This window comes from Amblyomma maculatum, chromosome 1 (assembly GCF_055883805.1).
Source record: "Amblyomma maculatum isolate TAMU_Amacu chromosome 1, ASM5588380v1, whole genome shotgun sequence".
NCBI classification, from domain to species: Eukaryota; Metazoa; Arthropoda; class Arachnida; order Ixodida; family Ixodidae; genus Amblyomma; species Amblyomma maculatum.
This window is the reverse complement of record NC_139344.1, coordinates 213,100,540-213,170,917: the sequence shown is the minus strand read 5'-3', so window position 1 is coordinate 213,170,917 and position 70,378 is coordinate 213,100,540. Positions and strand designations below refer to the sequence as shown.

Genomic DNA, 70,378 nt, shown 5'->3' with positions numbered 1-70,378 from the left:
AGCAATGAGAGCTGATTTTTATTTGTGGAAGTCAGTAAAAGTTTACTCAATCATCTTGCTTCTTTTACCTGTTACATCTACTGGTGCGTGCACTTCTCCCACGTGCCCTCGTGGCCTAACGGATAGATTCTACTTCCGGCCGCCGAGGCGAACGGACGTGCCATCATGTGCTCCGACGGAGCGGTAACAGCGGCCCAGCTGGGTCGCGGAAACAGGATTGCGGACTTACCGGACCAGGATTATCAAGTCATTTTGCCTCAACTGCCATCAGGTCGGAATGTTTTAAATACTGTTTTTCTGCATGCCGATGTGAGATGTCGGCCGTATCGCGTGGAAGACTTCCGCGATGCGTTGGATAGTCTGGATATGCTCCCCGAGGTGATTGCCTTGGGGGCGTACCAGATGAATCACGTCTGGGCGCTTACATTCAAGAGCGGAGACGGGATGAAGAAAATGTTGGCCCTGCGTGATTTCAAGGTGAAGGAACGACGATGCGTAATCATCGACCCAATGAACCAGGACGTGAGGCTGAAGTTGCACTGGCTTGTCTACGGTGTCCATGACGACGACGTGCGATCTGCCCTGGCACCTTTTGGGAAGGTAACGGACATTTCGAAAGAAAAGTGGCGTGTCAGTGGCGTTGCGGACAAAGCATCAACGACAAGAGTAATTGGGCTCAAGCTGAAATCCGGTGTTTCGGTGGATGACCTCCCGCACCAGCTCCGCGTAGCAGGCGAGTTGGCTCGGGTTGTAGTGCCGGGCAGAGCTCCGCTTTGTCTCCGGTGCCGGACTGCGGGGCACATTAGACGCGAGTGTCGTGTTCCTCGTTGCACCCGATGCAGGCGCTTTGGTCATCGGGAGGACATGTGCGTTAAAACTTACGCGAGTGTTACTGGACCACTGCAACAAGAGGACGCTTCAGACCTCATTATGGATGAAGCCGACGCCGAGGAAGCAGCGAAAGGGCGGCTAGAAGTGTCCACGCGATGCCCTAACGCGTCTTCCGAAAATTCTGAAGGCTCCACGCAGGCCGCAAGCCGCGACACGAAAAGCCAGTCACTTGCTACACAAGTAAAGACGCCTTCGGAGGCTGCTGAGAAGTCCTCCGAGAGCACCTTGTCGGAGGGCCAGCCAGACGAACACACCCAGGACGGCATGCAGTCACCTGAAGTTACGAAGGCTGCGTCTAGTAGTGACCGAAGAGCAGCGTCAGCCGCAGGCAATGGAAGTCAGCGGGAGCCGATGGAATTAACTGTGAACTCAAAAAGAACGCACGGGGACAGCGTGGGAGCAGGAGACGGCCTTGACTACACTAACAACGAGGGACCGCCCCCCAAAGCCGTCATGCCACGGCGACCTAGCTTCAGACCGAAGCCAAACATCTCCCTCGACCGGAATACGGTCGGGACACCGCCCTCGTAGCAAAGAGCGATTGTGAAGTTTGTGCACAAGGAACTGGACAAACCCTTCAAGGTGCTTCGACCGAGAAGCAAGGCCTCTTCGCAGTGGCTACGGGCTCAACCAAAAAAGCAAGTGCACATGCTCAACTGCTTCCCAGACTGCCGTGGTAAGCGCTGTGCGGTCCTTTTGTTTTGCAATTAAATGGCAGTAAACCTCCAGTCTGCGTTACGTATAGCCACCTTAAACGTTCGCGGAATGACAGCGAGGCGGCGGCAATATCAAGTTAGTCGGCTATTTCTTGAAAACGAATTGGACTTGGTCGCTATACAAGAAACGAAGGTAGAAAGTGAAGAACAAACGGACCGCATGGTGCAACCATTCAGAGATAGGTACAATGTATGTGTGTGTCATGCTGTTGGCAATTCGGCAGGATGTGTTATTTTTATTCGCAACAGTCTGGGCATTGTCGAGGAGGCAGTCACAGTGTGCCCTTCTGGACGCCTGATTGTTGTTGACTTTTCCTTCTCTAATTTGAAATGGCGTATGATATGCGTCTATGCACCTAATAAGGAAGGGGAGCGTAGGTTGTTCTTCGAGCAGCTCGAACAGCATTTGAAGGGTGAAAGATATGTTGTTATGGTGGGTGACTTCAATTGTGTATGTATGCCTGAAGATCGCGTAAAACTTCAGCCTGTGAAGGACCCCAGCGCACACTTATTAAGGACGTTAACCACAGAGTATCACCTAGAAGATGTTGGTTGGCTTCTGTCACCTAATGGACAATGCCAGTACACCCATTTCCAAAGAGAAAGCCATGCGAGGCTAGATCGTGCATACATTTCCCTAGAACTCGCGCCTCTGTGCCGAAGTTATGAAGTTAAGCACGTGTCTTTTACAGATCACAGCCTAGTAGTTTTTTGCATAGGAGCAAAGGAAAATAAATCTAAATTTAACTGGGAGCTTTGGAAATTTAATTCTAAACTTTTGGATGATGAGAGCTATGTGAACGAAGTAAAGGAAATGTTCAACGCACTGTTTGCGACGAAATCAGGGGACTGGATAAGTGAGTGGGAAAGTTTTAAGAACAATATAAAAATGAAAGCAATAGAAAGAGCAACCATTTTACGACATGTCAGTAAAGAGAACGAGCAAGATCTGCACCGTCAACTCAACTTGTTGCTGAACCTAGATAGCGGGACGCCTGGATTGTAGTCGAAGCAGATTAAAGAAGTTAAGAATAAACTTGAGCTTATCGATGAAGAAAGATATAGGGGAGCTATTGTGCGAGCACGAGCAGAGCGATTATGGTTTGGCGAGACACCGAACAAGCGCTCACTCGGTGACGAGAAAAGATACGTGGAAAAAAACAAAATTAAAAAGATACTTCACCATAACGAAGTTGCAACAGAATGCGAGGTTATCAAAGAAGCGTTTGCAGAGTACTATAGTGAGCTACTTGGGCGGGCTAAGCAAAGGAAAGAACAATTCGAAAGTCAGTTTTTGCAGACCATGCCCAGGCTTGAGGATGAAGTTAAAGCCAGGCTTGAGCAACCAATCAGTGTACTTGAAATTGAGCAGGCTATAGAAGAAATAAGCGCTGGAAAATCACCCGGTCCTGACGGATTAGGGGCTGCTTTTTACAAGAAATTCAAATCAGAAGCCAGCAGGGCATTGTACTGCGTAATAAAGGAAGCATACCATGTTAAACAAATGCCGCCATCTTTCAAAGCTTCACATATTGTCTTAATTCCTAAATCAGATGACGCAGTCAAACTTCTATCGGTGGAGTCCTATCGGCCTATAAGCCTCACAAATGTGGATTATAAATTGTTTATGAAAGTGTTGGCAAGGAGGGTGCAAGGTGTCATTAAACAGTTGGTAGGTCCACACCAAACGTGCGGCATTAAGGGCCGCACTATCTGTACGAATGTACACACAGCAAGATGCGTTTTAGAGTGTTGTGATGCAGACGGAAGACATGTAGCAATGATGCAGCTTGACTTGTCAAAAGCATTTGACAACGTTTCACATGACGTCCTTTTCACCATTTTAGAGCATGTAAATATCGGAAGTGTTATCGTAGATGGAGTCAAAATGGCATACGCTGGGTGCTCTACCCGTATTATTGTAAATAAAAGTCTTACTGACGCAATAGCCGTGCGATCGTCAGTGAGGCAAGGATGTCCATTGTCCCCTCTTCTATTTGCCTTGTATCTAGAGCCCTTTTGTTTAAGCCTGATTAATAATGAAAGAATCCGTGGATTCAAGCTACAAGCATCTGAAGTGAAAGTACTTGCGTACGCGGATGATATAGCCATTTTCTGTGTGAACCGACAAAGCGTAAGTGAGGCAGTCGAGGTTGCTGGCGGTTTTTGCACCGCAACTGGCTGTGAGATTAACTGGGAAAAATCGGCTGGCTTTTGGCATGGTAACTGGTACGAAAGACCGGAAACGTTTGCAAACATGCGATGGACATCGTTGCCTACGAAGTATCTGGGTATGCCACTTGATAGCTATCAAGATAGCGAACAGTACTGGCGTCAAGAGACAGAAAGGGTCAGGGAAAAGGCGCAAGGCTGGCAAGGCCGTAATTTGTCCATGTTTGCCCGCGCGACTGTCTGCAATCTTTTTTTGATATCCAAGGTGTGGTTCGTACTCCAATTTTTGTTCATGAAACGCACAAATCTGCAAAAAATTCACAGAGTGTTCGCGGTTTTCATTTGGGGGGCAAGTTGGGAACGTACTAGTAAGACGAATTTGTTTCATTCTGTTTGTAATGGTGGATTAGGCCTGTCTCACCTGTTTTTAAGACAAATTGTGTCGCGATTTATTTTTCTGCGGGACCAGAAAGACTACTTTTTGCGCACAGTAATGCAAGTGCACTTAAGCAATGCCTTACCTGGATTTATTGTTTCATCATGCAATGACGGCGGACGCGCAGTAACTGGGTTTTGGCGAGAAGTTGTACTTGCAGTACAAATCTTAAAGGCTCGATTTTCCCTTGAGTACTTAAGTTCAGTGCAAAGGAAAAAACTGTACAGAGACCTAATGGATACAATGTTGCCAACACCCAGGTACCGAACAATATACTGTGGAGGCCCAGGAAATGATGTTTTAAAGAGAGTTAAAAAGATGAATATTAAGCCCAGCATTAAAACCTTCTTCTTTAAACTTCATACAGGCACGCTCCCAGTTAAGACTTGGTTAGAGGAAAAGGGAATATTCGTTCCATGGACAACTAACTGTATATTATGCAAGAAACCAGAAACAATAGATCATGTATTTATTGATTGCTGGGATCCAGTCTTCTACTGGGACATCTTGCAAAGGACTCTAAAGAAAGACCTACCAATAACACCGTACGGAATCCGTTTTCTACCAATTGAAAACGATGGAGACATTCCTTATGATCTAATCATGGTTCTGGGGCTCCACAGCATATGGCGAACAAGGATGGCTGTTAGGCACGCCGATGTAAACGTCCGTCCAGTCAGGGAGAATTTCATTGAAAGCATTTTGTACTTACGAGATGTTTACCGTACATTTCCAGAACCTCCAGACTGGATTGGCGTCCTAGATGAACTTATTCATTTTAAGAAGTTTTAAGCATTCACGCTGACCACGGCATGGTCACCGTGTTTTATCTGTATATATTTGCAGTGTATTTGTCAAAGCAGGCAATAAAAAAAAAAAAAAATCGTGGCCTAACGGATAAGGCATCGGTCTCCTAAACCGGGGATTGCGGGTTCGAGTCCCGCCGAGGGTAGGTTGCAGATGCTGCTGCTGCATTTTTGTTTTTATTGCCGGGTCAATCAACTGCGCCACACTGCTGGTGAAGTGCATGTCAAACACAGGTGATAGCTGCATGCTCGTGACGGGGCGTTGCTGGAATATATATGAGGCCGCAAGTTTGTCGCAACAGCAATGAGAGCTGATTTTTATTTGTGGAAGTCAGTAAAAGTTTACTCAATCATCTTGCTTCTTTTACCTGTTACATCTACTGGTGCGTGCACTTCTCCCACGTGCCCTCGTGGCCTAACGGATAAGGCATCGGTCTCCTAAACCGGGGATTGCGGGTTCGAGTCCCGCCGAGGGTAGGTTGCAGATGCTGCTGCTGCATTTTTGTTTTTATTGCCGGGTCATCCAACTGCGCCACACTGCTTGTGAAGTGCATGTCAAACACAGGTGATAGCTGCATGCTCGTGACGGGGCGTTGCTGGAATATATGAGGCCGCAATTTTGTCGCAACAGCAATGAGAGCTGATTTTTATTTGTGGAAGTCAGTAAAAGTTTACTCAATCATCTTGCTTCTTTTACCTGTTACATCTACTGGTGCGTGCACTTCTCCCACGTGCCCTCGTGGCCTAACGGATAAGGCATCGGTCTCCTAAACCGGGGATTGCGGGTTCGAGTCCCGCCGAGGGTAGGTTGCAGATGCTGCTGCTGCATTTTTGTTTTTATTGCCGGGTCATCCAACTGCGCCACACTGCTGGTGAAGTGCATGTCAAACACAGGTGATAGCTGCATGCTCGTGACGGGGCGTTGCTGGAATATATATGAGGCCGCAATTTTGTCGCAACAGCAATGAGAGCTGATTTTTATTTGTGGAAGTCAGTAAAAGTTTACTCAATCATCTTGCTTCTTTTACCTGTTACATCTACTGGTGCGTGCACTTCTCCCACGTGCCCTCGTGGCCTAGGATTCTGCTTCCGGCCACGCCAGTGAACGGACGCAGGATGCAGGGCTCCTCAGGAGCGGCTTCAGCGGCCATGTCAGGCCGCGGTAACAGGACTGCTGATCAGGATAGTACTTATCAAGTTGTTTTGCCTGCACTGCCAACAGGTCGGTTTGTTTTGAATACGGTTTTTTTGCATGCCGATATCAGGGCCCGCCCGTACCGGGTGGAAGATTTCCGCGACGCTTTGGCACAGCATTCGCTGATCCCCGATGTTGTTGCGATGGGGGCGTATCGGATGAGCCATGTCTGGGCTGTCACTCTCAAGGATTCTGAAGCGGTGACCAAGCTTGTTAGTGTAGGCGAGTTGTGTGTGAAAAACGGTCGCTGCTTGGTAATTGACCCGGCGAACCAGGATGTGCGGCTGAAACTTCACTGGCTGCTACACAACGTGCCAGACGAGGATGTCCGTGCTGCCTTTGCGCCGTACGGAAAGGTATCCGATGTTACAAGGGAGCGCTGGCGAGTTAAAGATATGTTAGAAAAGGGCTCAACTACTAGACACGTCACGCTGAAGCTGAAAGCTGGCATGAAGCTCGACGACCTGCCGCATCAGCTGACTGTTAGCGGTGAGCTGGCGCTCGTTATTGTGCCAGGCAGACCCCCGCTGTGCCTACGCTGCCGGAGTACGGGTCACATCCGCAAAGAGTGCCGGGTTCCTCGCTGCGGAACCTGTCGACGGTTCGGGCATGAAGAGAGCCAGTGTGCTCGTACCTACGCTAGCATTGCCGGACCTGGGACCAGCGAAGACTCGTCGGAGTTAATAATGGACGAGGTGGATGCGGAGGAGGCTGCTGACATTAGAGGTCAGTCAACAAAACAGGACGCGCCTTCCATGACTGTTTTAACAAAGCATAAGGTGACGGTGCCCAGTCAAGAGAGTGAAACTCGGCAAGCCTTGCAAGATCCGTCACAGGACCATGAAGGCGAGTCAAAGGAAGCATCAGAAGATGTAATCAATTTTTCTGACGCTGAGGAGCATCTCAGCACTGAGCCTTCCTTTACTGATGCCATGGAGGTTGGGCCGGAGACAGCAGCCTTTATTGCCGCGAAACGTCCACACGAGGAAAGCGTCGAGGGGACTCAGCTGCCAGGTGGTGTTTGTGGTGAGCCGCCGCCGAAAACTTCGGGCATCCGAAGAGCAACGTTAAGACCGAAGCCGAACTTCTCGGCCGACACGCGGCAGGCGGGGAAACCGCCTCCGTAGGTTTTGTGGTGTCCTGAACGATTTGTGGGTCGGCTGCCTACCGACCAGCGTCAGGAACATTCTGCAACCAAGCGGGGCGTGTGTGAGCAAAAATGACAGACGGTGCTTGGACTTCGTTTGTATGCAGCCCGACGTTCCGCTGGGAGGACAATACATGCACACATATGCCACTGTTCTTCAGAAGCGGAGGCCACGCAATCATGAAGGTAGGCACCGTGCGGGTACGGGCGTCTCTCGCTAATACATGACTCTCAAGCTTAATTCGCCGTTACACGTAGCTACTTTGAATGTCAGAGGGCTGGGAGCGAGAAGGCGACAATGCCAGCTCAATCGCCTCTTTTTAGATAATGATATAGATGTAGCAGCTGTGCAAGAGTCAAAGATTGAGAGCCAAGAAAGCACTGACCGTATGGAGGCTTCTTTTCAAACAAACTTTTATGTGTGTGTATGCCATTCTGTTGGTGTATCGGGTGGATGCCTTTTATTTATACGTAACACGCTGGGAGTAAGCGTAGAGTCCGTTTTTGCCTGTCCAAGTGGTCGGCTTTTGGTTACTGATTTTACCTACTGTAATTTATGCTGGCGTGTGTTGTGTTTGTATGCTCCCAATTCAGAACGCGAACGTGAAGTGTTTTTTGAGTCTATTGAATCGTGGTTGAAGGTCGACAAAATCTTGCTTGTACTTGGTGACTACAACTGTGTGTGTTCAGCTGTGGACCGAGCGGCGAAGTGTAAACCTCGAAGAGACAGAAGCTCCGAGCAGTTGAATGCACTTGTGCATGAATACGGCCTTGAGGATGTTGGTAGTGTGTTCTCCACTGGAAACCAACCAGAGTTCACGCACTTTCAGCGAGATAGCCATGCTCGATTGGACAGGGTGTATGCCTCGGTTGATCTTGTTTCTCTATGTACTGCATATGAGGTCAAACCTGTGTCTTTCAGCGATCATTGTCTCGTGAGTGCAGTGTTCGGTAGGGCAGGAAAGAAATCGCGCTTTAACTGGCACCTATGGAAACTGAATGCCAAACTTCTCGCCGATGAAGAGTTCCTTACGGAAGTTAAGACCAAGTTTGAAAGTCGTCTGACTATGCGACCAGTAAGTTTTGCAGCGGAATGGGACAGCTTCAAAGAGTGGGTCAAATTGAAATCCATAGAAAAGAGCAGTAAGGTGCGGCATAAAGAGAAAGAAAAAGAAAAAGAACTGAATGAACAACTCCAGATTCTTTTGAGCATGGAAAGTTCAGTGCCAGGGCATTTCGCCAGTAAAATACGAGAGATAAAAAGTGAGTTGGAAACAATCGACAGTGAAAGATACACAGCGGCTGTTATACGTGCAAGGGCTGAAAAACTTTGGGCGGGAGAAGTACCGACAAAACGAGCGCTAGCAGACGAGAAAAGATACGCCTGCCAGAAAGAAATAAGGAGTATAAGATATGCCGGCCATATCACTGAAGATGTTAAAGATATTCAGCGTGCGGTAACAGAGCACTTCGAAGAACTGCTTAGCGCTAAGCTTGAGACTGTAGGCGGCTTTCGAACAGATTTTCTAAGACTGATGCCTGCACTGGATGACGAAAGTAAAGCGCGCCTAGAAACACCGGTAACGTTGCAGGAGATACTATCTGCAATAGATGACCTGACACCTGGGAAGGCCCCTGGGCCGGATGGTCTAAGCGCTGCCTTCTTTAAAACTTTTCAGCAGTATGCGGCTCAGTTTATGCTCGATGTAATCACTGAAGCTTATGAACGTAATACTGTTCCATTGTCTTTCGCTACATCGCACATTGTGCTAATACCCAAGACAGATGATCCGGAGAAACGACTGTTGGTGGGGTCATATCGACCGATTAGCCTCACCAATGTTGACCACAAGGTGTATATGAAGGTTTTAGCAAAAAGACTGCAAAGCGTAATAAAAAAACTGGTTGGGTCTCATCAAACGTGCGGCATCAAGGGTCGATCCATTGCCACGAATATACATGTCGCAAGAACCGTACTAGAATGTGTTGATGCACTCGGTGGTCAGATAGCCATGATGCAGTTAGATTTGGCGAAAGCCTTTGACCGTGTTTCTCACGAAATTTTTTTTTCCATTTTGGAGCATTCTAACCTTGGAAAAGTCATAGTGGAGGGTGTTAAAATGGCTTACGCGAACTGCACGACCCGTATTATAGTGAATGGTGAACTGACTGACAGCATCGCAGTACGTTCATCGGTAAGGCAGGGCTGCCCGCTCTCACCCCTGCTTTTTGCACTGTATTTAGAGCCACTTTGCTTGGCTATCATTGATAGCGATCGCATTTTAGGGTTCAAGCTGCAATTAGCACACGTGAAAATGCTGGCATATGCTGATGACATAGCAGTGTTTTGTGCAACTAGAAAGAGCATCTGTGAAGTTACGGGTGTCGTCCAAACATTTTGTGATCAAACCGGATGTAAGATCAATTGGGAGAAAAGCTCTGGGTTTTGGCACGGTGATTGGGACGTGACACCTGATTTCTTCAGTAAGCTGCGATGGTCTGCTCTCCCAACGCGATATCTAGGCGTGCCTTTAGATTGTTATCGAGATGCCAACATGCACTGGATGGAAGAAACATCCAGAGCGAAAGAAAAAGTGGATGCGTGGCAAGGAAGGCAACTCTCAATGTTTTCGCGCGCTTCCATTTGCAATGTTTTTCTTATTTCAAGGCTGTGGTACCTCATGAATGTGTTGTGTGTCTCACGAACCTCAATTCAGAAAATGCACCGCGTTTTTGCTGATTTTATTTGGGCATCCACATGGGAAAAAACCGCCCGGACGAATTTGTTTATTTCTGTTAAAAGGGGCGGGCTTGGCCTTGCCCATTTGTTCTTGCGACAAGTGGTTTCGCGATTTATATTCCTGCGTGATCAAAAAGATACCTTTCTAAGAACTGTGATGCAAGTGCGATTGCAGAGGCTGCTCCCTGAATGGATTGTGTCATGTGAAAGCATGCCTGGTACTGTGACTGGCTACCTGCGCGAAGTTGTTTTTTCGTGCAAGTTGCTGGAAGAGCGGTTTTCTTTTGATTACCTTTTCAATGTTCCCAGAAAAAAACTGTATAAAGATCTCATTGACGTGATGCTGCCGGTGCCTTTTTACAGGGCATTACACTGTGGAGGCCCAGGGCAGGATGTTTTGAAAAGAGTCAAGAAGATGCCCGTGAGGCCATCTGCTAAAACGTTCCTTTTCAAACTTCACTCTAATACGCTCCCTGTTAAAACCTGGCTGAATGAAAAAGGTATCTTCGTCGCATGGACAACAAATTGCCTGTTGTGCAAAAAACCGGAGACAATTGAACACGTCTTCTTACAGTGTTGGGATGCTGTTTTTCTGTGGGACGTCCTCCAAAGGACAATTAAAAAGGAACTTCCCCTAACTCCGTACGGAAACAGATTCCTACCAGTGCAGAACGATGATGCACCTTATGATTTAATTATGCTCCTTGGTCTCCATAGTTTGTGGAAAACACGAATGCAGGTGCGTCACGCAGATATAAATACACGATCTGCGCGTGAAAACTTCATTGACAGTGCGGTGTATATACGCGAAACTTTCAGGATGCAGCAGGATCCGCCACAATGGCATTCTCTGTTTGATGAGTTGGTGAACATGAAAAGATTTTAGCCGCGTACGCGTTAGCTCAAGTGTAGTTGACGTGTTTTATCATGTGTATTTTTGTTTTCTGTTTCACGGCAATAATAATAAAAAAAAAAAAGCCCTCGTGGCCTAACGGATAAGGCATCGGTCTCCTAAACCGGGGATTGCGGGTTCGAGTCCCGCCGAGGGTAGGTTGCAGATGCTGCTGCTGCATTTTTGTTTTTATTGCCGGGTCATCCAACTGCGCCACACTGCTGGTGAAGTGCATGTCAAACACAGGTGATAGCTGCATGCTCGTGACGGGGCGTTGCTGGAATATATATATGAGGCCGCAATTTTGTCGCAACAGCAATGAGAGCTGATTTTTATTTGTGGAAGTCAGTAAAAGTTTACTCAATCATCTTGCTTCTTTTACCTGTTACATATACTGGTGCGTGCACTTCTCCCACGTGCCCTCGTGGCCTAACGGATAAGGCATCGGTCTCCTAAACCGGGGATTGCGGGTTCGAGTCCCGCCGAGGGTAGGTTGCAGATGCTGCTGCTGCATTTTTGTTTTTATTGCCGGGTCAACCAACTGCGCCACACTGCTGGTGAAGTGCATGTCAAACACAGGTGATAGCTGCATGCTCGTGACGGGGCGTTGCTGGAATATATATGAGGCCGCAATTTTGTCGCAACAGCAATGAGAGTTGATTTTTATTTGTGGAAGTCAGTAAAAGTTTACTCAATCATCTTGCTTCTTTTACCTGTTACAATTACTGGTGCGCGCACTTCTCCCACGTGCCCTCGTGGTCTAACGGATAAGGCATCGGTCTCCTAAACCGGGGATTGCGGGTTCGAGTCCCACCGAGGGTAGGTTGCAGATGCTGCTGCTGCATTTTTGTTTTTATTGCCGGGTCATCCAACTGCGCCACACTGCTGGTGAAGTGCATGTCAAACAAAGGTGATAGCTGCATGCTCGTGACGGGGCGTTGCTGGAATATATATGAGGCCGCAATTTTGTCGCAACAGCAATGAGAGCTGATTTTTATTTGTGGAAGTCAGTAAAAGTTTACTCAATCATCTTGCTTCTTTTACCTGTTACATCTACTGGTGCGTGCACTTCTCCCACGTGCCCTCGTGGCCTAACGGATAAGGCATCGGTCTCCTAAACCGGGGATTGCGGGTTCGAGTCCCGCCGAGGGTAGGTTGCAGATGCTGCTGCTGCATTTTTGTTTTTATTGCCGGGTCAACCAACTACGCCACACTGCTGGTGAAGTGCATGCCAAACACAGGTGATAGCTGCATCCTCGTGACGGGGCGTTGCTGGAATATATGGGGCCGCAATTTTGTCGCAACAGCAATGAGAGCTGGTTTTTATTTGTGAAAGTCGGCAAAAGTTTACTAAGTCGTCGTGCTTTTTCTCCTTGTTACCACTACCGGTGCGCGCAACCAGAAGACAGATGACAAAAGTTCTTATTCAGACATTATTTCCTTTACCGATGTATTGGCAGCCTTACCTCCCCTTTCTAGACAATAGTGTATTAAAGCGGGTTCAACGAATGCATATGCAATCAGCCCCAAAGCCTTTCTTTTTTAAACTTCCCACATCAACCTTACCTTTCAAGACGTGGCTTCGTGCAAAAGGGACTTTTGTGCCATGGTCAGTAGACTGTCGCCTGTGTCGGCAGCCAGAAACTATAGATCATTGCTTTGTGTATTGCCGTGATGCAGTGTTTTTTGGGGACATTTTTTAACGGACTCTCTTAAAGGACATTGGTATTAGGCTCTATACTATAAGCTTTTTGACTACAATGGAGTCTTCTGAGGTGCCATGTGACCTTTTTGTGCTCGTGGGACTTTTTAGCCTGTGGTAGAGCCGCATGATATATCGCCACGCACAGCCACCACGTTCATTGAAGTCTCTGTTCAGAGAACAATGTGCTATGGTGCTGGGGGTATATGCTGCGCAGGATCGGCCTTCTACCTGGTTACCTTTACTAGATGCATGTATATGTCTCCCGGAATTTTGATGTGTGGCCAAAGTGAGAGCTCGATGCTGGTGTAGCTGTTTATTGACAGGTTTCGGGATGCGACCTGGTTAAATTGCTCGAAGTACTTCCATACAATAAAGAAAAAAAAAACTTCTCGTGGACTGATTCTGCTCCGCGGCCACGCTACTGAACGGACGCAGGATGCAGGGCTCCTCAGGAGTGGCTTCGGCGGCCCAGCAGGGCCGCGGTAACAGGCACATTGCCTCGGACAACGAGTACCAAGTTGTTTTGCCTAGTTTGCCAACAGGGCGTTTAGTTTTGAATACCGTTTTTCTACATTGTGATGTTAGGGCCTGCCCATACAGAGCGGAATAATTCCGCGACGCGCTCACCGAGTTATCGCTCCTGTCGGATGTGATTGTCCTCGGAGCCTACCGCATGAGCCATGTGTGGGCGGTAGCTTTCAATGACGAAGATGCGGTGAAAACGATAGTCGACAAGGGTGAGCTCCTAGTGAAAACGTGCCGACGTATCGTGACTGATCCTGGCAACCGGGACGTTCACATGAAAGTGCAGACGTACGGCTTGCCTTCGCTCCATTCGGGAAGGTCACAGACGTCGTCCGAGAGCATTGGCGTGTACATGGCCTGGCTGATAAGGGCTCAACTACCAGTCTGGTCAACTTGAAGTTGAAGCCAGACGTAAAGCTCGACGACCTGCCACACCAGGTGAGCGTCGCCGGCGAGTTGACCCTCGTGGTCGTGCCAGGCAGGGCTCCACTCTGCCTTCGGTGCCGTGGCACGGGCCACATTCGTCGTGACTGTCGCATTTCTAAGTGCAGTGCGTGCCGACGATTTGGTCATGAGAGCAGCCAGTGCGAGCGGACGTATGCTAACTGAACAGGACCGACAACCAGCGAAGACGCCTCAAACCTGCTCACGGACGAGGCGGACATGGAGGAGGCAGCATCGGCGGCAAGTGTAACAGCGGAGGTCGCCGGTAAGGCGGCGGTACCACTGCCGCAGCAGGAGCCGCCCGCAGCTGAAGCGGTGACTAGAACACCAACGGTACCTTCACAGGACTCTTTGACCGTTCCAAGTGTCGAGTTAAAATCCTCAGATGATTTTGAGCCGCCTCCCGGCACTTCAGAACCTGAAGATATGGAAACCGTTACCAGTTAAGCATACCCGCCAGCGGGGAAACGACCACATGACAAGACCCTCAGCGTGAAGACGCAGAAGGACGGTGGGGGCGGAGACGAGCCACCAATCAAAGCCACAGGTATGCGGAGACATACCTTGAGGCCACAAATGAACATACCGGTCGATGCTCGACGGGCGGGCAAGGCGCCTCCGTAAACGTGTTCTGTATAGCTTAGGTGGTTGGGGGTTTCAGTAAACGCCATGGCTGTCACCCTGAGCGGTTCGTTGTTTGTATTTGGACTAGGAAAGAGGCGCCAAAGTTACTTTGACGTTTTTGTATGGTCGGGTTTTATTTATTTTTTTTTTGCTGCCGTTGACGTGCTTATCACCATCGTATGATGAGCACGCACCTTCGGGCTGTTGTAACGGGGACCATTCTATCGTGTAGCCATGGCGGTTAGTATCGAAAGAGCGCTACGGGTAGCGACGTTAAACATACGGGGCTTCGGAGCATGAAGACGACAATGTCAGCTGAGTCGCCTTCTGTTAGATAATGACTTGCATATAGTGGGAGTTCAAGAGACAAAAATTAAGAGCCAGGAGCTCACAGACCGAATGGTGTCCAATTTTCAAGCTTATTTTGTCGTGTGTATTTCTCATGCTCCAAGATTACCTCGGAAGGAGACTGCAGCCATGAAATTAGGAGACGCCTGCTTCTGGGAAAGAGAGCAATGGTTAGCCTTGACCGCCTAGTAAAGAGCAGAGACATTAGTCTGCCAACCAAGATCCGTATAACTCGTGCTATGGTCTTTCCAGTTGTGATGTTTGGATGCGAGAGTTGGACTGTGAAAAAGGCTGACCGCCGAAGAATTGACGCGTTTGAATTGTGGTGCTGGCGAAGACTCTTGAGAGTTCCTTGAACTGCCAGAAGATCGAATCAGTCGATATTGTCGACCATAAACCCTGACTGCTCATTGGAGGGTCAAATTCTAAAGTTAAAGCTCAGCTACTTTGGTCATCTGATGAGAAGAGAGGAGTCGCTGGAGAAAGATTTGATGTTGGGAAAGGTTGAGGGTCGCCGGAGAAGGGGTAGGCAGCGAACGCGATGGTTAGATGGCATCCTCGAGGCACTGCAGATGAAGTTATGTGATGTTAGGAAGATAGTGAGAGACCGGAAACCGTGGCGTGAAATGGTCCATAGGGTCACGAAGAGTCGGACACGACTGAACGACTGAACTGAACTGATTTCTCATGCAATAGGTGGAGCAGGCGGTTGCGCCATATTCATACGAAAAAACTTTGGCATCTTGGTGCAGTCAGTGTTTTCATGTGATAGTGGGCGATTCTTAGTGACTGATGTAGTCTTTGGCGAATTCGAGTGCCGCGTTATCTGTGTACTTACATGCGCCGAATATTGACATAGAGCGGCGATCCCTCTTTGAAGGCTTTGAGGCGTATATAAACTGTCAGAAAGTGGTTATACTTCTGGACGATTCTAACTGTGTGTGCAATGTTGACGACCGCGCAAAATGTTCGCGTGTTCGTGACAAGAGTGCAGAATTTTTGAACACAGTGGTGCACGAATATGACCTTGAAGATACTGGTAGCGTTTTCGCCAGCGGTACTCGTCCGCAGTTTACCCTCTTCCAGCGAGACAGCCACGCAAGGTTAGATAGATTGTATGTCTCTGCTGAATTGGTGCCCTGGTGTAGTGAGTACGAAGTGAAACCCGTCGCATAGAGCGATAACTATTTGGTAACTATACATTTTTGGAAAGACGCAGAATAAACGAACCTTTATCTGGAAAATGGAAAATGAATACGTAGCTGTTGGATGATGTTTTTGTCGACACAGTAACGAAAGAACTGAAACATGTGGCTACAGGCGAGACAGTAAGCTACGCCATTCGTTGGGAAAAGTTTAAGCAGAAAGTAAAAATGAGGGCTACTGAAAAAAAGTAGTGTCATTCGACGCGAGCAGAAAGAAGCAGAAACAACGCTTCGCCATCAACTGCAGTTTTTTGTTACCATGGAGAATGGCGAACCTGGTCTGTATGTTAACGAAATAAAGGAAGTGAAAACTGAGCTTGAAAGGATAGATACGGAGAAATACAAGGCGGCAATAGTGAGATAAAGGTCAGTGAAGCTTTGGGCGAATGAAATGCCAATCAAGCGCGCTCTTTCAGACGAAAAGAGATACGCATGTCAAAAAGAAATCCGCGAGCTAGCCGTAGCTGAAAACATTATGTCGGGCAGAAATGAAATTAAGCAAGGGATCGCCAAGCACTTTAAAGAAGTTCTAAGTCATCCACGGTACCTAAAGATGGGTTCCAAAAAGAATTCCTTCCACTGATGTCAAAGCTTGACGAAGAAGTGAAGACACAACTAGAACAATAAATTACACCAAGTGAGATGGAATGGGCAATACATGACCTAGCTGCCGGGAAAGCAGCTGGGTCTGATGGCTTAGGGGCCATTTTTTATTTTAAAAAATCAGCTCTGAGCTAGACCAATTTCTTTACCATGCCATTAACGAAGCGTATGACCGGAAAAGACTGCCTTTGTCCTTCACAACGTCACATATTGTGCTAATCCCAAAGAGCGATTATGCTCAGATACGTTTGTTGTCAGGGTCATATCGCCCAATAACTCTTGCTAATGTCGATTATAAAATATTCGCCAAAATTCTTTTAAGGCGACTGCAAGGCGTTATTAAAAAGTTGGTTGGGCCATATCAGGCTTGTGGCATTAAAGGCCGCAGTATCACAACAAATGTTCACGTGGCTCGAATCATGCTCGAGTGTTGTGACGCGCTTGGCGGTCACGTCGCGAGGATGCAGTTTGACCTCGCAAAAGCCTTCGATCGTGTCTCGCACAAGGCATTGCTCTGCATACATGAAGACACGAACGTCGGCAGTGTCATTACGGAAGGTGTCAAGATGGCTTACAAAAAAAAAAAAAAAAAAATTCGCAACGCGAATTATTGTTAACGGCGAGCTCACTGATAGCTTGTGCGTGCTGTCGTCGGTGAGACAGGGATGCCTGCTATCACCACTGCTGTTTGCCGCTTATCTTGAACCACTCTGTCTGGCCATTGACCATATAATGAGTGCATAACAGGATATAAGCTGCAATAAGCAAAAGTTAAAATTTTGGCGTATGTGGATGACATCGCGGTGTTTTGCGCAGAGAAAGCGAGTATTACAGAGACAACTGTGATGCGACTGGAGCCCAGATAAACAGGGATAAGAGTCACGGCTTCTGGTACGATGATTGTGTAGACACATGAGAAATATTTTGCCGGCTGACCTGGTAAACCTTACCAACACAGTACCTAGGGGTGCCTTTCGGAAATTGCCACGAGCCTGAACCATACTGGGCAGATCAGGCATTGAGAGCAAAGGAACAGGCTGACGAGTGGCAAGGCAAGCAACTTTCCATGTTTTCTAGAGCCACTGTCTAAAACCTTTTTTTTTTATCAAAAATTTGGTACGTCATGAATGTGTTGTGTGCTCCAAGGATGAGGATTCAAAAGATACACCGAGTTTTTGATATTTTTATCTGGGCCTCGACTTGGGGGGAGCGGTCCAGTCGAACTAATTTGTTTTTGCCTGTCAAGAAGGGTGGCCTTGGGCTAGCTCACTTGTTTTTGCGACAAATCGTGTCACGCTTTGTTTTTTTTACGCGATCAAAATGATACCTTTCTCCGCACAAGTAAGGCTGGGTAGATTTCTAACTGGATACGTCGTTTCGACTGTTCAGAATATGTGCGGAGGTGTGACTGGGTACCTGCGTGAAGTAGTCTTGTCGTACAGGCTTTTGAATGTACGTTTTTCAGCAGTACCTGTCAACTGTAACAAGGAAAAAACTCTATAGGGACCTCGTAGACATTATGGTCCTGTGCCTTTGTACCGTTCCACACATCGCTGAGGCCACAGAAAGGACACCCTAAAACGAGTGAAGAAGATGCCTATACTACCATCAGCCAAATCGTTCTTTTTCAAGCTCCATACTAACACCCTCCCAGTTAAGAAATGGCTTCACGATAAAGGATTCTTCATTCCCTGGAACATCGACTGCTTTTTATGCAAGAAACTGGATACAAAAGAACACGTATTCCTAGACTGCTGGGACCCGATCTTTTTTTTGGATGTCCTTTAAAGAACATTAAAAAAACAGTTACCCCCGGACCCATACGGCATCCGTTTCTTGCCTGTGAATAACTCGGACGAAATACTGTATGACCTGATTATGCTCCTGGGCCTCCATGCTGTGTAGAAAACTCGAATGCAGTTTGAACACGCGGACTCGGTTGTTCGCCCGGTTCGCGAACATTTCCTTGAGGGCGTTGTGCGCTTGATAAATGTGTACAAAGCACTGCCTGATCCACCGCAATGGTTATCTGTACCTGTTGAATTGATATCACTAAAAAAATTTTAGTCATGTTGGCCAAAGCGTGGCCGGCATGTTTTATTTCTTGTAACCTCTTGATTTGAACGTCAAAATCGGCATTAAAGAAAAAAAAAAAAAAAACTTCTCGTGGACTTACGGATAAGGCATCGGTCTCATCGGTCTCCTAAACCGGCGATTGCGGGTTCGAGACCCACCGAGGGTAGGTTGCAGATACTGCTACTGGATTTTTTTTTTCGCCAGGTTAATCAAATCGGCCACACAGTTGGTAATGTGCATGCCAAACACCAGTGATAGCTGCATGCTCGTGACAAGGCGTTATTGGAATATATTAGGCCTCAAATTTTTCACAGCAGCACTGAGAGCTCATTTTTATTTCTGGAAGTAAATAAATGTTTACTCAATCGTCGTTCTTCTTTTCCTTGTTACAACTACTGGTGCATGCACTTCCCGCACGTGCCCGCGTGGCCAGCATTATCAAGCGTGAGAAAATGCGGGGCTTCAAGCTGCATCAAGCAGAAGTGACGCTTTTGGCTTATGCCGATGATGTCGCGGTGTTTTGTGTAGATTACGACAGCACCGTAGAAGTTGTAAAAACTAAAAGATTTTTGCTCTGTAAGCGGCAGTGGTGGAAACTGGGGTAAGTGTCTGGGCTTCTGCCACAGTGACTGGCCAGCAACCCCAGGCATTTTCGCTAACATGCAATTCGTTACTATAGGCACCATGCGGGTGCGGGCGTCTCTTTTTAATACATGACTCTCAAGCCTAACTCGCCGTTACATGTAGCTGTAGTGTAGTAGACAATGCCAGCTCAGTCGACTACTTTTGGATAATAATATAGATATAGGAGCTGTGCAAGAGTCAAAGATTAAGAGCCAAGAAAGCACTGACTGTATGGTGGCTTCTTTTCAAACAACCTTTGATGTGTTTGTATGCCATTCTGTTGGTGTATCGGGTGGATGCCTTTTATTTATACGTAACACGCTGGAAGTAAGCGTAGAGTCCGTTTTTGCCTAATTAAGTGGGCTGCTTTTGGTTACTGATTTTACCTACTCTAATTTATGCTGGCGTGTTGTGTGTGTATGCTCCCAATTCAGAATGCGAGCGTGAATTGTTTTTTTGAGTTTCTTTAGTTGCGACTGAAGGTCGACAAAATCTTGCTTGTACTCGGTGAATACAACTGTGTGTGCGGAGCTGTGGACCGAGCGGCGAAGCCTCGCTAGATTGGACAGGGTGTATGCCTCGGTTGATCTTGTTTCCCTATGTACTGCATATGAGGTCAAACCTGTATCTTTCAATGATCATTGTCTCGTGAGTGCAGTGTTCGGTAGGGCAGGAAAGAAATCGCGCTTTAACTGGCACCTATGGAAACTGAATGCCAAACTTCTCGCCGATGAAGAGTTCCTTACGGAAGTTAAGACCGAGTTTGAAAGTCGTCTGACTATGCGACCAGTAAGTTTTGCAGCGGAATGTGACAGATTCAAAGAGTGGGTCAAATTGAAGCCATAGAAAGGAGTAGTAAGGTGCGGTATAAAGAGAAAGAAAAAGAACTGAATGGACAACTTGAGTTTTTTTTTTTTTTCTTTTTTCTTTTTTTTTTTTTTTGAGCATGGAAAGTACTATGCCAGAGAATTTCGCCAGTAAAATACGAGAGCTTAAAAATGAGCTGGAAACAATTGACCGCGAAAGATACACAGCGGCCGTCATACGTGCAAGGGCTGAAAAACTTGGGTTGGAGAAGTGCCGACAAAACGAGCGTTAGCAGTCGAGAAAAGATACGCCTGCCAGAAGGAAATTAGGAGTATAAGGTATGCCGGCCGCATCACTGAAGATGCTAAAGATATTCAGCGCGCTGTAGCAGACCACTTCGAAGAACTGCTTAGCGCTAAGCTTGAGACTGTAGGCGGCTTTCAAACAGATTTTCTAAGACTGATGCCTGCACTGGATGACAAAAGTAAAGCGCGCCTATAGAAACACCGATAACGTTTCAGGAGATAGAATCTGCAATAGATGACCTGTCACCTGGGGAAGCCCCTGGGTCGGATAGTCTAAGCGCTGTCTTCTTTAAAACTTTTCAGCAGCATGCGGCTCAGTTTATGCTCGATGTAATCACCGAAGCTTATGAACGTAATACTGTTCCATTGTCTTTCTCTACATCACACATTGTTCTAATGCCCAACACAGGATCCGGAGAAACGACAGTTGGTGGGGTCATATTGACCGATTAACCTCACCAATGTTGACTACAAGGTGTACATGAAGGTTTTAGCAAAAAGACCGCAAAGCGTAATAAAAAAAAATTGGTTGGGTTTCATCAAATGTGTGGCATCAAGGGTCGATCCATTGCCACGAATATGCATGTCGCACGAACCGTATTAGAATGTGTTGATGCACTGCGTGGTCAGATAGCCATGATGCAATTAGACTTGGCGAAAGCCTTTGACCGTGCTTCTCACGAAATTCTTTTTTTCCATTCTGGAGCATTCTAACCTTGCTGAAGTCATAGTGGAGGGTGTTAAAATGGCTTATGCGAACTGCACGACCCGTATTATAGTAAGTGGTGAACTGACTGAGAGCATCGCAGTACGTTCATCGGTAAGGCAGGTCTGCCCGCTCTCACCCCTGCTTTTTGCACTGTATTTAGAGCTACTTTGCTTGGCCATCATTATAGCGATCGCATTTTAGGGTTCAAGCTGCAATCAGAACACGCGAAAAGGCTAGCATACGCTGATGACATAGCAGTGTTTTGTACAACCAGAAAGAGCATCTGTGAAGTCACGGGTGTCGTTCAAACATTTTGTGATCAAACTGGATGTAAGATCAATTGGGAGAAAAGCTCTGGGTTTTGGCACGGTGATTGGGACGTGGCACCTGATTTCTTCTGTAAACTGCGATGGTCTGCTTTCCCAACGCGATATCTAGGCGGGCCTTTAGATTGTTATCGAGATCCCAACAGGCACTGGATGGAACAAACTTCCAGAGCTAAAGAAAAAGCGGATGCGTGGCAAGGAAGGCAACTCTCGATGTTTTCATGCGCTTCTATTGCAATGTTTTTCTCATTTCGAGGCTGTGCACGGTACCTCATAAATGTTTTGTGTCTCACGAACCGCAATTCCGAAAATACACCGCATTTTTGCTGTTTTTATTTGGGCATCCACATGAAAAAAAAAAAAAAAACACCTGGACGAATTTGTTTCTTTCTGTTAAAAGGGGTGGTCTTGGCCTTGCACATTTGTTCTTGCGTCAAGTTGTTTCTTGATTTCTCTTCCTCCGCGATCAAAACGATATCTTTCTAAGAACGGTTATGCAAGTGCGATTGCAGAGGCTGCTTCATGAAAGGATTGCGTCATGTGAAAACATGCTTGGGGCTGGGACTGGCTACCTGCGCGATTTTGTTCTTTCGTGCAATTTGCTGGAAGTGCGGTTTTTTCTTTTGATTGTCTTTACAATGTTCTCAGGAAAAGGAAAAACAACTATACAAAGATCTCATTAACGTGATGCTGCCGGTACCTCTTTACCAGGCACAGCACTGTGGAGGCCAATTAAGGGCAGGACGTTTTGAAGAGAGTTAAGAAGATGCTCGTTAGGCAATTGCTAAAACTTTCTTTTTCAAACTTCACTCTAATACGCTCCCTGTTAAAACCTGGCTGAACGATAAAAGCATGGACAACAAATTGCTTGTTGTTCAAAAAGCCTGAAATAATTGAGCACGTTTTTTTAGTGTTGGGATGCTGTCTTTCTATGGGACGTCCAAATGACAATTAAAAAGGAACTTCCCTTAAATCCTTATAGTATCCGATTTCTATCAGTGCAGAACGATGATGCATCTTATGATTTATTTATGCTTCTTGGCCTCCACAGTTTGTGGAAAACACGAATGCAGGTACGTCACGCAGATATAAATACACGATCAGTGCGTGAAAACTTTATTGAAAGTGCGGTGTATATACGTGAAACTTTCAGGATGCAGCAGGATCAACCACAATGGCATTGCCTGTTTGATGAGTTGGTGCACTTGAAAAGATTTTAACCACACATGCGTCAGCTCAAGTGTAGGTGACGTGTTTTATATCGTGTGTATTTTTTGTGTTTCACGGCAATAAAGAAAAAAAAAAACTAACGGATAAGGCATCGGTCTCCTAAACCGGGGATTGCGGGTTCGAGTCCCGCCGAGGGTAGGTTGTAGATACTGCAGCTGCATTTTTGTTTTCTTGCTAGGTCTACCAACTAGGCCACACTGCTGGTAAAGTGCATGCCAAACACCAGTGAGTGCTGCATGCTCATGACGGGGCGTTTCTGGAATATATGAGGCCGCAATTGTTTCGCAGCAGCACTGAGAGCTCATTTTTATTTGTGGAAGTCGGTAAAAGTTTACTCATCTTGATTCGTTTACTTGTTACAGCTACTGGCGCGTGCAAATCTCCGAGGCATTTATTTATGCGCCAGGTTGTATCGCGCTTTATTTATCTACGCGACCAAAACAATCCATTTCTCCGGACAGTGATTCAAGTCAGGCTCAGCAGACTCCTTCCAGGGTTCGTGGTGTCGTCATATCAAAATATGTGCGGTGCCGTGACTGGATATCTACGTGAAGTTATGCTTGCTTATAGGTTGTTAAATGTGCGTTTCTCTCATGAATATCTGTGCAATGTCACCAAGAAGAAACTCTATAGAGACCTCACTGACATCATGCTTCCCCAGCCATTGTACCGTTTGCCATACCGTGGAGGCCCCGGACAAGACGTCCTTAAAAGAGTTAAAAGAATGCCGGTAATATCTTCAGTCAAAACTTTTTTCTTTAAATTGCTCACTAACACGCTACCCGTTAAGACATGGCTTCATAGCAAAGGCATCTTCATACCCTGGACTACCAATTGTTTTTTATGCAAAACAATAGAGCATGTTTTTCTTGACTGCTGGGGCCCAATATTTCACTGGTATGTTTTACAGCGCACGCTTAAGAAACAGTTACCACTCGATCCATATGGAATAAGGTTCTTGCCGATAGAAACATCACAGGATATACCATATCATTTGATTATGCTTCTGGGCCTGCACTCAATATGGAAAACGAGGATGCAATTTGAACATGCTGATCTTGTCGTGCGTCCTGTTCGCGAGCATTTTGTTGAAAGTGTCGTTTCACTAAGAGAGTGTTACCGAGCACTCCCTTATCCACCAGAATGGATTACCTTGCTTGATGTTTTGGTGTCGCTGAGAGAATTTTAATCCGTGTTTGCCAAAGCCTGGCCGGCTTACACGTTTTATGCACTGTATTTCTAATTTCACTTTCAAATGTCAAAGTCGGCAATAAAGAAAAAAAAAAAGCCCTCGTGGCCTAACGGATAAGGCATCGGTCTCCTAAGCCGGGGATTGCAGGTTCGAGTCCCGCCGAGGATAGCTTGCAGATACTGCTTATGTATATTTTTTTTTTACCAAGTCAACCAACTCGGCCCCACTGCTGGTAAAGTGCATGCCAAACAGCAGTGAGTGCTGCATTCTCATGACGGGGCGTTACTGGAATATATGAGGCCGCAATTGTTTCGCAGCAGCACTGAGAGCTGATTTTTATTTGTGGAAGTAAGTAAAAGTTTACTCAATCGTCTTGCTTTTCCTTGTTACAACTACTGGCGCGTGCACTTCCCCACGTGCCCTCGTGCCGTAAGGGAAATAAATTTCTACGACTTGTTCTTTCCCAAACCGAACCCCAAACGAAAACAGCCAGCAATCTGTGAAATTTCTGGACGCCAACCCTTGACATGGACAATGCTTGCAAAACATACCAGACTCTCGCCACAATGAACAAATTGAATACAGTTGAACGCGCAAACGTTGATAAATCAAGGCCACCCCACTTTGTTATTTTTGACTGGACACGTTCACGTTCAGCATTCCAGTAATCTTTCGAATCCTTGTAGTGTTCCAGCGGCACTCCAAGGTACCTCGCAGGTGTGACAAACCAAGAAACATTTTCGAAAAGGGAAGGTGCGCTGCACCAAACCTTATGCCACAGACCCAAACATTTGTCCCAGTTGGCATCGCTGGCCGTTTGCCTACAAAATCGAGTAGCATCTTTGATTGCTTCTGAAACGCTGTATTGATCTTGACAGAAAACGGCTATGTCGTCAGCATATATATGCCAATATATTTACTTCGCTTTCATAAATTTAAATCCTCGGATTCTTTCATTTTTAATCACCTTTAAGCAAAACGGTTCTATATATATGGCAAATAACAGAGAAGAAAGCGGACATCCTTGTCTTACGGACGATCTTATTTGAATAAAGCTTTCTGTGACTTCCTTATTTACAATAACGTTAGTGAAACAATTTGCATATGACATTTTAACTCTCCTTACTATGATTGAGCCTACATTTACATGATCCAGTATTGAAAATAAAATTTGTTGACTAATCCGGCCATACGCTTTCTCTGGGTCTAGTTGCAACATTGCAAAGTGATCTTCAAACACATCACAGAATTCCAAAATGCTTCTAGCTACGTGAATGTTTGTATATACTTCGCCTTTTAATTCCACATGTCTGCTGTGGCCCAACAATAACTTAAATTACGTTTTGCAACCATTTCGCAGGTCCTTCATGAAGATTTTGTAATCCACATTGGCAAGTGTTATAGGTAGGTATGACTTCACTGGGAGCAATTTGACGGAGTCATTGCTCTTTGGTATCAACACCACGTGCGTCCTTCTAAATGACGGTCGCGTTTCCTCTTTATCACATGCCTCGCTCAAAACATGATGCAATGCCTGCACTACTTCCCCCTTAAAAGCTTTATAAAAAGCTTGTTCCCAATCCATCATGACCAGGCGATTTTCCAGCGGTCAGGTCATCTATAGCAATTTCTATCTCTCACATGCTGATGGACTTCTCCAAGCTTGCTTTCACGGTGTCATCGAGTCCTGGCATCAGTGGAACAAAGTCTTTTTCAAATCCTTCCTCCACTCGCCTTGCGTGGCCTAGCAAGGAGCGAAAATATTCTACTGAAAGGGGGTTTTTACTGTGTTTTAACAGGGATAACAGCCCTCTCGAAGTTGCAAGGCGAACCACACAAGAACACAGCCAGTCTAGGTCTCCACAAGCGAGCTCGAGCAGCGCAGCGGCACTTCGTCGTCCTTATCCTCGTCTTCGTGGTATTCTCGCTTACTTCATCCTTGTCTTCGTATATCCTCGTGTAGTTCACTACAATTTTCCCCGGAGCGAGGAGGAGCCATCCTGGCGACCTATGGTGAGGGCAAGAGGAGCGGATCGTAGTACGTTTTCAGGCGGCTCACGTGCACAGTTTCGCGGCCGCGATGGCGCATGTCCGAAGAGGTAGTGAGTGGCTCCACGATGTAATTAATGGGAGGTTTGACGGACAATGCTGTAGGGACCGTGATACTCGGTTCAAAATTTTGATGACAATCCCGGTGGGGTGCCGGGAACCCAAAGCCAAACAAGTGATCCTACAGGAAAAACGTATGGCGTCTGATCTTTGTCGTGGTGATGCTTTTGGCGGCCTTGAGATTCCGATGTAAAACACCGGGCCAACTGGCGACATTCCTCCGCATGTTTGGCAACGTCTGAAAGGAGAGTACACTCGGAGGAGTCGGGACGATATGGTAAAATAGTGTCCATCGTGGACGACGCCTCACGCCCATAAAGGAGGAAGAAAGGGCTAAATCCAGTAGTGGACTGCGTGGCGGTGTTGTAAGCGTAAGTCACGAAAGGAAGAACAGCGTCCCAGTTAGTCTGATCGGCGGCAACGTACATCGTCAGCATATTTCCGAGAGTACGATTGAAGCGCTCAGTCAGCCCGTTAGTTTGAGGGTGGTAGGCCGTTGTGGTCCGATGTATGATGCGACATTCGGCCAGTAGAGCTTCAACGACGTTGGATAGGAAGACGCGTCCTCGGTCACTCAGCAGCTCTCGCGGTGCGCCGTGGTGAAGAACAAAATGATGTAGTAAGAACAGGGCAACTTCACGGGCAGTAGCGGCGGGTAAAGCGGCGGTCTCGGCATACCGGGTGAGGTGGTCGATGCCGACGATAATCCACCGGTTCCCAGAAACCGTGCAGGGAAGTGGCCCGTAAAGGTCAACGTCAATGCGGTCAAAAGGGCGGGCTGGGCATGGAAGTGGTTGTAAGGGGCCAGAAGCACGAGGTGTGGATGACTTCCGGCGCTGACAGGCGATACAGGAGCGGACGTATTTGCGAATATAACCGTACATGCCGCGCCAATAGTAGCGTTGAGAGATTCTTTGAAACGTCTTGACTACACCAGGATGGGCACACTGAGGGTCGGCATGGAAAGAGGCGCAAATTTCATGTCGTAAATGGCGGGGAATGACGAGAAGCCACCGTCGACCATCAGTCATATAATTGCGGCGGTAGAGAAGACCGTCTCGTAGGGCAAAGTGTGGTGCTTGACGGCGTAAAGCCCGAGAAGGTGCAGCAGCGTTAGAAGTGGACACGATGTCGATAAGAGATGCGAGACACGGGTCTTTGCGCTGCTCCGCAGGCATGTCAGCGATGGTTAGAGAGGAGAGGACGGGATCAGCCGCCGTAGAGCAAGCAGGTTCATTGGAGAGGGGAGAACGAGACAGTGCGTCGGCGTCCATGTGTTTACGGCCAGAGCGATATATAACGCGGATGTCAAATTCCTGTAGGCGGAGAGCCCATCGTGCGAGGCGGCCGGACGGGTCTTTAAGAGAGGACAGCCAACATAACGCGTGGTGGTCCGTGACGACGTCAAACTGGCGACCGTAAAGGTAGGGTCGGAATTTCGTTAATGCCCACACAATTGCCAAACACTCCTTTTCCGTAACTGAGTAGTTGCATTCAGCTTTAGAGAGGACACGACTCGCGTACGCGACGACGTATTCGTGAAAACCGTTTTTCCGTTGTGCCAAGACAGCTCCGAGGCCAACGCCACTCGCATCAGTATGGACCTCGGTGGGTGCTGTCGGGTCGTAGTGGCGAAGGATTGGTGGCGAAGTCAAAAGACGGCGCAATGCGTTGAACGCTTCGTCGCACTCGACCGACCACGCAGTTAAGTCATTGTTTCTTCCGAGTAGTTTCGTCAGGGGTGCAATTATCGAAGCAAAATTCTGCACGAAGCGCCGAAAATAGGAGCATAGACCTATGAAGCTTCGAAGTTGCTTGAGGGAAACCGGCTTAGGAAACTCCGCCACTGCGCGCAGCTTGGCCGGATCAGGGCGAACACCTTCCTTAGAGACGATGTGCCCCAAAATAGTCAACTCCCTGGCACCGAAGTGACACTTCTTGAGATTCAGTTGCAGGCCGGCGTCAGTAAGGCAAACCAAAACTTGCCGCAAGCGCTCTAGGTGCGTAGCGAAGTCGGTGGAAAAGACAACAATGTCGTCCAAGTAGCAGATGCAGATGTGCCACTTGAACTTCCGCAAGATGTTATCCATCATCCTCTTGAATGTGGCGGCCGCAGTGCATAGACCGAAGGGCATTACATTAAATTCATAGAGGCCATCCGGCGTCACAAATGCGGTCTTCTCTCTGTCACAGGCGGCCATTGGTATTTGCCAGTAACCTGAACGTAAATCAAGAGATGAAAAGTACTCGGCACCTTGGAGGCAATCAAGAGCGTCGTCTATACGTGGAAGGGGGTAATTGTCCTTGTGGGTAATTTTGTTGAGGCGCCGGTAGTCTATACAAAAGCGAAACGAGCCATCTTTCTTTTTCACTAGCACCACTGGTGAAGACCAGGGGCTTTGTGATGGACGGATTACACCACGTTGTAGCGTGTCCTCAACTTGCTCATTGATCACGCGACGCTCTGCCGCTGACACACGATAGGGGCGCTGTCGAAAAGGCGAGTTAGAGCCGGTCTGAATGTGATGCGCGACTGTGGAGGTACGGCCGAGAGGTGTGTGGGCGGCGTCGAAGGCGAAGCGAAATGTCTGTAAAAGGGCCACAAGCTGAGTCCGGTAGGTGGAAGGAAGAGCGTCATCGATGGCGGTTCGAAAGAAGTCGTCTGGCAACGAATCAGGCGTCGGATCGGACTGCAGAGCATCAATGTAGTTACTGCGGTAGGTCTCGGAGGCGTCCAGGTCAGAGAGAAGGTGGGCTGGTTGAATAGAACCGGGAGATTCCCCACGTAGCAGAGCAATCGGGCGCGGAGACGGATTGTAGATGAGTAGCTTCGTGAAGCCACCGTGAACATCGAGAACAGCAGATGGCAGCGGCAGGTGCTTGCGGTGGATGAAGGATGCAGACGGCGTAAATAAAACACTAACGTCTGACACAGCAGGACACAAAAGAGGCACAAGGGCACAATCCTCTGGTGCTACGTCGACATCTTCAGCGATGGTGAGCTTTTGAGGACACACTGAACGGTTGTCGTCGGGCAGTGCGTCGCACAGTGCAGAAAATGCTACTTCAGCTCGGGCGCAATCGATCACGGCGTTATGTTTAGACAAGAAGTCCCATCCGAGGATTACGTCGTGGGAACAAGATGACAAAACTACGAATTCGACACTGTACAAAATACCTTCAATGACGACACGCGCTGTACATGCTGCTAAAGGTGCAATACTCTCTTCACTGGCAGTGCGGAGTGACAAACCGTTAAATGACGTCGTAACTTTTCGTAATCGTCGGCAGAGTTGCTCATGAATCACTGACACTGCAGCACCCGTATCGACCAGTGCATATACGGACAGACCATCGACAGAAATCATTATAACGTTCGTGGGCGAAATATGAGGCCTTGAGCTTTTCGCAGAGTACGCAGTTCTTGCCTCAGGAACCGCGGAGCTTAGTTTCCCTCGTCAGCAGGTGGTGGTCGCCGGCGCATTGGTGACAGTGACCGGCGACGCGGAGAAGGAGAACGACGGGTTGTATACGAACGCTGTTCTGTGGCATACGCAGGCGGAGAGTGGGCAGAACGAGGCAGCGGTGGCGAGAAATCAGAAGACGCAGGCTCGGCCATGCGACGACGACATCGACGGGCCACATGTCCAGCGAAACCACAGTAGTAGCAAATAGGACGATTGTCCGAAGTACGCCAAGGGTTGTAATAGCGCGGAGTGGGAGGATGAAGCGGGGCCGTTTTAGGAAGTGGTGCAGGGCGTAGGACAGGCTGCATGGGTGGTGACGGCTCAGGCGGTGACCGCGCAGCCACAGCCGCGTAGGTCAAAGGGGCTGGAACAGCAGGTTGACTATACTGGACTGGTGCTTCGACGTATGTCAAAGGAGCAACAGGAGCTTCAGGAAGCATGGGGAGTGCTTCCGCAACTTGTTGGCGGATGACTTGCTGCAACTTTGGCACTAAAGGAGTGAGAGCGTCAGGACGTTGGCGAACGAGAGATAGTTGACGGGCAACTTCTTCTCGAACGAACTGCTTTATTTGTGGCAGCAAGGTGGACTGGTCTGCTTCAGGTGTTAAAGCTGCAAGCGGCGCCGGGTGTGAGAGCGAAGAGCGAGTGATGTTACGGCGCCTGCGTAATTCATCAAAGTTGTGGCATGCATTGATAACGTCGACGACGGTGGCTGGATTTTTAGCCAGAAGCATCTGGAACGCGTCATCATCAATTCCTTGCATAATGTGATCAATCTTGGTGCTCTCTGACATTGAAGCGTCCACGCGCTTGCACAGGTCTACGACATCTTCAATATAGCTGGTAAAATTCTCACCAAGAAGCTGTGCACGGCCGCGCAGGCGTTGCTCAGCGCGCAATTTGCGCACTGCAGGCCGGCCGAAAATATCGGCAAAGCTAGCTTTGAAAGTAGACCACGATGTGAGATCGGCCTCGTGGTTGCGGAACCATAGGTTTGCAACGTCCGTTAGGTAGAAAAGGACATTATTGAGTTTTTGGTTGTCGTCCCAGTGGTTGTGAATACTGACCCGCTCATATGAGGCCAGCCAATCTTCCACGTCATGGTCGCCGGATCCGCTGAAGATAGGAGGATCACGCTGGCGCAAAGCTCCAGCGCAGAACACGGCGGATGAGGGGCCGGTTGCACTAGGGGTGGAAGCGTCGGTCATTGCTTGTGTCGGGAGTGTGCGGCTGCGGAGCTCCAGGGCGGCAGGAAATGCTCACCTCCACCAAGTGAAAGGGGCTTTTTACTGTGTTTTAACAGGGATAACAGCCCTCTCGAAGTTGCAAGGCGAACCACACAAGAACACAGCCAGTCTAGGTCTCCACAAGCGAGCTCGAGCAGCGCAGCGGCACTTCGTCGTCCTTATCCTCGTCTTCGTGGTATTCTCGTTTACTTCATCCTTGTCTTCGTATATCCTCGTGTAGTTCACTACACTACGAACGCTTGTATCTCCACCTTGTCGCTTGTGACCCCATTGCTGGTATTGACCTCTTTTATTTCATTCTTCATCGCGTACCTTTTTTCCTCTCCTAATGCACGCTTGGTGGGCGCTTTTTGGGAAAATAATCTTTCTGCACGTGCTCGGACGACAGCCCCTTTGTAACTGCGTATATCGATAGCCTCTAGGTGGTTTTTAACCTGTCTTATTTCTTTCATATATTGCCCTGGTTGTGCACTTTCTAAGCTTAACAAAAAGTCAAGCTCTACTTGTAATTCTTTCTCTTTACCCCCTGTTCTCTGTATAAGGAACCCGATCGCTCAATTGCGTGTATTTTAACATCCTCTTTAAAATGTTCCCATGATTGAAGTACTGTTTCAGGTTCCATTTTTAACGAGGTTTTTATGCGTCGCTGCACAGTATCTACAAAACTTTCATCTGTGAGTAGATTGTAGTTAAGCTTTCATAACTCTCAGTTAAATCGCGGCTTCGCTTCTTTGGATCCAATGGTACACATGACCAGGCTATGGACAAAAGTGGAGGACTTCGTTTGGCGCATTTATTTTTACGACAAATAGTATCCAGATTTATGTTCTTACAGACACAAACCAACCCTTTTTTGCATACGGTTTTTCAAGTTAGACTGAGCCCAGATTTACTCGAACTTTTGGTGTCCTGTAGCAATTTTAAACACAGAAGACTGAGTGTTTGTTTGCCCGAGGTTGTGTCTTCCTTTACCATATTAAAAGTGAGATTATCAATGGAACACCTAAGCACTGTAACCCAAAAGCAACTGCATCAGGACCTGCTTGATGTAATGATGACAATGCCGTTGTATCGATCATTACACTGTGGAGGTGAAGGTAAGACGTCCTAAAATGATTTAAAAAGATGCCAGTACGGTCGTCAGCAAAAAGTGCTTTCTCTCTATTACACAGTGGTACATTCCTTGTTAAACCGTGGTTGAGAGAAAAATGCGTCTTTGTCCTGTGGTCGGTGAACTGCTTGATTTGCCATAAGCCAGAAACCAGAGACCATATTTTTCTTGACTGCTGGAATGCAGTCATTCTGTGAGATATCCTACAGAGGACTTTAAAAAGGACTTGCCAATTACACCATATGGTATACAGTTCCTGCCGGGCCATAATCAAGGGAGTGTGTCATATGAATTATTCATGTTGCTTTGCCTTCACAGTGTATGAAAAACGAGAATGGCTGTGAGACACGCGGACGTGGATGCTCGCTCCGCGAGGGAGTATTTCATTGAATGTGTCAGCAACCTGACCGCCACCTAATACCCAAAGGGAGAAACCTGAATGGATGCCAGTTTTGAGTGATCTGGCTAACCTAAAGCGTTTTTGAAACTTTGTGAACCCTTAGTTTTGCTAGAGCTGTTTGTGGTATTATACATTGACTTTGTCCCACTTTAAATTTCATTGTTAACAAGAAATAATGAAATAAAATCCCTCGTGGCCTAACGGATAAGGATTCGGTCACCTAAACTGGGGATTGCGGGTTTGAGGCCCGCGGAGGGTAGGTTACAGATACTGCTGCTGCTTTTTTTTTTTTTTTTTGCCAGCTCGACCAACTCGGCCACACTACTGGTAAAGTGAATGCCAAACACCAGTGATAACTGCATGCTCATGACGGGGCGTTTCTGGAATATATGAGGACGCAATTGTTTCGCAGTAGCACTGAGAGGTCATTTTATTTCTGGAAGTCAGTAAACGTTTACTCATCTTGCTTCGTTTACTTGTTACAAATACTGGCGTGTGCACTTCCCCGACGTGCCCTTGTGGCCTAACGGATAAGGCATCGGTCTCCTAAACCGGGGATTGCGGTTTCGAGTCCCGCCGAGGGTAGGTTGCAGATACTGCTGCTGCATTTTTGTTTTCTTGCTAGGTCTACAAACTAGGCCACACTGCTGGTAAATGCATGCTCATGACGGGGTGTTTGTGGAATATATGAGGCCGCAATTGTTTCGCAGCAGCATTGAGAGCTCATTTTATTTGTGGAAGTCAGTAAACGTTTACTCATCTTGCTTCGTTTACTTGTTACAACTACTGGCGCGTGCACGTCCCCGACGGGCCCTCGTGGCCTAGCGGATAAGGCATCGGTCTCCTAAACCGGGGATTGCGGGTTCGAGTCCCGCCGAGGGTAGGTTGTAGATACTGCTGCTGCATTTTTGTTTTCTTGCTAGGTCTACCAACTAGGCCACACTGCTGGTAAATGCATGCCAAACACCAGTGAGTGCTGCATGCTCATGAAGGGGCGTTTCTGGAATATATGAGGCCGCAATCGTTTCGTAGCAGCACTGAGAGCTCATTTTTATTTGTGGAAGTCAGTAAAAGTTGACCCTATCTTGTTGTTTCCTTTCCTTGTTGCAACTACTGGCGCTTGCACTTCCCGCACGTGCCTTCGTGGCCTAAAATTCCACTTCCGGCCACCACTGTGAACGGACGTGTTATGTGCTTCGTCGGAGCGGTGCTAGCGGCTCAGCCGAGCCGCGGAAATGGGATTGCTGCTGAAGGTAATGACGCCGGCTACAAAGTTATTCTGCCTCACTTCCCAACAGGTCGTATTGTTTTTAATACTGTATTTTTGCACGGCTACGTTCGAGCGCGGCTGTATATGGTTGTGGACTACAGGGATGTCCTTATCCTTTTGGAATTTCTTCCCGAGGTTGTGGCCTTGGGAGCATTGCAAATGAATCATGTGTGGGCAGTCACTTTTAGGAACCTAGAAGCTGTGAAGAAATTTCTTGCTGCCGGGAGCCTGAGTGTTAAGGAGCACCGGTGTGTCGTGATTGATTCCAACAAGCAAGAGGTTCATGTTAACCCTTTAACTGGCAAGATCAGATAGAGCGATGCTATAATTTTTTCCTTAGTTTGTATTCGTTTCTATTAGTCTAAATGCACCGTCTTTGCCAAAAGTAACCAGGCTGCTCCGAAGGCTTGCGGAGCAAGCACGCGGCCGTGTGGCGGCGTTGCGCTCGCTGTGGCTTATCGGTGCTCGTCAGCTCCGAGGGTACAACAGCTGACGTAACTTCGCAGCCTCACTCTCGCCCGTTGGATGATAAAAACTAGGCGCGTATGATGTGCGGGTTGCGCTTTCACTCGTGCGAAGCCTGGTTTTGCCCAGCGAGGGCGCTCAGTAGAGTGACGGGGCTATCGCTCTTCTCGGCAACTGCGGAAAACAGAAAAGCAGGTTATAGTAGACACAGCGAGCTCTTGCTCGTTTCTAGGACGATGTGCTAGGTTTGCCAGACAGTGTCCCCCTGAAATTAGGATTCCGCGAACGAGGAAGCAATCATGTGCATAGAATGGGTAAGCGTGAGGTAAGTTTCATTTTAGTTCTTTACTTAAACCAAAACTTACCTACAAGCAAATGCAAATATTTGTTAGAATCAATCATTGCACTTATTTTTAAACAGCCTCCCCAAGGGGCTAACACAATTTTGCGAGCCTATAAGAGAGATAAGGCGGCTTGAAAGGGTTCACAAGCTTTCCCATATCTTTGTACCAGAGTTACGACCCGTAATGTGGCACTACGCAAAGCACCTTGGAGAAAGCATATTGAAATTTTGAGGTGCGTTATCATTTTTTATTGCACAGACGCATCAAACATGCAGGAAAGCGCAATACTGCTAGTGCGTTTCAGCAACGGATTGCAGAACACAAGCACGTATAATTATATAGTGAAAAACGCGACATAATTTCAGCTTTAGGCAAGTTGCCGAGAAGAGCGAATAGCCCCGTAGCTATTCTGAGCGCCCTCGCTAGGCACAACCAAGCTTCGCACACGCGAAACCGCAGTCGGCACGTCATACTCGCCTAGTTTTTATCATCCAACGGACGAGAGTGAGGTGCGAAGTTACGTCAGCTCTTGTACCCTCGGAGCTGACGAGCACCGATATGCCACAGCGAGCGCAACGCCGCCACACGGCCGCGCGCTTGCTCCGTTAGCCTTCGGAGCCGCCTGGTTACTTTTGGCAAAGACGGTACATCCTAAAAAATGGGAATGCGTTTGAACAAGGATTTAAAAAAATACAGAACGTCAACAATTCTGTTGATCTGCCAAGAGAGGAAGTACAAAGCTGGCAAACTGACATGCGTCAGTCATGTCCTACTTGATGTGGAATTGAAAAAAAAACAGTTGGTTGCCGCTTTTCAGGCACAAAAAGACGTCACATTTGGTGCACTTGAAGCCTGACACACCTTTATGGCAGAGAGCACAGCGCCATCTGACCTGCTGTGTTGACGGCGACTTCCATAAAACAGCGTTGTTTCCATGGTCACAAGAAGATAAGTACGTTACTTGCCGGCAAAAGAAAACATAAACTTGAGGTGATGAAAAGCTAATGTTCCGCGGTGCTCATTTCCCCTTTATATGAACATGAGTACTCAGATTCCCGCCATAAATCCTTCCCTACAAAAAAAAAAAAAAAAAAAAAAAAAAAGTGACCTTGAGGAGCTCACATACAAGCGGCAACGCAGAGCTAATTCTAAACAGTTTTCTGTGTACCTTTACGCTTCCTGTATCACGTTCAAACCAATTGTGGATATAAAAACAAACAGCCGACTGCACATCATTGACGCTAAATTTGTACCTTATTCTGGCAGCTCAACAATTTTGTAGACTATGTATTTTGTCCTGCACAGCCGCTTCTGTTGCAAAATATGTTACACTATTCTGCAAGGGCCACGTTCAGAGACGCCTCTGCAAAGAAATAAAATTGTCGCCATCCTTATCTTCGAATATCGGTTGCTGCTGAGGCCAGAACTCTGCCAACGTGTAGCGCGCGCGTAGAAGACGACGACGGCACTTTTATGTTGAACACGGTCATTACGGGCCATCTATTGACGACTGATACAACTTTATTTCCGGGCCTACTTCATAAAAAGGCTAAATGTAGATGAACACGTTCTAAATTTTAGGGAGAGGCGTTTTGTGGCTGCCTATAGTGGGTCAACAATATTGTTGATCTGCTGAGTAAGGGGTTAAAGTGCACTGAATTCTTCACAACCTGACTGATGAAGACGTGCGTGCCGCCGTCCTTCCGTGCGGCGAGGTGACCGAGCTCTCGAAGGAGCGCTGGCGTGTGCACGGCGTAACGGAAAAAGGGTCAACGACCCGTGTACTAAGCCTGAATCTGAAATCAAATGTGACAGTTGAAGACATACCCAACCAACTGCGGATTGCCGGTGAACCTGCACTTTTGGTTGTAGCTGGGAGGCCCCCGCTCTGCCTCCGCTGTCAAGGGAAAGGCCACATTCGCCGAGACTGTCGGGTACCTCGGTGCTCGCGCTGTCACCGGTTTGATCACGATGAAAGTGATTGTGTACCTACGTGTGCAATCAAGACAGGACCAGGAAGGAATATCGATATGGCTGAACACATCATGGACGAAGTAGAGACTGAGGAAGCATCAAGGGCAGCTGGAGGCAAAGCAGCAACCGTCGAGAAGAGCACGCAGCCTTTAAGTGGTGGGCTTAGCGGTACAAGTACAGCCGAGGCACCTGAAGCGCCGCAACACGTCTCGTCTCCGCGGAAAAGACGAGTCCAGAGAAGCAGCCGCCTACAGGCTGCTAGCACACATGACGAACCTCACATCGGACAATACCCTAATGATGTCTCATTGGAAGAAGCTGCTGTCTCAGCCGCAAAACGCGCTTACCTCGAAACCGTGCAAGATAACCGACTAGATGATGAGGCACCCGCGGAGGAGCCGCCTACCAAGGTGGTATAAATGATGCGACGGTAACCATTCAGGCCAAGACCAAATATTTCACCAGATATAAGACCAGCTGTAGAGGCGCCTGAATAGCGCTTCTACAGCTGTAATGCGCTACCGTCGGTTTCCAGATCAACGTGCCATGGTCGCGACGATATATCATGGAAGGGAACTGTTAGTTTGACCGTCAAACTTTTGCCATGGACTGTGAAAGTGCGAGTGACTGTTGCGAGGCGATGCGCTTTGCGATACTCCAACGCACGGAGCCCCCTTCAGCGTCACGGTACCCTGAGGTGAGCACTGTGCGAGCAGTGGGTGCCTTTAAAAATGAAGAACAATTCAATTGCCACTACGCGTATCCACGCTGAACGTGCGTGGACTGGCGGCGAGGAAACGCCAGTGTCAGCTCAACTGCCTCTTTTTAGGAAATGAATTGGATATAATCGCATTGCTAGAAACTAAGATTGAGAGCGAGGAACACACAGATCGCATGGTTGAAACTTTTCGGTCTCGATAGAATGTCTGCGTCACGCGGTTGGAAAGTCCGGAGGTTGCGCGTTGTTTTTTAGAAATAACCTTGGGAATTGTGAATGAAACCATTGTTGCATCCGCATAGGGTCGGTTGCTGGTTGTCGATTTTACCCTTTCTGGATGCTCTTGGAGAGTGATTTGTGTGTATGCCCCTAACAATTATAAGGAGCGTGTTGCGTTTTTTGAAAAGGTCAAAGTGTTTTTGAACAGCGAGAGAAGTGTCGTTTTGATGGGTGATTTTAACTGTGTTTGCATGTCAGAGGATCGAGTGCCGATCACCCCTGTGCGTGATCAGAGTGCGCAGTATCTCGATGCAGTAATTCAAGATCACGACATGGAAGATCTTGGCTGGGTGGTGTTTCAAGGCTCGCATTCATGCTGAAGATAAATGTCTCCACAACGAAGCTTATTTGTTTCCACAATCCCTTGAAGAAAGCCAGCTTAAATATTCCACTACAGATTCACCCTTCTTCTTGCTCTCCGTGCAGCTGTTCGTCTGTTTATGTGTCTTGTGTACAATACCCGGCTGTCTTCTTTGACAGTGACTTCGCCTGGAATTCCCATTTGGCTTACCTATGCTCAAGACTTCGTGCAGTTTCAGGAAATTTATACAATATTAGGTATTACATGCCACTGTCCGTTCGTAAAATGATTTTACATTTCTTGGGTTATAGCATACTCCGTTATGGCATTACGGTGTTTGGTCACTGCGTGCTTCGAAGGGAAGATAGAATAAATTGTATCCTTCGAAATATTTAGAAACTTATTAGCTATGATGTAGGATTACCTGCCGGGACTAACCTTTTCAAACGCTTAAGATGCTTAAATTTTCGTTCCCTTCTTTACAGAAACGGTCATCCTCAGGTATTTCTGGTCAGTATAAAGTGGAATATGTTCCTTCACGTTGTCTCCGGCCTAAATACCGTTACCAGGTGCCTCGCAGCTCCACCAGATACGGCCAGCGCACTCGCAGTTTCTACATACCATCATGCCTCAATCAACTGCCACCAAGTGTCTTTCGCGTAAAAACAAAGTTTAAATTAAAATAAATCCTTCGTCGTATTAACCTTCAATACTTTAGTCTCCGACCTTTTTTAAAGTTCATCTTTGTCCTACATAACTGCATAAATACACAACTAAGCTAAGTAAGCAAAGCACGAAGAATGTTTTGTCGTCCTGGGGTCCTATTCTCGACACACATGGCCACCGTTCGGCGCCATTTTGTTTCTCTGATTGGTTCCAAGAACAGTCACGTGTTTCAAATTTGTGGCGCGAAATTTCGGTGTGTCGAAATGGCTTTTTGCGGTGACGTAAAAATGACGTGAGCGTGAAAACAGATTTTTTAGCAGCGGCATTCATGATGTCTGGATGGTATTTAAAGTAATTGTGGAGGGAAAACAGAGGTATATATGATTGAAAGGGAAGCACTTACGCTTGTATTACGAATTGGCTGAAATGAACTGCCCACTGAGAAGAGCCGACTCCTTGAAATCTGATTGGCTGACGTCATCATTAAATGCTTCATGCATAAACATTTAATGATGACGTCAAAATGACGTTTCATTACGTAAAGGATGTTCTGCCACTGCTGTAAATGACCAAAGATGGGCGCCGCATTTCGAACCACTTGAGGCGGCCGCGAAAATAACATGGCGAACTCGACGTGCAGTGAAGGCGGCTGTTAGCTCACCGCAGTTTGGCAGACAGTTTAGTGGGCGGTGAAGTAAGCTGACACTTCTTTTTGTAATTGCATAAAGTACTGAAACGACGTTATAAGGGAACTTTTCAGTTTCGTCATCTTTGAGAGGAATAATATGAAGACGCAGATTTACAGCCGCACGAGGGTCGTACCTACCCTCCCGTTGCAATGCTTTGCTCTCATAGAGAAACCATCGATCCGCGCCGTCGTTGCAAAGCGCAGCATTGCGGCCCGCTAACTCAAGCGGTTGGTCTGCGCGAGACGAGGCATTTCAGAGAGCAACAGAAGGGAAAGCTGGGCGAGTTGTAGGTTGTTCATGGTGGTTTAGTGGGTGCTCTTTAACACAGAGACAAAGAAAAGAAGTGGAATAAAAGCGCCAGTCCCGTGTTTTCTTCTCTTTGTCTCTGTGTTAAACAGCGCCCACCAAACCATCATGTATTTCAGAGAGCATCGCGATGCTTTCTAATTATGTGTCCAGTCGGTTCGTGAGTACAACCTGGTTCGATGGCAGTGCAAGAATTTCGCGCGACTGGCAGCGAGGGACCACAAAGACTGTCTTAAATGTCGGCCCTAAACATTGCTATGCTAATGAATTGAGCAGCCTTTGCACGATGGAAAAAGCAAGCAAAAATACTCACAGTTTCTATTTTAATAAAGGAATGTATGTTCCATGTACATGGCACATGTTTGCTTGCCACATGTGATGTGTTTCATATATTAAGTTTTGTTTTAGTGTGCATGCGGGCTCATCATTTGCTTATACTTTAGAAGAAAAAGAAAAGTACTCCGGAGCACGTTATGACGGTACGCTCTAATAATATGATTTAGTTGAGGGGCATTCTGTGTTGACTGCTGTTTTTAATACAGCCGGAAAATAATCACCCTTTATTGATTTGCATTTTATCGTTTCGACAGTAAGGAATACGCGCGCGCGGCGCCGTCCTATTTTCATACTACGATTTCCTCAGCCATCTTTCGTTTTCATTCTCCGTTTATCCTCCTCTGCACGTGTGCGGTAGCACGGGGAATCGCCTAATTAACCTTCCTGCTATTCCGTTCTTCTGTTTTTTTCTTTTTTTTCGGACGTCTTTCGCGTTTCGCAAGAGCCTTTAGCACGCCAGCGTATGAAAATTTAACCGACTAGGTGTAAGGCCCAGATATGCTCCAATTAACTAATAAACGTTTCCACCACCACCTTGCACTTCGTGTGTGTGTGTGTGGAAGACTCTTTCTATCGCTCTGTCTCCCTCTAGCGGTCTCTCTGCGCTGCTTTCTGCGCTCTAAATAACTCATGCCGACATAAGATGTTAAAAACTTAAGCAGACTTGGTTACCTGACGGTAGCTGGTTATAACGCGGCTTTTCGAAATAGGTGGGTGGCACAGACAGTACCTAACAGTAATTGATACTTTGTGACTTCGAGCGTTGTCCTCAGACATGGACAATGCCGGCTGCCGGTTCCTTCTGTCGATTCCTTCTGCTCCTTAAATGTTATAGCTACTTTCTGCTCCCATTTTGCACCACTGCGAATATTCCGTTGCCGTCCTTGCTCTTCAGCAGAAACTCGCGCAGCCTTTCCGTGCGTAGCTGATGCCGAATGTTCGACCGCAAGTATGTCATGACACACTGATACCGCAACGCCACCACATACTTCACTCGCCTCACTGCAACCCGAGGCTTCCGAATCGCGGAATGCACCGCAGCGGCACGGCTGCTGCAGGAACATTGTCGTTTTTCATATTTGGCGCCAATATATAGTAGCAGACAACAGCGCGCTTTTTCTGTCACTTTATTTCTCTTTTTCTTCAGAATGCGTAACCCGATTGTGTGCCTACGTAACCTGGCACCGTCCTACTGTACACGTCACGCGTACGTCACAATTTGAACAAAATGGCGAATTGTCGAGAATAGGGCCCCTGTACTCTGCTGATATTTGAATATATCATGTTCCCTTTATTTGTTTCATTTTGAATTGTTACTGCTGTCAAAAATTATTTTTTTTTCTTGCCTTCGTTACTGTTTACTAGAAGTGCTACTTTACATTTCATTTTAGCTCAGGTTACGTGGCTTATTTTTTTTTTTCTCTTCAATGCTGTCAGTTCTTTTCTTGCATGTTCCTGCTTAATTTATTTCAATGTATACTGTAGTTTTCAGATATTATAGTTTGCTACCGCTGCCTGTCGGCCCGCCCTTCAAGCCCACTGTGACTTTGGCAGGCCAATGATGTCACGCTGTTAAAACTCTGTATAAAGTTTATTTTTATTTATATTTATTATTTATCCATGTTTTACGCACTTCCAACGCAGTAGCAATGCAAGACTAGATAGAGTATACGCAAGCATAGGATTCGTGACAATGTGTTCCAAACAAGAAGTAAAACACGTTTCTTTCAGCGATCATAGCCTTGCAATTGTAAGCTTTGGGAATAAACATAATAGGACTCGTTTCAACTGGAAACTTTGGAAATCCAATGCAAAATTGCTGGAGGATGAATCCTTCGTTGAACAAATTATAGACGTAACCAAAATGCCTTGCGTCCAATCAGCAAGCACCGCAGATCAGTGGAAAAGTTTTAAGAACGCAGCCAAGATGAAAGCGATAGAACGAGAAACTATCCTTCACTGTCAAGGTGAAAAGAAACGAATCGAAGAATTGGAGTGCCAATTAGATTTTTTGACATGTGTGGAAACAGTAGTGCCTGGTGTGTACATAAAAGAAATCCGAGAAGTTAAAAGCCAGCTACAAGCTCTGCTGGCAGATTAGTACGGAGCGGCTGTGATAAGGGCGCGCGCCGAAAAGCTGTGGGCGGGTGAAATGCCGAATAAGCGTGCATTGTGTGTTGAAAGAAGATATGCAGCACAAAATGAAATCCAACAGATCCACTGCCGAAACAGAATAACGACCGACCGCGAATAAATCGAGCAAGCGTTTGTTGAGCATTACAAAAGACTGATAGGGAATGACAGAATCGAAAAGGGTAGTCTGCGGAACGAATTTTTGCACCTCATGCCTCGATTAGACGAAGAAAAGCGTGCGCGCTTAGAACAGCCTATTAGTTTAGAGGATGTTCAGAAGGCTACCGAGGATCTGCCACTTGGGAAAACACCAGGACCTGATGGGTTAGGCGCTGCTTTCTATAAAACATTCAGAGAAGAAGTCAGCCCGCTGTTATATGATATGATTGCAGAAGCATACAGTGTAAAACAAACGCCACCTTGCTTTTCTACTGCTCACATTGTACTTATCCCCAAAACAGGTTACCGAGAAAGAATGCTGTCTGTGGGAGCTTATCGCCCGATAACTCTCACAAATGTTGACTACAAGATTTATATGAAAATTCTAGGCAAACGTTTACAGAGTGTCATCACGAAGCTAGTTGGACCGCACCAAACGTACGGAGTGAAAGGGCGTACCATTTGCACAAATGTTCACATCGCTTGTAGTATACTTGAGTGCTGTGATGCCTTCGGTGGCCAAGTTGCAATGGTACAGCTAGACCTGTTGAAGGCATTTGATCGCGTGGCGCACGATGTCCTGTACTCAGTTTTGGCACAGGTAAATGTGGGCAGTATAATACAAGACGGGCTTAAATGGTTTACAACAGCTGTACAGTTCAAATAATAGTCAATAAGAACCTGAGTGAACCCTTTCCTCTGCGGTCCTCCGTACGGCAGGGATGCCCATTTTCACTATTGCTTTATGCACTTTACCTTGAGCCCTTCTGTTTAAGTCTCTTTAACAACGACCGAATCAATGGCTTCAGGTTTCAGTCATCTAACGTTAAAATTCTTGCGTATGCAGACGACATTGCTGTATTTAGCAGGGACCGCGAGAGTGTTCAAGAAAGTGTTGACGTCGCCAAGCGGTTTTGCCAGCAAACAGGGGCTGATATTAATTGGGAAAAGAGTGTCGGCTTTTGGCACGGAAGCTGGGGAATTACTCCGCCGCTGTTCGCGAACCTGCAGGGTACAAACATGCCATCGAACTACTTTGGTGTGCACTATAACAAGAGCGCAGATTACTGGAACGAGGTGACGCCAGCAGTGAGCGAGAAAGCAAGGGCATGGCAAGGACGAGACTTGTCGATGTTTGCGAGAGCAACAGTATTGTTGGAATCATTTTGTTAGTGGTAAAAACACGGACACAAAGAACACGATACAAAAGGGACACCCGCTTACAAACTAGCCCAACTTGAAGTTTTAACGAAGCAACAGTATGCAACATTTTTTTAATTGCCAAAGTGTGGTATGTTTTGCAATTTCTGTCTATGTCGAGTGTAAATGTGCAAAAAATGCATAGGGTGTTTGCTGTGTTTATTTGGAATTCAAGTTCGGAGAGGATCAGAAGAACCAATTTGTTTCGAACAGTTCAAGATGGCGGTCTGGGTCTCGTGCATTTGTTTGTCCGCCAGGTTGTGTCCCGATTTATGTTTATGAGGAATCAGAAAGACTCCTTCCTGCACTCAATGATGCAAGTAGGTCTGAGCAGGGCTCTTCCGTATTTTATAGTGTCCACTGTGAGATCGTCGACTTGTGGCGTTAGAGGTTATTTGAAAAAAGTTGTTGACTCGGTGCAATTTCTCAAGGTTCGGTTTTTGCAAGAGTATCTCAGCACTGTAATGAAGAAAAAACTGTACAAACATATTATAGATGTACTCATGTCAGTGCCTCTGTATTGTATAAATAACTCTGGAGGTCTAGGACAGGATGTTCTTAAAATAACTAAAAGGATGCCAGTCAAAACAAGTACAAAAACATTCTTTTTCAAACTGCACACGGGCACCTTGCCGGTTAAGACATGGCTATCTGACAAATGCATTTTTGTGACATGGACAACAAACTGCTTGCTGTGCAAGAAACCAGAAACCGTTGAACATGTGTCCATTGAATGTTGGGACCCGATCTTCTATTGGGACTTTTTGCAAAGTACATTAAAAAACGAACTACCCTTAACACCGATTGGAATTCGCTATTCAGCAGCAGACAGAGACGACACAGGTGTCCCTCACAACATGTTTATGCTCCTCGGCCTCCATAGATTATGGAAAGCTCGAATGGCGGTCCGAATGCAGATGTAAACGTCCGATCTACAAAGGAAAACTTAATGGAAAGTGTATGTTAAATACGAGATGTGTTCCGGGCGCAGAGAGACCCACCCGCATGGATGAATGTGCTTGATGAATGTATTCAACTCAAGCCCTTTTAACATGTGACCGGCCGCAGCATCCCGGGTGCTTTTAACAATGTATCGACCTTGTCTCAATAAAAAAAAAAAAAAAAAAAGCCTTCGCGGCCTAATGGGTAAGGCATCTGTCTCCTAAATCGGGGATTGCGGGTTCGAGTACCGCCGAGGGTAGGTTGCAGGTACTGCTACTGATTTATTTTTCCCAGGTCAACCAACTCGGCCACACTGCTGGTAATGTGCATGCCAAACATCAGTGATAGTGGCATGCTCACGACGGTGCGTTGATGGGATATATGAGGCCGTAATTTATTCGCAGCAGCTCTGAGAGCTGATTTTTATTTGTGGAAGTCAGTAAAAGTTTACTCAATCATCTTGCTTCTTTTCCTTGTTATGACTACTGGCGCGTGCAAATCCCCCACGTGCCCTCGTGGCCTAACGGATAAGGCATCTGTCTCCTAAACCGGGGATTGCGGGTTCGAGTCCCGCCGAGGGTAGGTTGCAGATACTGCTGCTGCATTTTTGTTTTCTTGCTAGGTCTACCAACTAGGCCACACTGCTGGTAAATGCATGCCAAACACCAGTGATTGCTGCACGCTCATGACGGGGCGTTTCTGGAATATATGTGGCCGCAATTGTTTCGCAGCAGCACTGAGAGCTCATTTTTATTTGTGGAAGTCAGTAAAAGTTTAGTCAATCGTCTTGCTTCTTTTCCTTGTTGCAACTATACTGGCGCGTGCACTTTCCCCCACATGCCCTCGTGGCCTAACGGATAAGGATTCTGCTTCCGGCCACGGCAGTGAACGGACGCAGGATGCAGGGCTCCTCAGGAGCGGCTTCAGCGGCCATGTCAGGCCGCGGTAACAGGACTGCTGAACAGGACAACACTTACCAGGTCGTTTTGCCTGCACTTCCAACAGGTCGGTTTGTTTTGAATACCGTTTTTTTGCACGCCGATATCAGGGCCCGCCCGTACCGGATGGAAGATTTCCGGGATGCTTTAGCACAACACTCGCTAATCCCCGATGTTATCGCTATAGGGGCGTATCGGATGAGCCACGTCTGGGCCGTCACTCTCAAGGATACTGAAGCCGTGAACAAGATTGTCAGTGTAGGTGAGCTGTCCGTGAAAAACGGTCGCTGCTTGGTGATTGACCCGGCGAACCAGGACGTGCGACTCAAGCTTCACTGGCTACTACACAACGTGCCAGACGAAGATGTTCGTGCTGCATTTGCGCCGTACGGAAAGGTGTCAGAAGTTTCCCGGGAGCGTTGGCGTGTTAAAGGTATGCTAGAAAAGGGCTCTACAACTAGACTCGTGACGCTGAAGCTGAGAGCTTGCATGAAGCTCGACGACCTGCCGCATCAGTTGAATGTTAGCGGTGAGCTCGCGCTTGTCATTGTGCAAGGCAGACCCCCGTTGTGCCTACGCTGCCGGGGTACAGGTCACATCCGCAAAGAGTGCCGTGTTCCTCGCTGCGGAACCTGTCGACGGTTCGGGCATGAAGACAGCCAGTGTGCACGAACCTACGCTAGCATTGCCGGACCTGGGACCAGCGAAGACTCGTCCGAGTTAATTATGGACGAGGCGGATGCGGAGGAGGCTGCTGACATTAGAGGTCAGTCAACGAAACAGGACGCGCCTTCCATGACGGTTTTAACAAAGAATAAGGTGACGGTCTCAAATGAAAAGAATGAAACTCGGCATGTCTTGAACGTTCCATCCCAGGACCATGAAAGCGCGTCAAAGGAAGCGTCAGAAGACGTAACCAACTTTTCCGACGCTGAGGAGCATCTCAGTACTGAGCCTTCCTGTACTGATGCCATGGAGGTTGGGCCGGAGACAGCAGCCTTAATTGCCGCGAAACGTCCGCATGAGGAAAGCGTCGAGGAGACTCAGCTGCCAGGCGGTGTTTGTGGTGAGCCGCCGCCGAAAACTTCTGGCATCCGAAGAGCCATGTTAAGACCGAAGCCGAACTTCTCGGCCGACACGCGGCAGGCGGGGAAACCGCCTCCGTAGTTTTTGTGGTATCCTGAACGATCTGTGGGTCGGCTGCTTACCGACCAGCGTCAGGAACCTTCTGCAACCAAGTGGTGCGTGTGTGAGCAAAAATGAAACAATGTGCTTGGACTTCGTTTGAATGCATCCCGACATTCTGCTGGGAGGACATTACATGCATACATACGCCGCTGTTCGTCAGAAGCGGAGGCCACGCAACCATGAAGGTAGGCACCATGCGGGTACGGGCGTCTCTCTCTAATACATGACTCTCAAGCTTAATTCGCCGTTACATGTAGCTACTTTGAATGTCAGAGGACTGGGAGCGAGAAGGCGGCAATGCCAGCTCAGTCGCCTCCTTTTGGATAATGATAAAGATATTGCAGCTGTGCAAGAGTCAAAGATTGAGAGCCAAGAAAGCACTGACCGTATGGTGGCTTCTTTTCAAACAAACTTTTATGTGTGTGTATGCCATTCTGTTGGTGTATCGGGTGGCTGCCTTTTATTTATACGTAACACGCTGGGAGTAAGCGTAGAGTCCGTTTTTGCCTGTCCAAGCGGTCGGCTTTTGGTTACCGATTTTACCTACTCTAATTTATGCTGGCGTGTTGTGTGTGTGTATGCTCCCAATTCAGGATGTGAGCGTGAATTGTTTTTTGAGTCTATTGAGGTGTGGTTGAAGGTCGACAAAATCTTGCTTGTACTTGGTGACTACAACTGTGTGTGCGCAGCTGTGGACCGAGCGGCGAAGTGTAAACCTCGAAGAGACAGAAGCTCAGAGCTGTTGAATGCACCTGTGCATGAGTATGGCCTTGAGGATGTTGGTAGTGTGTTCTCCACTGGAAACCAGCCAGAGTTCACGCACTTTCAGCGAGATAGCCATGCTAGATTGGACAGGGTGTATGCCTCGGTAGATCTTGTTTCCCTATGTACTACATATGAGGTCAAACCTGTGTCTTTCAGCGATCATTGTCTCGTGAGTGCAGTGTTTGGTCGCAAAGGAAAGAAATCGCGCTTTAACTGGTACCTATGGAAGCTAAATGCCAAACTTCTTGCCGATGAAGAGTTCCTTACGGAAGTAAAGACCGAGTTTGAAAATCGTCTTGCTATGCGACCAGTAAGTTTTGCAGAGGAATGGGATAGCTTCAAAGAGGGGGTCAAATTGAAATCCATAGAAAAGAGCAGTAAGGTGCGGCATAAAGAGAAAGAAAAAGAAAAAGAACTGAATGAACAACTCCAGTTTTTTTTTTTTTTTTTTTTTTTGAGCATGGAAAGTCCGGTGCCAGGGCATTTCGCCAGTAAAATACGAGAGATAAAAAGTGAGTTGGAAACAATCGACAGCGAAAGATACACAGCGGCTGTCATACGTGCAAGGGCTGAAAAACTTTGGGCTGGAGAAGTGCCGACAAAACGAGCGCTAGCAGACGAGAAAAGATACGCCTGCCAGAAAGAAATAAGGAGTATAAGGTATGCCGGCCATATCACAGAAGATGCTAAAGATGTTCAGCGTGCGGTAGCAGAGCACTTCTAAGAACTGCTTAGCGCTAAGCCTCAGACTGTAGGCGGCTTTCAAACAGATTTTTTAAGACTGATGCCCGCACTGGATGACGAAAGTAAAGCGCGCCTAGAAACACCGATAACGTTGCAGGAGATAGTACCTGCAATAGATGACCTGACAACTGGAAAGGCCCCTGGGCCTGATGGTCTAACCGCTGCCTTCTTTAAAACTTTTCAGCAGTATGCGGCTCAGTTTATGCTCAATGTAATAACTGAAGCTTATGAACGTAGTACTGTTCCATTGTCTTTCTCTACATCGCACATTGTGCTAATACCCAAGACAGATGATCCGGAGAAACGACTGTTGGTGGGGTCATATCGACCGATTAGCCTCACCAATGTTGACTACAAGGTGTACATGAAGGTTTTAGCAAAACGACTGCAAAGCGTAATAAAAAAACTGGTTGGGTCTCATCAAACGTGCGGCATCAAGGGTCGATCCATTGCCACGAATATACATGTCGCAAGAACCGTACTAGAATGTGTTGATGCACTCGGTGGTCAGATAGCCATGATGCAGTTTAGATTTGGCGAAAGCCTTTGACCGTGTTTCTCACGAAATTCTGTTTTCCATTTTGGAGCATTCTAACCTTGGTGACGTCATAGTGGAGGGTGTTCAAATGGCGTATGCGAACTGCACGACCCGTATTATAGTGAATGGTGAACTGACTGACAGCATCGCAGTACGTTCATCGGTAAGGCAGGGCTGCCCGCTCTCACCCCTGCTGTTTGCACTGTATTTAGAGCCACTTTGCTTGGCCATCATTGATAGCGATCGCATTTTAGGGTTCAAGCTGCAATCAGCACACGTGAAAATGCTAGCATATGCTGATGACATAGCAGTGTTTTGTGCAACTAGAAAGAGCATCTGTGAAGCCACGGGTGTCGTCCAAACATTTTGGGATCAAACCGGATGTAAGATCAATTGGGAGAAAAGCTCTGGGTTTTGGCACGGTGATTGGGACGTGACACCTGATTTCTTCTGTGAGCTGCGATGGTCTGCTCTCCCAACACGATATCTAGGCGTGCCTTTAGAATGTTATCAAGATCCCAAAGTGCACTGGATGGAAGAAACATCCAGAGCAAAAGAAAAAGCGGATGCCTGGCAAGGAAGGCAACTCTCAATGTTTTCGCGCGCTTCTATTTGCAATGTTTTTCTTATTTCGAGGCTGTGGTACCTCATGAATGTGTTGTGTGTCTCACGAACCTCAATTCAGAAAATTCACCGCGTTTTTGCTGTTTTTATTTGGGCATCCACATGGGAAAAAACCGCCCGGACGAATTTGTTTATTTCTGTTAAAAGGGGCGGGCTTGGCCTTGCACATCTGTTCTTGCGTCAGGTGGTTTCGAGATTTATATTCCTCCGTGATCAAAAAGATACCTTTCTAAGAACTGTGATGCAAGTGCGATTACAGAGGCTGCTCCCCGAATGGATTGTGTCATGTGAAAACATGCCTGGTACTGTGACTGGCTACCTGCGCGAGGTTGTTTTTTCGTGCAAGTTGCTTGAAGTGCGGTTTTCTTTTGATTACCTTTACAATGTTCCTAGAAAAAAAACTGTATAAAGATCTCATTGACGTCATGCTGCCGGTGCCTTTTTACCGGGCATTACACTGTGGAGGCCCAGGGCAGGACGTTTTGAAAAGAGTTAAGAAGATGCCCGTGAGGCCATCTGCTAAAACGTTCCTTTTCAAACTTCACACTAATACGCTCCCTGTTAAAACCTGGCTGAATAAAAAAGGTATCTTCGTCCCATGGACAACAAATTGCCTGTTGTGCAAAAAACCGGAAACAATTGAACACGTTTTCTTAGTGTTGGGATGCTGTCTTTCTATGGGACGTCCTTCAAAGGACAATTAAAAAGGAGCTTCCATTAACTCCTTACGGTATAAGATTCCTATCAGTGCAGAACGATGATGCACCTTATGATTTAATTATGCTTCTTGGCCTCCATAGTTTGTGGAAAACACGAATGCAGGTGCGTCATGCAGATATAGATACACGATCTGCGCGTGAAAACTTTATTGAAAGTGCTGTTTATATACGTGAAACTTTCAGGAGGCAGCAGGATCCGCCACAATGACATTGTCTCTTTGATGAGTTAGTGCACTTGAAAAGATTTTAGCCACGTACGCGTTAGCTCAAGTGTAGTTGACGTTTCTTAATCATGTGTATTTTTGTTTTGTGTTTCACGGCAATAGAGAAAAAAAAAGTGGCCTAACGGATAAGGCATCGGTCTCCTAAACCGGGGATTGCGGGTTCGAGTCCCGCCGAGGGTAGGTTGCAGATACGGCTGCTGCATGTTTTTTTCTTTTTTTTTTTTGCCAGGTCAATCAACTCAGCCACTCTTCTGGTAAAGTGCATGCCAAACACCAGTGATTGCTGCATGTTTATGACGGGGCGTTTCTGGTATATATGTGGCCGCAATTTTTTCTCAGCTGCACTGAGAGCTCATTTTTATTTGTGGAAGTCAGTAAAATTTAGTCAATCGTCTTGCTTCTTTTCCTTGTTGCAACTATACTGGCGCGTGCACTTCCCCCCACGTGCCCTCGTGGCCTAACGGATAAGGCATCGGTCTCCTAAACCGGGGATTGCGGGTTCGAGTCCCGCCGAGGGTAGGTTGCAGATACGGCTGCTGCATGTTTTTTTTTTTTTTTTTTTTGCCAGGTCAATCAACTCAGCCACTCTTCTGGTAAAGTGCATGCCAAACACCAGTGATTGCTGCATGCTCATGACGGGGCGTTTCTGGAATATATGTGGCCGCAATTGTTTCGCAGCTGCACTGAGAGCTCATTTTTATTTGTGGAAGTCAGTAAAAGTTTAGTCAATCGTCTTGCTTCTTTTCCTTGTTGCAACTATACTGGCGCGTGCACTTCCCCCCACGTGCCCTCGTGGCCTAACGGATAAGGCATCGGTCTCCTAAACCGGGGATTGCGGGTTCGAGTCCCGCCGAGGGTAGGTTGCAGATACGGCTGCTGCATGTTTTTTTTTTTTTTTTTTTGCCAGGTCAATCAACTCAGCCACTCTTCTGGTAAAGTGCATGCCAAACACCAGTGATTGCTGCATGCTCATGACGGGGCGTTTCTGTAATATATGTGGCCGCAATTGTTTCGCAGCTGCACTGAGAGCTCATTTTTATTTGTGGAAGTCAGTAAAAGTTTTGTCAATCGTCTTGCTTCTTTTCCTTGTTGCAACTACTGGCGCGTGCACTTCCCCCCACGTGCCCTCGTGGCCTAACGGAGGGCGTGGCCCTGACGTACCGAAACTGCACTACGAGATTTATTGTCAACAAGGAACTGGGCGATCCACTAAATGTACAACGCTCTATGTGCGCCAGGGCTGCCCCGTCAGCCCTCTTCTGTTCTGTATTTATTTAGAAACGTAATGCCTGTATATTATACGAAGCGAATTTGTCCATGGCTTCCAACTGCATATGTGCGAGGTGAAACTTTTGGCGTACGGAGGTGACGTTGTAGTTTTCTGCTTGGACAAAGAAAGTGTACTCAAGGCTGTTGAGATAGTGAAAGATTTCAGTGCGATCTCAGGAAGCCCAGTAAACTGGGGAAAGTGCTTATGGTTCGGCAATGGGGAGTGGTCATCGACACCCGATGTTTTTGCCAACGTAACCCTGGGTCACAACACCTGTGAAGTATTTGGGCGTACCTTTGGAATGCTATGAAGACAGTGATTCATTCGTGCGTGCCCAAGCTCAAGAAATAAGCGAGAAGATCGACAAGTGGGAAGGGGCACCGCTATCTATCTTCGCACGAGCCAGTGTGTAGAATGTTTTTTTTTTTTTTTTTTGCGGCAAAGTTGTGGTATGTCGTACAGGTAGTTCATTGTTCCAGGTTAAATGGTCCAAAGCTTCATCGAGTTTTTTCTGGTTTTATTTGGGCATCCAAATGGGAAAGGTGTAGCCGAGATAACTTGTTTCGCTGGGTTCGAGACGTGGACTTGGGCTTGCTCATCTATTGGTACGCCAACTGGTAAATCGTTTTATTTCCTTCGTGACATCTAAGACCCTTTCTTACGTACTGCGTGCCAAGTAAGGCTCGTGCGGGCAGTGCCCAATTTTGTTGTCTCTACGAGAAGTATCCCAGGGCGAATGTCCAAGTTTTTTTAAGAGATAGTAAGCAGTGTCCGAATTTCAACTGCTCGTTTTTCGGTAAAATACTTGAGTACAGTAAAAAAAAAAGGAACTGTACAAATATATTTGTGACAACCTTTTTCCTCTTCCTATGTACAGAGCCTTGTACAGCGAGAGTCTAGGTCAAGACGCATTAAAACGCGTGAGAAGAATGCCAGTTTCTCCGGGGGCAAAGACGTTTTTCTCTAAGCTACATATAAGTACTTTATCGGTGAAAACATTTTTCGAAGACAAGGGTTTTTATCTGCCTTGGGGTTCACATTGCTTAATATGTAACAACCAGAGACAATAGATCATGTTTTTCTGCACTGCTGGGAGGGGGTTTATTTTTCGGTCATATTACAAAGAACCCTTCAAAAAGAATTACCTTTAGATCCACACAAAATGAGGTTCCTTCCGACAGATAACAAAGATAATGTACCTCTAGACACCGTAATGTTACTAGGATATTGCACAGTCTTTGGCGGTCCCGAATGGCGTGCTTCCACGTTGACCCTGAATCTCGCCCTGCAAGGCTCTATTTTCGCGAGTGTATGCACGCCTTTGCCCAAATGCACAAAGCGATGAGTGCAGTCCCAGCATGGGTAGTGAAAGTTGAACCATTGGTAGAGTTGAAAGAATTTTAACTCGACAACGTCAACCCCAATAGGGTCAACGGCTTTTTTTTTTTTATATGTTTCATATTTATGTGAACATCTCGAGCTGGAGTGTTCAGTTCAATTTGTGTGTAAACCTTGTTCTGTGTATGACAGCCGGCAATAAAAAAAAAAAAAGTGCCCTCGTGGCCTAAAGCAATCAGATTTATTTTTTCGAAATACCGTATGACTGATTCCCGACAGAAATAAAGAGACAACATGGGATTCAGACATTGGAAAAAAGAAGAAAAATACAACGGCTGAAATTTCTTTTTCTTCTTAAAAATAATCTCCTCACCTTCACTCCTGAGCCTTATGTAATGCCAATGGCAGCATGCAGAACACGTCATCGTCATGCTGACTCCCTGACCCCCTATAATGCCAGAACTAACATTTTTAAAAAATTCTTTTTTCCCACGCACTATATGTGAATGGAATAATTTACCTCAGTCGCTACTAATCAGTATTGATTGCATTGACCGTTTGAATTACTGATTTCATTTTCTTGTGAATTCGTAATTACTCAAATTGATCTTTGTGTTATATTTCCTTCTCACTGCTTAAACTGTATTGACGGTTCATTTGTACCGTCTGTTGCAGAAGTTTGCAGCCCAACGCGCCGGGCGGAGGAGCAGTATCGCTCCCGAGAGGCGGCGCTGCGCCCGCCGGCGCTGCCTGGTGACGTGGCTGTAAAGAGTGAGGAGGCTTGTTCTCTTCCCCTCATCCCGGGGTTGATATCGCACATATTTGCTCTCAGCCGCGGGATGAGGGGAAGAGAACAAGCCTCCTCACTCTTTATAGCTGCGTCACCAGGCAGCGCCGGCGGGCGCAGCGCCGCCTCTCGGGAGCGATACTGCTCTTCCGTCCGGCGCGTTGGGCTGCAAACTTCTGCAACAGACGGTACATTTACTCTTCACTTTTTTGTTTTGGGAATTGTTTGGTTACAAAACCGAGTGTTCTTTTTACCCATTTTGTTATCGCAGCTGGTAGGCTGCATTGCTATTGTGCACACTATTAATTTGGTCCATTTGTTCTTACGTCTGCTAATGTAATAATTGTGTACTTTGTATGCCTCTCCTGCCTGGGCCGAAACGAGGCCGGCAGTATTGCATAAATAAATAAAATAAATAACGGATAAGGCATCGGTCTCCTAAACCGGGGATTGCGGGTTCGAGTCCCGCCGAGGGTAGGTTGCAGATACTGCTGCTGCATTTTGTTTTTATTGCCAGGTCAACCAACTACGCCACACTGCTAGTAAAGTGCATGCCAAAAAAAGGTGATAGCTGCATGTTGCGATGAGGTGATGTTGCGATGCTGGTGGACTTGGAGTAGCAATGCTCCAAATAGATCTTGAAAAGGCTTTTGATAGAGTGCCCCACGACTTGCTTTTGTGTATATTAGACTATGTCAAGGTCGGATGCGTCATCAGAGAAGGAGTGGCTATGGCTTACAGTGCTTGTACAACTAGGCTAATTGTGAACAAATCTGTCGGTGATAGTATTGCTGTCCAACGCTCAGTTCGTCAAGGTTGCCCCCTTTCACCTCTTCTCTTTTGTAGCTATCTTGAACCTTTATGTTTAAGCATTATCAAGCATGAGAAAATGCGGGGCTTCAAGCTGCATCAAGCAGAAGTGAAGCTTTTGGCTTATGCCGATGATGTCGCGATGTTTTGTGTAGACTACGAAAGCATCGTAGAAGTTGTGAAAACTGTAAAAGATTTTTGCGCTGTAAGCGGCAGTGCTCTTAACTGGGGCAAGTGCCTGGGCTTCTGGCACGGTGACTGGCCAGCGACCCCAGGCATTTTCGCTAACATGAAATTTGTTACCAACCCTGTCAGCTACCTTGGTGCCCCTCTTGAATCGTATCGGGACAGCGACCCATACTGGAAAAACCAAGCCGGTAAATTGAAAGATAGAGTGGACAAATGGAACGGATGGCAGTGGTCGGTGTTTGCTAAGGCCACGATTTGTAATTTGTTTTTAGTGACAAAAGTTCCCAGTCGAAAAAAACTACAGAACCGTGTCAAAAATACGACAAAATATTCTGTAGTTCTGTCGTAAACGTCAGATTTTCCTGTAGTTCTGTAGTACTTTTCTGTAGTTCTGTAGTTTTTCTGTAGTATATTTCTGTTGTCTGTAGTTCTGTAGCACGTTTCTGTCGTAACGACAGAAATTTCTGATGTTACTACAGAATATTCTGTTGTCATAACCGGTTTCCCGTCAAAAACCGCACAGAAAGTCTGTCGTAACAACAGAAAATTTTCTGTAGTTATTTTCGACAGGGTTTGGTATGTGCTTCAAGTGTTATATTGTTCAAGAGCAAATGTCTAAAAGATGCATCGTATCTTTGCCGTTTTTGTGTGGGGGTCTTCGTGGGAACGGACAAGTCGGACAAATCTCTTCCGCCGGGTGAAGGACGGCGGGCTTGGTTTGGCACATCTGTTTCTGCGCCAGTTAGTCAATCGTTTCATGTTCTTGAGGAATGTGAAAAATCCATTTCTTCGTACGGTCTGTCAGTTACGCCTGGGTCAAGCTCTCCCGGGAATTGTCGTTTCTTCTGACCGCATGTCAGGAGGTGTCCACGGGTATCTAAGGGAAGTGGTCTTGGCGTACAGGTTCTTGATGGTGCGGTTTGCTTTAGACTATTTGTGGAGTGTAAACCGGAAAAAACTGTATAAAGACTTGTGCGATGTGGTGCTTCCAGAACCGTTGTACAGAGCTGTGTACTCGTCCACAGTGGGCAAAAATGTTCTTAAAAGAGTGAAGAGGATGATGGTGCCGGCAGGGGTGAAAACGTTCTTTTTTAAGTTGCACACTGGAACATTAGAGGCAAAGAAATGGAAGGATCAGAAAGGGCTTTTTGTACCCTGGGGTGTCCACTGCATAATATGCAGGAAAGAGGAGACGATTGAACACGTGTTTCTCGAATGCTGGGATGCCGTATTTTTATGGGACGTGCTCCAGAGGACGCTTAAAAAAAAAGAACTACCCATAAGCCCACATGGTATCCGATTCTTGCCAGTAGAAGCGAACAATGATACACCGTTGGATCTTTTGATGCTACTGGCTCTCCACAGCATATGGAAAAGCAGAATGGCTGTAGAGCACGGTGACGTCGATGCACGTTCAGCGAGACATCTCTTTAGAGAGAGCATACGGGCATATGTGGACGAACAGAAAGCTTTAAGACTAGAGCCAGAATGGTTAGTTAGTTTTGAAGGGTTGTCACATATGAGGGATTTTTAATCCGACAGCTTCAGCTAAGGAAGGCTGAAGCTTTTAGTCAATGCTTGATCTTTTATTTTGTCATGTTATTGATGTCATATGTGTCTTTTTTCTGTACGTCCACGGTCAGGAAATAAAAAAAAAAGAAAAAAAAAGCGGCATGGTCGTCACGGGGCGTTGCTGGAATATATGGGGCCGCAGTTTTTCTCAGCTGCACTGAGAGCTCATTTGTTTTTATGGACAGTGGAAGTCAATAAAAGTTTACTCAATCGTCTTGCTTCTTTTCCTTGTTACAACTACTGGCGCGTGCACTTCCCCACGTGCCCTCGTGGACTAACGGATAAGGCATCGGTCTCCTAAACCGGGGACTGCGGGTTCGAGTCCCGCCGAGTGTAGGTTGCAGGTACTGCTGTTGCATTTTTGTTTTTATTGCAAGGTCAATCAACTACGCCACACTTCTGGTAAAGTGCATGCCAAACAACGGTGATAGCTGCATGCTCGTCACGGGGCGTTGCTGGAATATATGGGGCCGCAATTTTTCTCAGCTGCACTGAGAGCTCATTTTTATTTGTGGACAGTGGAATTCAGTAAAAGTTTACTCAATCGTCTTGCTTCTTTTCCTTGTTACAACTACTGGCGCGTGCACTTCCCCACGTGCCCTCGTGGCGTAACGGATAAGGCTTCGGTCTCCTAAACCGGGGATTGCGGGTTCGAGTCCCGGCGAGGGTAGGTTGCAGATACCGCTGTTGTATTTTTGTTTTTATTGCCAGGTCAACCGACTACGCCACACTGCTGGTAAAATGCATGCCAAACACAGGTCATAGCTGCTTTCTCGTGATGGGGCGTTGCTGGAATATATGGGGCCGCAATTTTTTCCCAGCCGCACTGAGGAGCTCATTTTTATTTGTGGAAGTCAATAAAAGTTTACTCAATCTTCTTGCTTCTTTTTCCTGTTACAACTACTGGCGCGTGCACTTCTCGCGCGTGTCCTCGTGGCCTAAGGAGAAGGACAAAGACTGCGTTAATTCGGTAATTCGCTGCGTCACTGATAGCATTCTTGGTGCGCGTGAATGCGCTTTGCGCAAGACAGAAGAAGACAAATGTGCTGCTGTGGCTGCGGTGCTGCGTGTCTGCGCTGCTGACATTCTTAATGCCACGGTCGGGTCCACCCTCGAGGAAGCTAGCTGCCAGCCTGGCGGTGACGGCAAGTGCGGCTTGAATTTGCCATGTCCAAGTGTGGCCTCGAAGCTTAGCGTGTCAGTGAGTTCTGCCTCCTCTGAAGCAGACACTACTCCTGCAAAATACATGTCCCGCCATCGGAAGACGAAGGACAAGGAATCTCCTCGCCGGTCCAGGTCGAGGAGAAAGGGTGCCAGTTGCAGGGAGGTGTCACCTTCCAGATTGGCGCCAGACATCGCGGAGGCTTGATTTAATTGCACTTTGGTCACCGTGGCGAGCGCCCAGCAGCTGATTGTTGCAACCCTCAACGTGTGTAGTCTAAGCTGAAAGAGCTACAGCTGCGTCGGCTGTTTTCGGGCAGTCGACTAGGCATCACCGCTGTTCAGGAGACTAGAAAGTGAATTAAACGCGAAGGTAGCCCTGCGAGCATTTTTAAAAGATTACAATGTGTGTCTCACTCAGTAGGTCTTTTGGCTGGTTGCTTTCTTTTCTAAGAGTCTCTCTGTTTCTGACTTTATGCACCAGGTTGACGCAGAAGTGTGTCATATATGTTGTGACTTTCGGCTGAATGGCGCATTGTGGAGGTTTAACAACGTGTATGCTTCAAATGATCAGGTACAGAGAGCAGCTTTTTTCAGTGATTGAGAATCTCCTAGAATGCGATCGATATTTGGTATTGATGGGTGACTTCTACTGCCTATGCGACTCACATGTCCGTACTGGCCTAGTCAAAATAGCAATAAGATCCCTGGTATTTTATCATGTATCGCTGAAAATGCAGGTTTAATTGATACTGAACTGTCATCCACATTGACATCTTAACCGCATTTACGTCTCCACAGAAATTCTTAAACGGCGCATTTCATGCGATGTCAGGCTGGTTTCTTTCTCTGACGATTGCATGGTCACTGTGCGGATTGGAGAAAGGTCCCGTCCAAAGGTTCAGCCGCAGTGGGCCCTGTGGAATCTTAATACTTCGCTGTTAAACAAGGAAGACTTTGCACAGCGCGTGAGGCCAACTTTGGATTCTTGTTTCGCCTTGAGTCTATTATCACTGGCAGCTTGGGAATTGTTTAAGCAACAAGTGCGGGACATAGCTATAGAGATTGATTCAGTCAGGTCTTACTTAAAAAACGGTGAAGAAAAACGGCTGCTACAGATCCTTCGTAATTTGTACGAGCTTGAATGTGAGGCTTCTGGCTTATACACAGACGAATTGGTATTTCAAAATGCCACCTTCAAAAGTTCGACGCAGAGCACTTTCGGGCGGCCAGTGTGCGATCCTGTAGCAATCGTGATTTGCAGTCTCAGGAGCCAACTAGACAGGCATTCATTGGTGAGCGCCGCCATGCGGCTGCCAGACGAGTCTCTGAATTCTATTGTTGTGGTGCATTGCTCACTAATTATGATGCAATAGTAACCATGTCTGCAAACCGCTACACCTGTTTCTTTTCTGCCACTACAAGTAATGCTGATGACGTTCATGTAGAGCCTCTTGTTTCTATGATTAAGCTGCTTTCTGAGGATGAATGTAAGCCGATAAGTTCTCCATTAACGTTACCTGAAGTAGAAGACGCAATTGACCGTTTGCCGCTTTCGAAAACTCCGGGTCCTGATGGTCTATCAGGTGAATTTTAAAAGGACTTAAAGGTCCACTGAAATGGGTCATCAAGAAGGGTAAACAACGCCATAACACTGATAGATATTGAACCACCCATCAATCTCCCGCAAATATTTTCTATCTAGCTTCTGTAACACCAGAGATATCGGCGATTAAAAATGACCCAATTTTCCCTCTCAACTCGTGCACTGAAGGGAGCTATTAAAAAAATAAAGAATACAAGCAAGTTCAAAGCGCCGCCCAGACATACGTCACTTCGACGAACTTCCGGTTGATGCGCCCTTGCTCGCTGGCGTACTCGCGTCAACCTATCCTCGCTCGCACACCACTGAGCACAGAATATCTTGTAGCTGTCTTGATATGTCTATATTGGTCACATATATCTTGAGCTATCAAAGACATCTACAAGACGTCGCTTGGTGCTAGTCTAGAAGACATCATCGGCAAGATGTCTGGAATCTGTCTAGTGAAGAATTTTTATGTCTTCAGCTACGCAAGACAGTTATTAGCCGGCTTACGCCAGATGTCTTCTAGAGTTCTGCTTCAGAAGTCTACCATACTTCCTAACAAGACGTTTCAGGGTCACATATGCGCCTATAGTGCAATATGTACACAATTTAACTGGACGACACTGTTCTGCATACTCTAAGTATAAACTGTCGAAGGTTTGTTCTAGCAATTTTTCAGCTTGCAAAATACTGTATCCAAAGTGCCTGCGCTTTTGAATTAAGCATGCAATTTGGGCTGTTTCCATCATGCAGGACCAATATGACACCAAGAAATGCTGTTTAGGCGATGGGTATCTGAACATAATGTACAAAAGCCGCTGACACCTTCATTTCTGCAGCCGATAGCCACACGCGTACTGTGTTCGACCTCGCTGGGCGCAGTCCAGTCCGCCGGAAGACTCCAAACTCCGAGTGTTCACAACGACAAAGTAAGCTAGCGATGTATCCGTGTGTGATAAAAGCCATTAGTTCGCACAGAGGAAAGATTTGCTGCGCCGATGTTAATACGGAACGCCAGCTATGCACGATCAGCCATTCCCAAACTTCGCGCGCCGTGGCCTTTTCGCACCCCTCCTCTTTACAGCGAGATAGAAAATAGTGCGCCAAAATAATTACGCAAGACGCAGGTTGTATTTACCGTTTTGAAACAAATACGTCATAAGCAACAGTTACATTTTACTTGTATAGCTTGTTTCATGAAATATATTTCAGATTTCTATTGTTTTCAAAGTTATTGTATCAATGCGCTGCTCGGCGGCTGGTCATTTCAAATTTTCGTCGTGTCTAGTCGTGTCTGCACGTTAGGCCGTTGGTTTGTGACTGTGAAAATGTATCCCGCACAGCGGCTGCTACTTCTGGCTGCAAGGCAAGCTTCGCTGGGTGAGTAAGAAATTGTTTCTTCTAAATGAGTCACTTAATGGAGCAGTAAAGTGACTGAGTGTTTTCTTTTTCCGATAAAAATGCTGCAAGGACCGTTGTTTGCATCCGCCGGCGCAGGCTGTATGGGCGAGCAAGATAGCGCGCGCGGACCGTTTAGTCAGTACGAAAGGCGGTGTTTTATGGCGCATCTACAGTTTTGTGCATGCAGGAAGGTTTTTCGCTTGTAATTCCACTCGCCGCGTTTCGTGAACTGCCATTGGCGGCGGAACCTTGCGATGTAATTCTTCAAAATGAGCTTGGCGATCCGACGTCTTTCGTTGATTGCCGCTGGTTCTAACACTTTCCCAGGAAACACAACTGAGCACGAAAGTCTGCATGCTTAGTGTGGCCTTCACTCTGCAGCAAGATACAGAAAATACGCACCGTCGAGTGGAAGCCGTGCATTGTTTGTCAGCCTGCAGAGCTCTATACGCGCTAAGTTATGCCGCGGTTGCGAAAAAGAAAGAGAACGATCTCAATAAGCCGCCTTAGAGGGGAGGGTAAGGTGCATTCTGGCCACAGCGACTCTCCCAACTGCTAGCAAAATACTCTCGGCCTGTTCACAGGCAAAAGTTGAAACACATAGCGAGATAGGAACGGCGTACAAACATTCTGCAGTGATTTAATTTTAATAGTTCATAAAATGTTTACAGTCAGCCATTACATTGCCGTGATTAAGTGATTTTACATTTTCATATAGTCAGAAAGCACAATTTAGTTCTTTTTAAGTTCCTGAACTGCATGCTGTGTGATGTGCTGGTGCTCTATTTGATTTGGTCCTCAGGTTTTTTGTTTTTATTGGCGGAAATGTTTTAAGAAATTAAGCTTCAGTTGAATTGGTACAGAAATAAATCGAAAGCAAATCTTTCGGAAGGACCTCATATAACGAAAAGCCTATTATAATACACAAAAACATATCAATTTCATTTGTTTTCTTGCTTCAGGGCCAATAGACTCTTCCTATCCAGAACTGGGAAAAGAAAAGAGAGTACTGAATCATAACTTACTTTTAAGGCGTATAGAATGTAGCTATGTTATAAATGGGTTCAGTGTATGCCTTCTGGCTGTCCTCAACAACAAAGCTGTGACTCCACGCAAACCTTTTGATAGCATATGGACTCCTCCCGAAGTGAAGGTGTTTGGCATCAAAGGTGAAATACCTTCATTTAATTTCAGTTCAGTTCAGTCGTTCAGTCGTGTCCGACTCTCCGTGACCCTATGGACCATGTCACGCCACGCTTTCCGGTCTCTCACTATCTTCCTAACATCACATAACTTCCTCTGCAGTGCCTCGAGGATGCCATCTAACCATCGCGTTCGCTGCCTACCCCTTCTCCGGCGACCCTCAACCTTTTCCAGCATCAAATCTTTCTCCAGCGACTCCTCTTTTCTCATCAGATGACCAAAGTAGCTGAGCTTTAACTTTAGAATTAATTAACTTAGAATTAACTTTAGAATTTAGAATTTAATGCTCTTTTTCACATTGTGCTGTTGTGTCTGTGTTTGGTGCTCTTGTTATTTTCTGTCTGCGCGAATTTTCATGTAAACAAAACACTTACCCAACAGCTCAAGCAAGTGAGCTATGCATTATTTTTTTTTTGCTCTGAGTGCATGCTCACTGTTTAAAATGTTGCTTTCATTTGTTCAAGGAAAAACTGGTGATGCATACATACATAGGTACCTACATATATACATGCATAGGTACATACATAGGTAATGCATCCATGCATAGATACATGATACATAGATTTATTTCTTCTCTACATATGTCGACTGAAACACTTGGCAAACCCAGAGGCAGGAACCTTACCCAGCATAGAAAGTGACTCTCAATAAAAAAAAAGAAATGTATAAATCAGGAAAATGGTGGTTCTCTTCAGGTGTGTCTGTTGGTGAAGACAAGAAAATGTTTTAGCCTTCGAGGTCATCAAGGAGTTATTAATATACATATATTATACTCAGCACTATTTTGTGCTGCTAGTGCGTGTCTTGGTTAAACATATTTCTATTGTGACTCAGTACTCTCAACCTTATGTGACATATTTTGAGGTTAAATTCTTATCCTATGTTTTGTAGTCAGTGATTTGCTTTATTAAACTTCACAAGAAATCTTTAAAGCATTGGAACACCTTGCAGGTTGCCACCACCTCCACGGCTGCCTAGCAACTATCCTTTTCCTGTCTGTGCTGCAAACACAACTTAGCAATGAGGGCCACAGGACTGACATCTCACTGGGCAGTCGCGGGCTACTGACTGAATACACAGGTATGGTTTGACTGTGCCAAAAACTTAGATTGCCAACAGTGGGACTTTTTCCTTCTGTTTGGGAGCTCATATATCCAAATCGTGCTTTTGATTTTAATCCTGGCAGGTGTGACATGGAAAACCTTCAACACCAATGAAACTTAGTTTTGCCGACGTCACAAAAGAGTGGTTGGTGTTTGCCTTGTGACAAAGACCAAGTCCACATCTAAAGGCGCTGCACAGCCACCATGAACAGTGCCACAATAGCAAGCAGCTGGGATCAAGGCACCTTCTGTGCTCATTTACAACTCAAGTTTGAAGCTTTGTAATTTTGCAAAGGTAGGCCTCCAACAATTGACAGAGAGGAGCCTCCCAATCAATTGAGCCACAAAGGAATTCCCCCTTTCATGGCAGTAGGTGACAAAAAGAGGCAGTGCAGCTGGTGTTCAGTACCGATAAAGAAAAAGCTGCCCAGCCTAGTTAGCTGTGGACAAGGGCTGGAGTGGTACCAGTGTTGAGAACGATCTGATTGGCAGAAAAGCCTCCTTTGAGGGATATTCGCCCCTTCATTCTTAATTTGTAACTGACTGCAGTGGATCTGATAGCCCCGGAAGTTTTCTTTCTTATTTTTTTCAATTTTCTCTGCCCTCTTGGGTTGTACAGAATAACAGATGCACAACCCATGCCAGCTCCCTCATTTTACGATGCTTTCATGCCAGAATGTTGGCAGTGGTATTCAGACCTTGTTTTTTTTTCAATGCCTTTTCTCCATGCATAATAACAGGCTATTTAGCGTAAAACAGTCGCACACAAGACAGAGGACGCCATCAGCACTTACAACTGTTCAGCGGAAAGCAGCCGATATACATAGCCTACTCAGGTGATGCGCACGGGTACAAGGCAACATGGAAACAGCACCATTTTGTCAAACTATGCGTGAGAAATTTTTCTTCAGTCTCATAAGAAAACCAATTTGCTGCTGACACAGCTGTAACCTGCTTTTTTATATGAAGGGCTTCTAGTGTTTCATGAGCCGTTACCCACAGTTTTCACAATTGGTGCAAACCCTACGGTGCAAGAGAAGTCACTCACCTTCATTGTTAATGTCTTTTGCATGTTCCCTAAGTTGGCCATTGACGCAGAATCCTGCTTGTGCAAAATAAGATTTTTCTACATGACAGTAGAATTTTATAGACGGTGTTGCACTTTACGAAATGCTGGCCATGTCTCTTCTGACAGCCGACCTGTTTGCTTTCGTAGCTTATGTGATGGCTTAGCTGAGCAAGCTTTCAGGGAGCAGAGGATACAATCTATACATTAAACAGGTTTGAGCTGTGTCAGTGACACTCCAGCTTTTCTTTGAGGCTGAACAGATATTTATCATACCTGCTTTGATAAGATTGGTGCTGTTTTCCTGTTGCCTTGTACATGTGAACATCAGTAGTGAAAGCTATGCATCGACTGCTTTCCCCTAAATAAACAGTTGTAGTAAGTACATGTGTGTCTTCTTTCTTGTGTGTGTCTGTGTTATGCTAAATACCTTTTTTATTTCTGAAAACCAACTATCTCAGCAGTTAACTTCCTTCTTTTTATACCAGAAGAATGTGAAGAGCAGCACTGTGTGCAACACTGAATCTTATTCTCTTTTTTTTTTGCTGTGCCTTCTGTACTCCTCGCAAGCTGTTTGCTGCACTACGAAAGGTAAGGGCAGTTTGTGCCATCATGGCTGGTTCATGCTGCCCTTATCTTTTGTAGTTCTGCAAACAGCTTTTGATATGGAATATAGGGGTTGGTATGTACAATGACAGGGATGCAAACGTTTTGCTCCTTCCTTTTTTTTTTCCTTATGGTGCCTTCTAGTGTTTCTTGTAGAGTGATGTATGACCCTTACCTGCTACCTTTTCCTTAGCACTTTTTAGTTATGATAGTAGAATGTAACTATGACAGGCATGCAGCCATTGCATTTTTTTTTTCAGTGCATTCTAGTCATGCTAACAGGAACAGCAGCAGTGAAGCAGTCTTGGCTTCTTTTTTTGCAGTGTAGATTTTTAATGGATTTGATGTCGTGCCTATTGCTCAAGTGTTTGTGCAGTTTCTACAAGATGTATGTATGACCAGCATTCAGTTGGTGACATGCATGCACATATAGTATGAAATGCAACACGTGATGATGGTCCTTTGTGAAAGCGCCTTTTTCTGTATACTGAAGCTTTTTCATTCGAATTTGTTGCTTTGTTTTATTTTGTACAAACATTATGGAGATAGTTCGTTCAACCACTCAACCAGTTTTGTACACTTTTGCATACCTATCCCTGTTTATTTCTAGTCATTTTCTGTTCTTGTTTGGAGTATGGATGTTGTCAGTCTTTTGTAAACAGATCATTTTAAGCTTGGAGAGAACTGCATTATTATTTTGTCATTTTCATACCACTTGTGGTGTCTAGTTTCTGTGCTTGTAACTTCGTAGTGCATTGTTGAAAAAAAATCAAATATATGATTTACACATTTTGTTTCCTAGCACTTTTTGTAGTTATTGCCGAATCTCCCAAAGAGCACCCAACCATGGCTGTCCACCGTACAGTGTGGCATGTTTTGTAACAAAGAATGTGTACAGTTCTCACTTACTGTTTGCAGTTTTAATGTCTGTGAGAATGAATGACAATGTGCATCATTCTTTACATGTCATCTGTTCATGAGTTGGCTCTTTCTGGTGTTTTCTTCCTTGGTACAATATTAGGCTTCAGAGAACCACATTTTTTCATTTGCATACTGTTGCTTGTGGCTTTCCTTCCTTTTAACATGCATGAGATTGTTTAAGTTGCCTATTTGCAATGTATAATGTTGAGGAAATAAAAGAGTTCTGTAGTTTACTCATCTCATTTTCTAGCATTGAGTGCAGTTACTACCAAACTTTCTAAAGAGCACCTGATGGCCATTAACAGTGAAATGTGGCACGCTTTGTAATAAAAACATACAGTTCTCATTACTAGACAACAGTTGTAGTGCGTGAGAATTAATGATTTACAATTGTACATCAGTTTAGCTTGCATCATAACTGAATGTGTGAAAGAGCACTGTGGGTGTGTGACGGCAATGCAGCTTTAGTTGTAGTAGCATCTGATGAGACTATTTTTTGTCTGGCAGTGGTGTTAAAAACCTCTGCAAATACATAAGCATTTCAGACAGTTTTGCGAGAAATAGCAGGGAATAAATAATTTAGAGCATTGCAGGAGATTCTAGAGCTCATTTTATTCAGAATCTATTTTAATGATCTCTAGATGATGACTTGCAAGACGTCTTGCAGCTTAAAAAAGTGGGTGCATTAGCTGAGCTAGAAGGCAGCTACAAGAAGTACCAAGATATATAAAAACATCTTTCATATCTTGTCAAAGCATCTTTTAAATGACTATCAGCTGTCTTGGGTGCCACTTCAGATGTCTATAAGGTGACTTGTTTATCTTGGGCAAGATGCCTTATAGCTATCTGCTAGACTGACTTACGTTTAGTAAGTTATTTGTCTTCCAGATTTCTAGGAGATATCTTGCAAGACGTCTTGTAGCCTAAAAAAGTGGGTGCATTAGCTGAGCTACAAGATCACTACAAGAAATATCAAGACGTCTGGCAATGTCTTGCATATCTTGTCGAGACATATTATATACGTTTAGTAGCCATCTCAGAGGTCTACTGAGACATCTATCGGGCATCTTGCTTGTCTTGGCAAGACAGTTTATAGCCGTCTCATAGATGGGTTGGTGTTTACTGGCTGAGGAGTTCGCTAGTTCGCGCAGCGACGGTGTAACCGCGAACCCGTGGTTAGCCCATGTTACACTGTGGACCAAACCATGGTTAGTTACACCACTGACTGCGGTTATCGCAAACCGAGCTTGGCGACCTTCGTTTGCGTCGTTAATCGAGGTTATGACAGCGTCTGTTGACGGAGGCTACTCGTCGGCGCCCGAGTGCGCGAAACGTACGAGCGGTTCTGCTTCACAAAGTTATTCATTTGCCTACTGTATCACGTTTAAAGATCGATGTATAAAATATGGTGCCGCCCGACGTCTTCGATTACGGCCGATAGCGCACCGGCTGCGTACTGAAGCCTTGTCTTGCCTGCAGTATCGTTTGAACGGCTTGTTGCTGAGCAGAACGTCACAAAATGCGCGGCCTTAGCTATGAACGTACACGAGTTTGCAACGCTTGCAGCACGGGATGCCGCGAGTAGGCTGAGGTACGTTACACAATTACCGCGGGGGTGGGGCGCGGCGAACGAGGGCGCCGTGCACCGTCCCTAGTCGTCGCTAGGCCTAAATTATTTCGCTTCGAAGCCGCGGTGCTCGGCGGTTTGGAACTGAACGACGCTGTCGTAAATCGTCTACTTATGAAACTGCCTTATAGTGAATCCTATACTGCCGTAGTAAAAAAGTTATAGGATTAACTCTGGCGACGCATTAATCGCAGAGCTAGTACGAGCAGATCGGATCAGCCGAAATGCACCAGCGGCAGCTGGCTTGAGCAGATACTTGCTTGTATCACGGCTATCGCTCTTACCAGCAATTTGCTGCTGGTTAGCGATCCTCACGAGGGCTTCATGCTTGATATTCGGCTCAGTGTTCCAGACGCCAACAAATTTTAGCACGCTTTACTTCGGACATCGGTGCTAACGATCCGCCCTGTCGTTCGCATACGGTATGCGGGAGGAGGGGCTACAGCGGCGGACGGTGTTTACGGCGGTCGAGGAGGTGCTGCCATCGTGCGGTGCTTGACCGTGCTGTTGACGCCTCTTCGGACGACACTCCGGTAGTCCTGAGACCACGTTATATAAATAAGATATTTGTAAATGCAGCTTCGCCCCGCCGATCTCTACGTCGCTTCGGTTGTTGCACTTGATGGGCAATGGCCGCCTAACCGACCAGGGCGGCGAGCTGTGTAACAGCCCGCACAGAGTTCGAGCTGCGCACGAGCAGACGACTTTCGCAGCAACCGGAAGTGTGTCCGTGACGTCATGGCTGCAGTGGCCGCAGCGAATGGCAGCTTCTAGCAAGCCTTGCCAGTCAACTCACCCGTGATGTCACGGGTTAAGGAAATAGTTCCATGCGACACCGTCAAACGACGACTTCTCTGCCCGCGAATTTCAAAAAACGCTGTTTTTAAAAATTAATAATAAATCGCTGGCTTTGTTCCAAGGAGTTATACTTTGGGTTAGTGCTCAAAAGTATTTGTTCTACACACTGAACCCGTTTATCAGTGGCTTCTTGGTAGCCGTTTCAGGGGACCTTTAAGCAGACCTCTCTTGGTTATCCTCCACGTTTCAGCCCCATAGGTGAGTACAGGTAAGATGCAACTGTTGTATACTTTTCTCTTGAGCGATACCGGTAAGCTGCTAGTCATAATCTGCGAGTGCTTGCCAAATGCGCTTCATCCCAATCTTATTCTTCTTGTTATTTCCTTTCCATGGTCCGGATCTGCGGTTACTACCTGTCCTAAGTAGACATATTCGCCTACTACTTCCAGTACTTCGCTACCTAATGTAAACTGCTGTTCCTTCCCGAGGCTGTTGAACATTACCTTAGTCTTCTGCATATTGATTATCAAGCCTACCTTTCTACTTTTCCTGTCTAGGTCATCAATCATTATTTGCAGTTCATCCCCCGAGTTGCTTAGCAAGGCAATGTCATCAGCAAATCGCAGATTACTGAGGTATTCTCCATCTACCCTTATCGCTAACTGCTCCCATTCCAAGTCTCTGATACTTCCTCTAAGCAAGCTGTGAACAGTACTGGGGAGATTGTGTCTCCTTGCCTAACACATTTCTTTACGGGAATTTTGTTACTGTCTTTATGCAGAACTATGGTTGCTGTGCAGCCACTATATATATCTTCCAGCACTTTCACGTACGGCTCGTCTACCCCCTGATGTCGCAATGCCTGCATCACCGCCGAAGTTTCAACTGAGTCAAATCCTTTTTCGTAATCAATGAATGCTATGTATAAGGGCTGGTTATATTCTGAGCATTTTTCTATCACCTGGTTGATGGTATGGATATGATCGATAGTAGAGTACTGTTTCCGAAAACCTGCTTGATGCTTTGCTTGATTGCAGTCTAAGGTTGTCCTGATTCGATTCGCGATTATCTTAGTAAATACCTTATACGTAACAGACTGTAAGCTGATTGGTCTGTAATTTTTAAGGTCCTTAGAGTCCCCTTTCTTATGAATGAGGATAATGTTTGCGTCCTTCCATGGTACCGGTACCGTCGATGACACCAGGCACTGCGTATACAGGGTGGCCAATTTTTCTAGTACGATATCCCCCCCCCCCCCCCGTCCTTCAGCAAATCTGTAGTTATCTGATCCTCTCCAGCTGATTTCCCCCTTTTCATAGTTTCTAGTGCTTTCTTGACCTCGCCCGTCGTCACTGGTGGAACCTCTGACTGTTTTTCCCGGCCGCCAATCTCATTACGGTCCTGACTACTTTGGCTACTGTAGAGATCTGTATAGAACTCCTCGGCTACTTTGACTATCTTGTCCATATTCGTGATGACGTTGCCCGCCTTGTCCCTTATCGCATACATCTGGTTTTTGCCTATGCCCATTTTCTTCTTTACAGCTTTAAGGGAGGTGTACAATTATATTTAATTCACTTGATTAGTTAATACCCTGAAGGTTAACTGGAATTGCAGAGGTGAGTGAGAAAATGTGTAACACTTTAAACGAAAACAAGGAGCGCTACAGAAAAGCGAATATAAAAGCTGTTCGTCTCCTAATTATGCAATGATGACCAACGCATTTTAAAAATGATGGTGATCTTCAAAGACGGCGATGAGTCCAGCAAGGCCTTTTCCCTCCAGTGATATTCGCGGAAAAAAACTCCCGGGAAAGTAATTATTCAGGGAAGAAATGACTCTGAACTTCTGGGTGTGATCGATGCGCATAGGGTTATACGATCAATAATAGATTAGTTCCATGCACAAGTAATGTGGTGGATGTATGTTTGATAAAATAAGCGGAAAGCGAGAAAGTCACGACGAGATGAAAGTGAGGGCATATTAGACTTTATTTCATTGTAATGTCACAGCGAGTGGTTGTTAATAATAATAATAATAATAATAATAATAATAATAATAATAATAATAATAATAATAATAATAATAATAATAATAATAATAATAATAATAATAATAATAATAATAATAATAATAATAATAATAATAAAATTTAGTCAGTCATTCACTCTGAAAGCAACTCAGCACACCCACCAAAGATTGCGCGCGCCACATCTGCCGATTTGCTCCAAGGTAAAGCCGCAGGGTACGCTCGTTTAGTAGCATCTATAGCAGCAATCCTCCCTTCTGTTTGGTGCTCAGGGGGCGCCTCAAGAAAACAAAGCATCAATGTTTGAGAATAAGCTTTCACCAACATTTTATTCCTTGCTTGTCGAACGTGTATATACGTTTGTTTGAAGTCGTGTACTCGGTGGCTGGTCCGGGGTGGGTCCGTACGAAATATTTCTGCTGAAAGTAAGAATGCTGTGCTTCCAGGTCTCCACGCATAATGAGGAAGAGTAAACAAACGCGCATTTTACGAACGCGGTGCATCGACACATGCTATAATTTATAAACTTCAAAGTGTGCTTTTCGGTCTAAAACAGATGTGTTGAGGCACACTTGTTTCAGAGGAACCAGACACATACTCACCCGAGTATCATTTTTCATTACATTTTAAAAATAGGGCTAATTTCGCCCCTAAATAAACTGCATCTAAATACTTACACCGTTGAGCTGTATTGCTATTTATCAGGAAAGAGTAAGACTTGAATCTAGCTCTAGTTGTTTGGGGTATCCAGCCTTGCCTTGCCAGAAGTCCGAACAACGCAGCTGCTGCCAGCGGAGCCCTGGACTAGGGGCGCCGACCACCCAGCTCCTGCCAATTATTATGCTCATTATTATGCACATTAAAAGTTTTCTCTCTCTCTCTCTCCCCTTCTGCCCATTCTACGCTCAGTCACTCGTAGGACGTTTGGAGTAATATTGGCACCCTGAAACTTGAAATGCTTTTCGGCACAGCGAAGGAGGTATCCTTCAAGCCAATGTCATTCAGAAACATTTCGCCACCCGGAGATAAACCTTCGTCGACCTTTCGATTACAAGACCGCTGGTCTAGCGGTGCCGGCCACTATTCCTTATGGTTTAGGGTGCGCTTAGGAAGAAAGTAGGCCTGCATATTCTGGTAGCTTATCCGAGCCTGTTTAGTTATCTTTTTTGTGCCAGCCTTAATGTCATCAAACGGAAATAAATAAATACGATGATCAATGTGAGACGCAGCCAATAGAGATCGCTACGAATGCCGGTGGTCCCGGTTGTCATTTTTATCATTTCGTGACAAAATATTTTAGTACCTTACACGAACAAAAAGTCCACTTTTTATTCT

The 70,378-nt window shown here is 46.3% G+C and overlaps 1 protein-coding gene, 1 long non-coding RNA gene and 10 other non-coding genes across 12 annotated transcripts in view; all 12 read left to right on the top strand.

Annotated features, from left to right (window-relative positions):
• LOC146205555 (uncharacterized) overlaps positions 1-2,018 on the top strand; it is a 2,064-nt gene extending 46 nt beyond the window's left edge. Inside the window, exon 1 of the mRNA XM_084590255.1 lies at positions 1-2,018. This exon is cut by the window's left edge and continues 46 nt beyond it. Within this exon, the coding sequence (XP_084446381.1) occupies positions 166-1,422 (1,257 nt within the window). The 5' untranslated portion in view covers positions 1-165 and the 3' untranslated portion in view covers positions 1,423-2,018.
• Positions 2,019-5,425: 3,407 nt separating this feature from the next.
• Positions 5,426-5,498, top strand: TRNAR-CCU (transfer RNA arginine (anticodon CCU)). The gene has a single exon. It is a non-coding gene; the product is annotated as a tRNA-Arg (tRNA).
• Positions 5,499-5,754: 256 nt separating this feature from the next.
• TRNAR-CCU (transfer RNA arginine (anticodon CCU)) lies at positions 5,755-5,827 on the top strand. The gene has a single exon. It is a non-coding gene; the product is annotated as a tRNA-Arg (tRNA).
• A 5,253-nt stretch (positions 5,828-11,080) lies between these two features.
• Positions 11,081-11,153, top strand: TRNAR-CCU (transfer RNA arginine (anticodon CCU)). The gene has a single exon. It is a non-coding gene; the product is annotated as a tRNA-Arg (tRNA).
• Positions 11,154-11,413: 260 nt separating this feature from the next.
• On the top strand, positions 11,414-11,486 carry TRNAR-CCU (transfer RNA arginine (anticodon CCU)). Its single transcript has one exon. It is a non-coding gene; the product is annotated as a tRNA-Arg (tRNA).
• Positions 11,487-12,075: 589 nt separating this feature from the next.
• Positions 12,076-12,148, top strand: TRNAR-CCU (transfer RNA arginine (anticodon CCU)). Its single transcript has one exon. It is a non-coding gene; the product is annotated as a tRNA-Arg (tRNA).
• A 20,416-nt stretch (positions 12,149-32,564) lies between these two features.
• TRNAR-CCU (transfer RNA arginine (anticodon CCU)) lies at positions 32,565-32,637 on the top strand. The gene has a single exon. It is a non-coding gene; the product is annotated as a tRNA-Arg (tRNA).
• A 225-nt stretch (positions 32,638-32,862) lies between these two features.
• Positions 32,863-32,935, top strand: TRNAR-CCU (transfer RNA arginine (anticodon CCU)). The gene has a single exon. It is a non-coding gene; the product is annotated as a tRNA-Arg (tRNA).
• An 11,408-nt stretch (positions 32,936-44,343) lies between these two features.
• TRNAR-CCU (transfer RNA arginine (anticodon CCU)) lies at positions 44,344-44,416 on the top strand. Its single transcript has one exon. It is a non-coding gene; the product is annotated as a tRNA-Arg (tRNA).
• A 5,604-nt stretch (positions 44,417-50,020) lies between these two features.
• Positions 50,021-50,093, top strand: TRNAR-CCU (transfer RNA arginine (anticodon CCU)). Its single transcript has one exon. It is a non-coding gene; the product is annotated as a tRNA-Arg (tRNA).
• A 267-nt stretch (positions 50,094-50,360) lies between these two features.
• Positions 50,361-50,433, top strand: TRNAR-CCU (transfer RNA arginine (anticodon CCU)). Its single transcript has one exon. It is a non-coding gene; the product is annotated as a tRNA-Arg (tRNA).
• Positions 50,434-59,579: 9,146 nt separating this feature from the next.
• LOC146205544 (uncharacterized) lies at positions 59,580-63,396 on the top strand. Its single transcript, XR_014704204.1, has 3 exons — positions 59,580-59,669; positions 61,845-61,973; positions 62,080-63,396. It is a non-coding gene; the product is annotated as an uncharacterized LOC146205544 (long non-coding RNA).
• The last annotated feature ends 6,982 nt before the right edge of the window (positions 63,397-70,378 follow it).